Source organism: Quercus robur, chromosome 11 (assembly GCF_932294415.1).
Source record: "Quercus robur chromosome 11, dhQueRobu3.1, whole genome shotgun sequence".
NCBI classification, from domain to species: domain Eukaryota; kingdom Viridiplantae; phylum Streptophyta; class Magnoliopsida; order Fagales; family Fagaceae; genus Quercus; species Quercus robur.
The window spans coordinates 43862952-43935040 of record NC_065544.1 but is presented as its reverse complement, the minus strand read 5'-3'; the positions used below and the strand labels follow the sequence as shown (position 1 = coordinate 43935040).

Sequence of the window (72089 nt, the reverse complement as noted above, 5' to 3'; positions counted from 1 at the left end):
AACGGGATCATAAAGCTGAAGGGATCCTGAAGCTGACGGCACTAGTCAAAGAATGCTTGCTAACCACGTTTGCGTGTATAAGGAAATGACTTGCCCTCCACGTTTTGAGAAACCTAAGAGGGATTCTTATATGGAAAGGATCTTGCAAAATACGCTCAAGAAGACTCCTATAAGGAAAAGACTTCTACTCCAAGGAAAAGGGGTCAACCCCTACTACTATAAAAACCCAAGCATCCTCACGAACCAAGGTACGCATAATTTACCCTCTCTAGCACTTTAGAGTTGTGAGAATAGTTCTGACTTGACTTTCGGAGGGTATTTGGCCGGCACCACACCGGTGCTCTCTGCTAGGTCCTTTCTTTTTGCTATGCAGGTGCTGTTTGGAGCGTGCAAGGACCGTGTGGCTTACTGGTGATATTTTCGGCATCATCAGTATCTATACTTGTGAATATTTGTAGTTTGATGAGATTATGTACATGTTTGTGATAATTTGATCTATAAGAACTTTTATTTCAACGTAAATTAGTGTTATTAGGATTGGATCAATTGAATTATTACGATATGACTCTATTTGAGATGATTTGCCTTGGGTTTAATTTCAATGGAGATGACTTACTTTGAGATCATACAATTTAACTTACTTAGTTCAAAGTAGGTAGTTTAACTTAATCATATTAAAAACTTACTATATATCTTAGGATTTATCGTTCTCTTTAGTTGTTAACTTCTACATTCTTTTTTTTTTAGAATACTAAGTATTTTAACACACAAACACAGGAAGAGAGAAGAAGGTTTTAAAGAAACTGACAATAGTGTATATCTAAAAGAGGCTCTCTTATACATATTTTAAACGGTTTAAGTTAGACGTTTTCGGAGCCCATACCCTTATCTATGAAGTAAGATAAGCACATCGAACTGAAAATAGTGTCTTGAGAACCATCTCGGTGCAACAATAATTCCTTTTATTTATTTATATATTTTTTTGAAGGATTTAGGTTGGTCTGACTTATTCCTTTTATTTATGGATTTAAAATGTTGCATGAATTGGTTTTATGAAAGGAAAATGATTAATGTTACTTTTAAGGAAAATAAGATTATGTTTGGCAAAAAGTAACAACCATCCATCAGTACAAAAAGTATGTATTTTGTTTTTGTTTTTTGATGGTATGTATATTAGAGATAGGCTATTAAAGTAAATCAATGAATTTACCAACTTTATTTGTATATATATGATTCAAGTGAATTTCCATATCTCACTGTCTCGCAATAAAACATAGTTATGACTTATGTGGTCGTGTGGAGTTCTGGCAAATCAAAGAAATTTGTTGTTACATAAATCGAAGATCGTTGAGCAAGCCTACTTTATATCTTTAAAAATTGAGATATGGAAGGCCTTAGGACTAAAAGGGCGTTTTTTTTTTTTTTTTTTTTTTTTTTTTTTTTTTTATGGGAAATTTGGAAGAGATTTCATTCCAATAAAGAAAGGAGTACACAGTGGCAGGGAGCCTACTAATACAATAGATCATCACTAAGAATTTCCTGAATACAAGGGGGAGGGATTCCTTTCCATATTTTTGTTTGGCCTGAGCGTTTAGCTTCTAGAGCTAAATAGTGGGCAGCTCTGTTACCTTCACGCTTCAAGTGATGAAAGGAACAAAAACTAAAGGAGCTGGATGCTACCCGAATGTCCTCAAGGATGTGCCCAAAGTTGCTGCCAGAAGCGTCTGAGGTTAAGTCATGGATAATAGATAGAGCGTCGGACTCAAAAAGAGCTTGGTGGACTTGCATTTCAGCGGCAAAGAGGACACCATGAAGCAAAGCATATGCTTCTGTGACTTCAGCAGGAAAACAAGAAGAAAGAACCAGGCTGAGAGCACCAATGGGGAAGCCTGAGGAATCCCGAATGACAGCTCCAATGCAAGAATTACCTCCCCCAACATCAGTGGCACCATCCACGTTGATCTTGAAGAAGCCGGCAAGGGGAGCAGTCCAATGGGCACGGGCAGGAGGAGGAGCAGGGGGAGAGGAGAGCCTAGCATCATCAAAATCCAAGTGGGCTCTTTTTGCGGTCTCCCAAACCATGGCTGGCGAAAGAGCAGAGTCCCCATAAATGGCTTGATTTCTATTCCCCCATATTGACCAAAGGACAAAGAAAAAAAAAGCCAAATCCTTGAATAAGCCTGAATCAATGACCTTTGATATAGAGTCCATAAAAGATGCATTTGGGGAAGAGATGCTTACAGGGCAGTCTGGCCAATTAGCCCAAGTAAGATTGGCATGAGAGCAAAGAAATAAAGCATGTTGGAAAGACTCAATTTCCATGTCACAGATAGGGCAGAAACCAGAGACATTTAGACCCCGACAGCGTAAATTTAGCATGGTTGGAAGGCCGTTTCTGCAAACTTTCCAAGCAAAAATTTGAATCTTTGGGGGGATATTCAGATGCCAAATTGCTTTCCAGAAGGAGGTTTGGCTGTGTACAGCAGAACACTCACCAAGATCTTGATCATCTATCATGCGCATAGCAATGTAGTACGCGCTTTTCACGGTGAAAGAACCTCTTTTGTTACCTACCCAAACAAGCTGATCGTCAGGAAGTCTAAAGCTGATAGGAATCTTAAGGATAGCAGCAGCCTCGTGGGGCAGGAAGATAGATCTTACCAAATCCATTCTCCACCATTTTGTATCCTCATCAATGAGGGAAGAGACCATTGGGAAGATGCCAAAATCTAATTGAGGCGAGGTCACTCTATAGGTGGTTGGAGTTGGGAGCCACCTATCTTCCCAAATGTGAATCCGCTTACCATTGCCCACCCTCCAACGAGTGCCCTCCTTTAGGACCCGAAGACTATTATAGATGCTCCTCCAAGCGTAGCTTGGATTGCTTCCAATTCTTGAGTTAAGGACATCTTCAAAAGGGAAATACTTAGCTTTATAGACCTTTGCAACCAAAGAAGTGGGATTAGTGAGGATCCGCCACCCTTGCTTTGCGAGTAAGGCAAGGTTAAAGGCTTGGAGGTTCCGGAATCCCATGCCACCATACAATTTGGACTTAAACATCTTTTTCCAACTAACCCATGCAAGTTTTGACTCATGGTTCCTTTGGCCCCACCAAAAGTTTCTCATCATGCTTTCCAAGTCGTCGCACAAGGTTTTTGGAAGTTGAAAACAACTCATTGTGTACGTGGGCACCGCTTGTGCCACCACTTTGATAAGAATTTCTCGACCTCCAATGGAAAGAAGTTTTCCTTTCCAACCCGCTAATTTCTTGTCCACTCTCTCCTTAATTTCAGCAAAGACTTGAGATTTTGATTTCCCAATCAAGGAAGGGAGGCCAAGATACTTCTTGTGTCGGGAGTCTTGCATTGGTCCTAAAGAATTTAGGATCTTGTCCCTAGCTGCAGGAGAGGTATTTGGACTGAAAAAGACCAAGGACTTGTTGGGATTTATTTTTTGCCCAGAGGCAAATTCATAAACTCCAAGGATGCTCATGAGTACATTGCATTCCATGACCTTTGCCTTGCAGAATAAAAGGCTATTGTCTGTGAAGAAAAGGTGGGTGATGGCCGGGCAGCCCCTACAGATTGAAATTCCAGAAAGGGCCTTATTTCTTGCGGCTTAGTGGATAAGGGCAGAGAGACCCTCGGCACACAATAGAAAAAGCCCTGGAGAAAGAGGGTCGCCTTGGCGAAGGCCCCTTGTGGGAGTGATGCAGCCATAAGCTTCTCCGTTGATGATGACGGAGTAAGAGACTGAAGAGATGCATTTCATGATCAGAGAGACACAATTGTTATGAAAACCCAATTTTTCCATGACTCTTTTGATGAAACCCCACTCGACCCTATCAAACACCTTGCTCATGTCAAGCTTGATAGACATGAAACCGTCTTTGCCCTCTGTTTTGTGGTTCAAATAGTGCATAAGCTCAAATGCCACTAGGACATTATCAGTTATGAGCCTATCTGCAGTAAAGGCGCTTTGATTTTCAGCTATCACATGGGGAAGGACAGCTTTAAGACGGTTAGCAAGAACTTTTGAGATGAGCTTATACGTGACGTTGCATAAACTGATAGGCCGAAATTCTGTCATTCTTACTGGGTGGTTTGTTTTTGGGATTAAGGCAATGTTAGTCTTATTTATTTCAGTCATGGGCAAATTAAAATTTAACACATTCAGCACCATATTAGTAATATCTCTACCAACAATATTCCAATATCTTTGAAAGAATATAGCTGACATACCGTCGGGGCCGGGAGATTTGGTCGGGTGGATTTGGTGGAGGGCTCGCAGAACTTCTTCACTGGTAAAGGTTTTAGTAAGCTCAGCATTCATATCATCTATTACCCGGGTTGGAATGGTGTTGATGACCTCTTCAATTCTGTTGGGAGAACTGGATGTGTAAATCTTTGAGAAATAATCCACTGCTGTACGAGCAATGCTGTCTCTGTCATCACACCAGCAATCATCATCGTTCCATAAGCCCAGAATAGAATTTTTTCTTCTCCTCTCCGAAGCTCTAGTGTGGAAGAACTTCGTGTTCCTATCCCCTTCTCTATACCAGTGAATTTTGCTTCTTTGATGCCAAAGGATCTCCTCACTGTCCAGATGACCATTTAAATCTTTCCTTAATTCATTAATTTCTACACTATGCGAGCCATCCCGATCAAGAGTGGTTAGAGTATTCAGCAATTTCTTATGCTCTTGAATTTTCTTAGGAATGTTACCAATGACATCTCCTACTCCATAAGGTCAAGGCAGAAGCACACAAGCTAAGATTTGAGCTAATACCTTCAGGAGTGTTTTCGAGACTTCCCCTGTTCCAAGCAGCTTCCACAATGCCATAGCAATCATCACGCTTGGCCCACAAAGCTTCGAAATGGAAATGGCGGTTCCGACGAGGGGGAGAGGCAATAGAGTCAGTAATTTTCAGTATGCAATGGTCGGAAGTGGAATCAACCACATGATAAACCTTGCAATTGCTAAACTTGTTTGACCAGTCGGAATTTGCAAAGGCTCGGTCCAGGCGGAGGTAAACCCGGTCACTATTGTCTCGCATACTACACCAAGTATACTGGGGCCCTGAGAAGCCCAAGTCTTGAAACCCACATAAATTCACCGCCTCTCTAAAGCCATCCATTTGACGTTGAGTTCTAGGGGGGCCACCTGATTTTTCAGCCACAGACAAAATTTCGTTAAAATCGCCGCAGCAAAACCATGGCAGAGAAAATTGGTTATTTAGATAAGAGAGAAGTTTCCATGAATCTTTCCTTAAATTGGATTCGGGGTGACCGTAGAACCCCGTGAATCTCCAGGTGAAGTTGCTGTCCTGCTCAGTGATGATTGCATCAATGTGATACTGAGAGTATGATTTAATTTCGAGATTTACATCCGTAGACTAGAAGAGAGCAAGGCCCCCACTTCGACCCCGGCTGGGAACTATGAGACCATTGGAGAAACCCAGAGAAAATTTTATTTTTTCCATACGTTTGTGTTTTACTTTGGTCTCCACAAGGAAGACTAAATAGGGAGTCCATCGCCGCACATAATCGCGCAACGTATAAACTGTCCGAGGGTTCCCAATTCCCCGGCAGTTCCAACATAAGGCATTCATTGTGCCCGGCGGTGCTGCTTAGCAGCTACCGCCGATAATGCAAGAGTATGGTCGGAGTTTTGTGGGAGCATGTCGCACAGTCTTTTTTGAGGGTGAGTTTCATCTAATTCATCATCAAAAACTAACTTACCCGGTCTTTTAGTCCCAAAGAGGTTGCCTTTTTGCTCACCATGGGCTTGTCTACCTTTCTCACAAGCTATTCTTTTTAATTTGTTTTTCCTTTCTGCTGAGATGGCTTAGTGGGCGAGTTGGGCTTTTGTAGATGAGTGGGGCTACTAAGACGAGTTGGGCTTTTCAAGGGGAGTTTGAGTGGGCTACTGACTTCTTGGGCTTCCTGGTGAGACTTTGAGGTGCGGCCCACTTCAGAAACCACGTCCATAGCTTCAGTACCTGAGCCTACAGCCCCTTCCTTGTCACGTGAGGCGAGGTCTGACTGGGAGAGTTTGAATTTTGAACTATCACTGTTCTTTCCCTGAAAATCCGCTGCATTAGATCGTGAGCTTTCTTTTCTGTCAGGATTTTGGGGCTTCGCAAAGTCTCTATTTTCTTGGTTTACTTGAATTTTCGTAGGTGCCCCCTGGTTTGGAGGTGGAATCTGATGGATTTGTCATTGTCGGAGCCGATCTTCCACTTGACTGGCCTGATTGTTCGTCTTCAAAGCTCCAACTATTTGAAGATTTTTGCCTATCCCCACTGCTTTTCTGGCTGCCTGTAGCCCTCAGCCATTCTCGTATTGCTTGGGAGAATTCGGATTACCAGAAAAATTTGGGCAATGCTTTTCATCATGACCCAAGAAACCACAAACATAGCAAAAAGAGGGTAGCCTCTCATATTTAAAATTTACCCAGGTTTTCACCCCGTCAAGGTTGAGAATATTACCTCCTCGGCGAAGAGGCTTATTGAGAGGAATGTTAACTCTGATTCTTAGAAATCTAGCTTGCTCCGTTAGCCACATTCGTTTATCCGTTTCAAGGTAGTGCCCCAAGCTGTTGCCTAAGTCTTTTCCAACATCTTCAGATAAATTTTCAAACGGCAGGTCCCAGATTTGAACCCAGAAAGGGGTGTGAGTGAAGGTGATGTTTGTGGCTGAGAGACCCCTTGTCCATTTGCAGAGAAGAAGCAAGTTGTTCTCAAAATTCCAGGGGTCGTTCCTTTCAACCCATTCCAGTTGAAACCCTGAGTTGAATTTGAATTGAAAGAGATTTTTCCCCACATCTACTATTCGCAGATCCGATCCCATCTTCCAGGCAGCTCTGAGGGTATTTTTCAAAGCTCTCTGATTTTGTTGTCTATCAGTAAGAAGCTTGCCAAATAAACTAAGAGCGCACTCCTCCATTAGGTCCGATCTGTTCATGGAGGAGATCTGGATGTCTTCTTCTTCATCCTTTGTGAGACGTAGGTGTTGCAGGTCTTCTATTACAGACATGTCCATTTTGCTGAAGGTAGAAGGTAAGAGAGAGTTAAGGAGAGCAGGGGTTTGGGGTTGAGGGGAAGGGAAGACCCTTATCAAGAGGGAGAGAAGCTCGGGGAAACCGAGAGGGAGAGTTCCTAGGGAGAGAGAAAGCTCCTACTGAGGGAGAGTACACTAGGACTAAAAGGGCGTTAATTCCCATTAAAAAAAAAAAGGCGTTAATTAATGAAACTTCTAGTGTTACTTTTGACCTCCCATGAATCAGTTTAAGCACTAACTATTTAGACTTTTTAGCTTATTTGGGATTATGAAGGCACAAACAATAGAAAACCCAACAACCAAAAAAGAATAAATTAAATGAACTAGCTGTTATAACACGAGTCTTTTGGGTTAAAATTGCAAATTTTAAAGTTAATTTGCGTTATAGCTACTGTTCGAAGTTAATTGGGAAACTGAGGAGAGAGACTGAATTTCGGCAATGGCGTTGCCGAAATTCAGCCAAAAAAAAGCAGGAGAGAGAATACGATACCGAAATTCAATCAGAAAGCAGGAGAGAGGAGTGAGAATAACAAAAAAGTAGGAGAGAGGAGAGAGAATAACCAAAAAGCAGGAGAGAGGAGAGAGAATAACCAAAAAAAAAAATTTTCCCCCACAATTTCGGTAATGCCATTGCCGAAATTGTTGGGGAAATTTTTTTTTTCCCCACAATTTCGGTAATGCCATTGCCGAAATTGTGGAGGAAAAAAAAAAATTTTTTTCCCACAATTTCGGGTAATCCCATTGCTGTTTTCTCTTTTTTTATTTATTTATTTATTTATTTATTTATTTACATTTACGGCAACGCTATTGCCGAAATAAGGGGATTGCCGAAAATGTGAAAAAAAAAAAGAAAAAAAGGAGAAAAGGATTACGGCAACGGGATTGCCGAAATAGGGAAAAAAAATTTCCCCTGTTTCGGCAATACCATTGCCGTAAATGTAAATAAAAAATAAAAATACCATTGCCGTAAATGTAAATAAAAAATAAATAAATAAATAAATAAAAAAAGAGAAAAGGATTACAGCAATCCCATTGCCGTAATAGGAGGAAATATCTATTTCGGCAATAGCGTTGCCGTAAATGTAAATAAATGTAAATAAATAAATAAAAATTGGGAAAAAATTTGGAAAAATAATTTCCCCTATTTCGGCAATAGCGTTGCCGTAAATGTAAATAAATAAATAAAAAGAGAAAACAGCAATGGGATTGCCGAAATTGAGGAAAAATTAAATAATTTTCCCTTATTTCGGCAATAGCGTTGCCGTAAATGTAAATAAATAAATAAGTAAATAAATAAATAAATAAATAAAAAAGAGAAAACAGCAATGGGATTGCCGAAAATGTGGGGAAAAAAAAAAAAATTTTCCCTCACAATTTCGGTAATGGCACTACCGAAATTGTGGGGAAATTTTTTTTTTTTTTTTCCCTCACAATTTCGGTAATGACATTGCCGAAATTGTGGGGGAAAAATTTTTTTTAGGAAAAAAAAAAAAAAAAATTTCCCTACAATTTCGGTAATGCCATTGCCGAAATTGTTGGGGAAAAATTTTTTATTTCCCCCACAATTTCGGTAATGCCATTGCCGAAATTGTGGAGGAAAAAAATTTTTTTTTTTCCCCACAATTTCGGTAATGCCATTTTTTTTTATTTATTTTTTTTTTTTTTACATTTACGGCAACGCTATTGCCGAAATAGGGGCAAATTATTTAATTTTTCCTCAATTTCGGCAGTGCCATTGCTGAAATTGTGGGAAAGAAACGAGAAAAGGATTACGGCAATAGCGTTGCCGTAAATGTGAGAAAAAAAAAAGTACAAAAGGATTAAAAATAAAAAGGAGAGAAAACGGCAATTGGATTGCCGAAAATGTGGGAAAAAATAATTTCCCAATTTCGGCAGTGCCATTGCTGAAATTGTGGGAAAAAAAAAAAAAGAAAAATTGTGGTAATGGTATTGTCGAAATAGGGGGAAAAAAATTTGTGACAATGGTATTGTCGAAATAGGAAAAAAAATTTTGTGACAATGTAATTGCCGAAAATGTGAGAAAAAAAGAATTGTGGCAATGGTATTGCCGAAATAGAGGAGAGAGATATAAAAAAAGTACGCATATTATTCTTTCAATATATTTTTGACTAAACCAGTTTGGTTTGTCACGTTCTTTTAGAAATAGATAAGGATAGATTCAAGTACACTGGTACATTGAATCTTTTTCTAAAATGCACGCTGTAAGCAAAAACAAAAAAAAGTACATAGATTCTTATAGAACGAAAAAATGACTGATATGCACGCTGTAAACAAAAAAAAACAAAAAAAGTACGGATTCTTACCATAAAAAAGAAAAAATGATTGATGTGCACACTATAAACCAAAAAAAGTAAAGAAAGTACCTAGATTCTTACAATATAGAAGAAAAAAAATTATTGATGTGTACACAGTAAACCAAAAAAGCAAAAAAAGTACATATATTCTTACACTACGGAAAAAAAAATGATTGATGTGCACGCTTTAAAAAAAAAAACAAAGAAAGTACATAGATTCTTACATTTACATGTACATTGTAAACAAAAAAAAGCAAATAAAGTAAACCAAAAAAGACAAAGATTCAATCAACCAATCACCTCAACTCCTCATCTCATTTGATTTTTATTCTCTGCAAAAAATATATTTTGCCATACCTAAATCTTTAACGTGATTCTTTTTTGTCTACTCCTCATCTCATCTCATCTCACCTCATCTCCATTCTTTTTTGTCTGCTCCTCGTCTCATCTGACTTATATTCTCTGCAGAAAATAAACTTTACCACGCCTAAATCTTTCTTTTTTGTCTTTTTATTGTTCAATTGGAAATAAAAGAGAAGGGAAGTGCGAAGTAGAATTGCATCTCATCACAATTCCTCAGGCTGCAAAGTTATTCTTTTACTTTGTTTCAGTGTGCCACAACTAAGGATTGTAAGTTTTTTGTTAATGTAAGTTTTTTTGCTTTGCTTATTAACTTATAGCTCTAGAAATTAACAAATTTATTATTATTATTATATAAACATGTGCTTTGTAAATATTAGAAGCTAATACATTGTAAAATATTATGTATTGTTGTAATTGTAATTAATATTATTTGTATGCCTATGATTATGATAATTGTTGGTGTTGTTGTTGTTGTTGTTGCTCTTGTTATTCAAATTTTAGATTAATGAATTATTTTTTATGGTTATCTGATTGTGTGTTTTTTTTTTTTTTTGCAAGTATCACTCTATAATTCTCACTCTTTTAGTTGGCATCACAATTGTGGTAAGCATCTCAATTATAGTTAATACTAATTATTGTGTGTATGATTATTTTTGCTAAAACTATTAATATTATTATTATTATTATTATTATTATTATTATTATTATTTTGCTTCATAAATCTTTTATTTGAGTTTCTTTCAATTTTGTTGTAGATATATTTGAAATGGAGCAACAATACCACATCTCTAATGATGCAATGGAAGGCAATGTACGTTGCAAGATCCAAATTTATTAATGTCCAAATAATATATACAATTATTCAATTTACATGAAAATAATTTATACATTAGCAATATAACATTGTATATTTTTTTTTAAAAAAAAATTCAGGTTTCCACCTTACGAGTGCGACCTCAATCGTTTGCACCCCTCCCGCAGTTAGGCGAGCGTATCGCCCCATATTTGCATCAATGTAGATTATATCGTGTTACCCGCCTACCACATATAGATATTGATTGGAGTCTTATCACTTCTTTGGTAGAGCGATGGCAATATAGTACCCATACATTTCACCTACCTAATTGTGAAATGACTATAACTCTACAGGATATAGCAATCCTTACAGGATTGCCTATTGATGGCAATGCAGTGTGCGGGCCAATAAATTTGACTTGGAGTACAGAATGTAGTAATTTACTTGGGGTGACACCACCTGAAACAACATTGAAATTTGGTGGCCTTAAAATAACATGGGTAAGGGATACATTCTCAAACCTACCAGAGGGTGCCAATGCTATAACAATCCAACAGCATGCTAGGGCATACATGTTTCAGGTTTTGGCTTTACTATTTGGAAATAAGAGCCAAAGTAGATTGCATTGCTGCTTTCTCAAGCTGTTAGACGACTTTGGTGTAGCTGGGGAATATAGCTGGGGTAGTGCTACACTAGCTTACCTTTATAAAGAGCTGTGTACTGCTGCTATTAAAAAAAGCACGGAGATTGCAGGTCCTGTTTTCATATTACAATTATGGGCGTGGGAGCATCTTCCATATCTGACCCCAATTCCAATAAATCCAACAAATTTAAATGGCGACGACCCATACGGTTGCAGGTATAATATTTACTTTTTATTTCTATACAATTTTGTAATCCTTGATACTTCCAAACTCTAAATATTGTATGACAATCATTAATTGTGTATAGGTGGGATACCAAAAGAACATTCACTCATACACCAACGCATGTTTTGCGTTCATACCGTTCTAATCACGATACACATAATAATAAACAAGTAATATATCACAATGCATCAATGGTTAATTTACTAGTTATATTATTGTCTTGATTGATTATAACATAGTTATTGTAATTGGAATTGCAGGTTGTTTGGACACCATACGATAACTATATGCATCCATGGTGTCTTGCAGAAAGAAATATATGGACTACAACAGCGCCATTGTTGTGCTTCCAAATTTTAGAGTATTACCACCCAGAAAGAGTCATGCAACAGTTTGGGTTGTTGCAAAGATGTCCAAGGTGGCCTACAGACAATTTGGATAAATCTGTGCATTGTGTAAAGTTGACAGGAAAGTCCACTGTCAATTGGAGAAGGCAGCATAACCAATACTACCAGCGTTGGAATATGCGAGCTGAACTTCTAGTTGGAGATGACCATTTTGATTCAAGTGTGGACTACGCAACATGGTACCAGCAAAATGGTCACCTATTCACAACACCAGAGGCAGCTGCCCATATATACCAGGTTATTATTTTAGCTTTTTCGATAATACTGCACTAATATTGATAACAAGTTATTTACACATCCAAATATTGCACTAATATTGATAACAAATTATTATTTTCACTTTTTCAATATTACTGCACTAATAAATGTTATTTTCCTTTTTCTGCGGCAGCAAACTAAGGTTAATAAAATGTTAAATTTAGCTGTTGCAAATCAACAGAGGAATGATCTCACAGCACAGCAAGTCCTTCCACCAATAGTAGAGGGTCTTACTCGACTGAAGTTATCAATGGAAGCAAATATTTCCTCCGTCCCTACTGAAAGGGTGACAAACTTCGGGCGACGACAAAGGCGCCAAGGAAGACAACCGCAAACCTATACTGAAACCCACTCATCTACCTCTGTACAACGTGGACAATGCCGAAATGATGATGCCGGACCATCCACCTCCGCACAACACAATATGTACAGCTCTACCCAAGCTGGGCCATCAACATTTGCTGGTAATGAGCCAACCACCTTCAGTGAGTATAATCCAATTAATGTCAACGAGTATTGCATGAATTTATATCAACAAATTGGGTCATCCACTTCCATAGGACAAGGATTTGAGGGTTTGTTTAGCTATGACCATTATCCCCAACCTAATTCAACACCTCCCTCCTATCACCCATCGCCACCTCCATCTGATGCTGGGCAATACAATTATGGCCAAGATAGCCAGTACAACTATGATTTCTGCACACCACAACCTTCCCAACCACCCCCTCATGTTGGTGATTTTTGCACACCACAAAATACATGGGTATGTGCTCCAAACTCTGAAGAAGAGGCCTCTGTAACAGACTCTGAGGAAGATGCCTCAAATGAGGATAGTGGGGAAGATGCAGAAGATACCCAAGAGATGGAGGTGTCTTCAGATAATGAAAATGATGACTATGGTAATTATCAAACGGAAGTTGACATTAGAACACAGCTGAGGCGCATGGGGAGAAGTCCTGTGCAAGCACGAAGGTACCCACAACGAGAAAATAGGCATCCTCCATGTTGTGGAACGCAACAAAAATTGAATATACCTCATCGTCGCAATCACTAATCAATGTAAAATGGCTGTTTATTAAAAATATATTAAAGTATTATCATTATTTATGCATCATTGTAGCAAAAAATATTATGCCTAAATAGTATACATAGCACATTATACTATTAACCGTAAGACCTTTGTGAAAACAAGAAATGTGTACATTTTTCCTTTGGTAAATCTTTTTTCCTTTGCATGATGGCTACTGTGGTGTACATTTTTATTTTCATTCTCCACAGCCTCTCTTCCAAACTCTCGTAAAAGTATCAAAGACAAAAAAAAGTACATAGATTCTTATTCTCCACAGCCTCTCGTACATTGATTCTTATTCTAAAGTGCACGCTGTAAACGAAAAAAAAAAAAAAAAAAAAAAAAAAAAAAACAAAGAAAGTATACAGATTCTTACAATAGAAAAGAAAAAAATGATTGATATGCACACTATAAACCAAAAAAAAAAAGCAAAGAAAGTATATAGATTCTTACAATATAGAAGAAAAAAATTGATTGATGTACACGCTGTTAACAAAAAAAAAAAAAGTAAAGAAAGTACATAGATTCTTACGTGCACGTTGTGAACAAAAAAAGCAAAGAAAGTAAAAAAAAATAAAACAAAAAGTCAATCAACCAATCACTTCAACTCCTTATCTCATCTGGTTTGTGGCAATGACATTGCCGAAATAGAGGAGAGAGATATAAAAAAAAAAAGTACGCATATGAAAAAAAGTACCCTATAAGGATAGATTCAAGTACAATGACATTGCAAAGATTCTTTTCAATATTTGTGGCATTGCAGAGATTCTTTCAGTATTTTTTTGTTGCCGAAATAGTTGAGAGAGATTGATAAAAAAGTACACATATAAAAAAAAGTACCCTATAAGGATAGATTCAAGTACAATGGCATTGCAGAGATTCTTTCAGTACTTTTTTGACCGAAGGAGTTTTGTTTGTCATGTTCTTTTATGGTAAAAGTACCCTATAATGTCACTGAATTTAACTGATATGAAACTTGCATCCTATTTAAACAGTACTAATGTCACTGAAATTTCCACCGTTCTTATTTTCTACTCTTTTTCCCCTATAAATTCCATCAACCTTCTTCTCCACTCTTGTTCCCCTCATAATTTTACCAACCATTTTCAAATCATGCGTGCCATATATTCTCCAAACAACTATAAGTAACAACACTTGCAAATATCTATCCGTTCGTTATCTCTTAGAAGGTGAGTTATATTTCTTAAGTAGTTACTTTTCTTTTTATAATATTCATGTTGATATGTTTTAGGGGCATAGCTAAGCATGAAAATCTTTTTTTTGTTAAATTATTTGTTCATGCAAATCTTGTTTCTGTATTATGTGTTTTGCAACATGAACTGATTTGTATGATATGTTTTAAATTATTTATCCATGAATTCTTGCCTAAATTTCAAAATTGACGTATATTTCCTTAAAGAAATACTTAGTTTGTTAGCCTATAATATACACGTATGTTTAATACTATTATTATCAGTGAATATTTTTAATGGATTACCTTCTTGTATTGCATTGTAATGGTTGTGTTGTGTTAATTTATTAATACTATTATTATGCTTTACTGTAGATGGCAGAAAAGTTGTTCATTTTTCTCATCCATTCCGGTGGAATAATTAAACATGGAGAAAATGGGGTTTATTACAAAGGGCCACCTCCTTCTATGCTTCCATTAAGCCGAGGTGTTACATTTGAAGATCTATGTGATAGAGTAGCATCCACGCTTCATATAAACAGAAAAGATTCAAAATTGACTATTTGGTATAGATTTCCATTTTAATGTCATCCACATCCTGTGACTTACCAGCAAGTTTTGGTAGCAGATGATAATGGTGTCAATGCAATATTCGATATGTTAGACCGCCAATATGGATTTGTAGGTGCAGAGTTATACGTGGGTGTAGAGCCTATAAGAAGCCACCGAGATGTTTTCCCCATTCGATATGCCAACGAAGGACCGAGTGCATCGTTTAGTTATTCACATGGCGGGCACTTCCATGATCCATATGCCACTCATATTGGTCATTATTCTCAAGATGCGGCTCATTCTCCAATCAACATTGGCGGTGCTAACTATCATTCTCCATATACCCATGTTGCAACTGAGGACCAACATGTTCCTTCTCGGCCAATTTCCAACAATGATGCTGACTATGATAATCCAACTGAGCATGTCACACAAGAGACTACTTGTTTTGAGTTTGAAGCTCAGTATGACCAAACCGCCTCTCAGAGAGCTGCTAATAATCCTAATGATACACATCGCATAGCTGCTACTACTGAAAATGCGGTCCATACATTATTAGAAAGGATGCGGACTATGGATAGTGATGACCAACTTGATGACGATGAGGTCCTTGATGATATTGGAGATGAACAGGAGCCTCCAAATGAAGGTAATCATGAAAGCAGTCCAACTATGGGAGTCCATCAACCTTCATCACTAAGCTTTTCACAGAACACGTGGGATAATATAATTGATCCAACCCCACCATTTGAAAAGCCCACTCAGAGTATTTGGGACCCTACCCAAGAGTTTTATGTGGGCTTGCTTTTTGCCGATAAGGATGAACTACAAGCTGCTGTTAAACGCTATCACATCAAGAGGAACCAAACATTTTGTGTAAGAGAGTCAAATCCAGAATGTTGGTCTGTAAGGTGCAAAAATTGTTCTTGGCGTCTTCGAGCATGCTTCCGGGCTACATATGGGTTGTTTGAGGTTAGGAAGTACAATGGTCCACACACATGTACAGAGTCTACGCTCACACAAGATCACGAGCAATTAGACACCCATGTTATTGAGAAAGAGTTGAGGGATGTTGTCAAAAATGATCCAACCATAAAGATTGCTTCACTTCAACAGACTCTTTACAATAAGTACCAATACAGGCCTTCTTATTTCAAGGTGTGGGAGGCAAAAGAGAAAGCAATTGGTAGAGCGTTTGGTGATTGGGACAAATCTTACCAATTATTGCCAAAATGGTTGAAAGCTTTGACTGATTCAAACCCGGACAGCAGGGTTATTTGGAGAACATTACCTGCTACTATGCCAGGCTGTGCGATATTCGAGAGAGTGTTCTGGGCTTTTGGTCCATCAATTGAAGGTTTTCAACATTGTAGGCCAGTGATTAGTATAGATGGAACTTTCCTATATGGTAAGTATAAAGGTACGTTACTGATTGCATCAACTTGGGATGGTGACAACAGACTTTTTCCACTTGCCTTTGCCATTGTGGAGAAGGAAACTGATGATAGCTGGTATTGATTTTTGCGTTGTATTCAGATTAATGTCACTAATCGAGAAGGGTTATGTGTCATATCTGATCGTCATCCTGGTATAATGGCAGCGATACGAACTATATGTCAATCAACACGTTGGTATCATCGTTTTTGCTTTCGCCATGTGGCTAGCAATTTCAATCAACAAATTGGGAATAAAAACTTGAAGGCTATGGTAATGTGGGCAGGCATGGAGAATCAGTTACGAAAGTATCAAATCACCAGGGATAGAATTACTCAATTAAGTGCAGATGGTGAGAAGTATTTAAGGGAAATGCCGGTGGAAAAGTGGACGTTAGCATACGATGGTGGACATCGTTATGGGGCAATGACCACAAACTTGTCTGAAAGCTTCAATGGAATTCTAAAGAGTGCTAGAAATCTGCCCATAACTGCATTAGTTGAACTTACATACTATCGTTGTGTCGCCTACTTTGCCGATCGGTATACTAAGGCATGTGCAGAGGTTACTGCCGGTGAACGCATTACAGCCTATGCAAAGAATAAATTCAATAAATGGGAAAAAAAGGCACCAAAGCATTCAGTTACCGTGTTCAGTCATGAAGATGGTCTGTTTGAAGTCAGAACACCAATAAACCCTAACTCTGCATATAGGGGTAATCATCGTCATGAGGTAAATTTGAGGCAGAACACTTGTAGTTGTCAAAAATGGCAGGTTTATAAGATTCCGTGCTCACATGTCATTGCCGTGTGTAAATATCAAGGCATCTCTGCAATGCGATATATCGACTGTTGCTACCATTTGGAAGAACAAGTTGCTTGTTATGCACCTAGATTTCGCATAGTTCGGGACAGTGTACATTGGAATGAGCCTAATTTCCCGATCTTGTATCCTAATGTCAAGTTGCGCCGTGAAAAAGGTCGACCAAGAACAACTCGGCTTCGAAATGAAATGGACGAAGGGGCAGAGCATCAACCAAGGCCATTGTGTAGTCTTTGTAGGCAAGAAGGCCATAATAGAAGAACATGCCCCACTCGAACTGTGGCTGGCTCCACTAGTGGCTAAACTGAATGACCCAACATAAGTATTCAATCTACTTCAATGGATTAGTTGGACTGTTGTTTTTTTTTTTTTTTTTTTAATTATGTTTTTAGGAGTTGGACCATATTGTTAGTTTGTATTATTTGAAAGAACATGGTACTAATTCCATATGCTATGATGTTTTCTAGCACTGCAAGTTAGATTGGGGTGTAGGTTTATTTATTTTGTGTCTGTGTGTGTCTATATATTGAGATGAGGAGTAGACAAAAAAGAATCATGTTGGAGATGAGACGAGGAGCAGACAAAAAAGAATGGAGATGAGGTGAGATGAGATGAGGAGTAGACAAAAAAGAATCACATTAAAGATTTAGGTGTGGCAAAATATATTTTTTGCAGAGAATAAAAATCAAATGAGATGAGGAGTTGAGGTGATTGGTTGATTGAATCTTTGTCTTTTTTGGTTTACTTTCTTTGCTTTTTTTTGTTTACAACGTACATGTAAATGTAAGAATCTATGTACTTTCTTTGTTTTTTTTTTTAAAGCGTGCACATCAATCATTTTTTTTTTTCCGTAGTGTAAGAATATATGTACTTTCTTTGCTTTTTTGGTTTACTGTGTACACATCAATAATTTTTTTCTTCTATATTGTAAGAATCTAGGTACTTTCTTTACTTTTTTTGGTTTATAGTGTGCACATCAATCATTTTTTCTTTTCTATGGTAAGAATCCGTACTTTCTTTGTTTTTTTCGTTTACAGCGTGCACATCAGTCATTTTTTCATTCTATAAGAATCTATGTACTTTTTTTTGTTTTTGTTTACAGCGTGCATTTTAGAAAAAGATTCAATGTACCAGTGTACTTGAATCTATCCTTATCTATTTCTAAAAGAACGTGACAAACCAAACTGGTTCAGTCAAAAATATATTGAAAGAATAATATGCGTACTTTTTTATATCTCTCTCCTCTATTTTGGCAATACCATTGCCACAATTCTTTTTTTCTCACATTTTCAGCAATTAGATTGTCACAAAATTTTTTTTCCTATTTCGACAATACCATTGCCACAATTAATTTGTCACAAATTTTTTTCCCCCTATTTCGACAATACCATTACCACAATTTTTCTTCTTTTTTTTTTCCCACAATTTCAGCAATGGCACTGCCGAAATTGGGAAATTATTTTTTCCCACATTTTCGGCAATCCAATTGCCGTTTTCTCTCCTTTTTATTTTTAATCCTTTTGTACTTTTTTTTTTCTCACATTTACGGCAATGCTATTGCCGTAATCCTTTTCTCCTTTCTTTCCCACAATTTCAGCAATGGCACTGCCGAAATTGAGGAAAAATTAAATAATTTCCTCCTATTTCGGCAATAGCGTTGCCGTAAATGTAAAAAAAAAAAAAAAAAAAAAAAAAAAAAAAAAAAAAAAAGAGAGAAAACAGCAATGGCATTACCGAAATTGTGGGGGAAAAAAAAAAATTTTTTTTACTCCACAATTTCGGCAATGGCATTACCGAAATTGTGGAAAAAAAAAATTTTTTTCCTAAAAAAATTTTCCCCCACAATTTCGGCAATGTCATTACCGAAATTGTGGGGGAAAATTTTTTTTTTTTTCCCACATTTTCGGCAATCCCATTGCTGTTTTCTTTTTTATTTTTTTATTTATTTATTTACATTTACGGCAACGCTATTGCCGAAATAGGGGAAAATTATTTAATTTTTCCTCAATTTCGGCAATCCCATTGCTGTTTTCTCTTTTTATTTATTTATTTACATTTACGGCAACGCTATTGCCGAAATAGGGGAAATTATTTTTCCGCAATTTTTATTTATTTATTTACATTTACGGCAACGCTATTGCCGAAATAGATATTTCCTCCTATTACGGCAATGGGATTGCTGTAATCCTTTTCTCTTTTTCTTTTTCTTTTTTTTTTATTTTTTATTTACATTTACGGCAATACCGAAACAGGGGAAGTTTTTTTTTCCTATTTCGGCAATGGCATTACCGAAATTGTGGCATTACCGAAATTATGGAAAAAAAAAAAAATTTTCCTCCACAATTTCGGCAATGGCATTACCGAAATTGTGGGGAAATAAAAAAAAAAAAATTTCCTCCACAATTTCGGCAATGGCATTACCGAAATTGTGGGGAAAAAAAAAAAATTTCCCCAACAATTTCGGCAATGGCATTACTGAAATTGTGGGGAAAAAAATATTTTTTTTTTTTCCTAAAAAAATTTTTCCCCCACAATTTTGGCAATGTCATTACCGAAATTGTGAGGGAAAAAAAAAAAAAATTTCCCCACAATTTCGGTAATGCCATTACCGAAATTGTGAGGGAAAAATTTTTTTTTTCCACATTTTTGGCAATCCCATTGTTGTTTTCTCTTTTTTATTTATTTATTTATTTATTTACTTATTTATTTATTTACATTTACGGCAACGCTATTGCCGAAATAGGGGAAAATTATTTAATTTTTCCTCAATTTCGGCAATCCCATTGCTGTTTTCTCTTTTTATTTATTTATTTACATTTACGGCAACGCTATTGCCGAAATAGGGGAAATTATTTTTCCAAATTTTTTCCCAATTTTTATTTATTTATTTACATTTATTTACATTTACGGCAACGCTATTGCCGAAATAGATATTTCCTCCTATTACGGCAATGGGATTGCTGTAATCCTTTTCTCTTTTTCTTTTCTTTTTATTTTTTATTTTTATTTTTTATTTACATTTACGGCAATGGTATTGCCGAAACAGGGGAAATTTTTTTTCCCTATTTCGGCAATCCCCTTATTTCGGCAATAGCGTTGCCGTAAATGTAAATAAATAAATAAATAAATAAATAAATAAAAAGAGAAAACAGCAACGGGATTACCGAAATTGTGGGAAAAAAAATTTTTTTTTTTCCTCCACAATTTCGGCAATGGCATTACCGAAATTGTGGGGAAAAAAAAAATTTCCCCAACAATTTCGGCAATGGCATTACCGAAATTGTGGGGGGAAAAAAAAAATTTTGGTTATTCTCTCTCCTCTCTCCTGTTTTTTGGTTATTTTCTCTCCTCTCTCCTACTTTTTTGTTATTCTCTCTCCTCTCTCCTGCTTTCTGATTGAATTTCGGTATCGTATTCTCTCTCCTGCTTTTTTTTGGCTGAATTTCGGCAACGCCATTGCCGAAATTCAGTCTCTCTCCTCAGTTTCCCAATTAACTTCGAACAGTAACTATAACGCAAATTAACTTTAAAATTTGCAATTTTAACCCAAAAGACTCGTTATAACACACCGTTGAAAACTATTGTACAAAGAGATGGGATATATTCCTCAAAAAAAAGAGATGGGATATATATATATATATATATAGAGAGAGAGAGAGAGAGAGAGAGAGAGAGAGAGAGAGAGAGAGAGAGAGAGATTTAATTTGGTTCTAAATTAGATTCTAATTGTTATCTAAATTTATGCTACGTGTCTTATTTAAGTTTAAAAGAAATAAAATTAGTGTAAGTAAATTAATGAAATGCAAAAGATAAAATATCTAATATAAATAAATCATTAAAAAAAAAAAAAAAAAACTCACTATCAACCTATTTTGTTGGAACGGTTTAAAAAATTGCACACACAGTTATAAATTCACAAACTGATCTTGTGTAAGCAAATTTTAATTAATTTCCTCACATCCCATCCATTTTAAATTTGGGTGGTCAGATATACATTAATTAAAGTCTGTCCCTGTTTCTCAAAAAAAAAAAAAAAATTAAAGTCTGTCCCAATTAATTAATTATTTATTGTTGAACTCGATCAAAGTGGATCTAAACTAGGAGCTAGTCTAGGAGTGATTAGTGAACAAAGGTTTCCCCATCCAACATATCAAGGTTAATATCCTTTGCCAATTATTACTTCAACAAAGCCCTAGGACTGGGACTGAAACTGTTAGACTCAGACTGACTGACAGACTGGGCAGAAGACCTTCTTACGTGTGGAGGAGTTTGCTGGCAGCAAGGGAAGTTCTTGAGAGGGGGTCCCGATGGATCATTGGTGATGGAAAAAAGGTTAAGACCTGGGAGGATAGATGGCTCCCAACTCCAAACACCTTCAAAGTAATGAGTCCGCGGTGTCAAGTTCAAGTGTTGGATAGGGTGGAGAATCTAATAGATAGGGAGAAAGGCTCTTGGGATGCAGACTTGGTGAAAAGCAATTTTGTTGCTCATGAGGCAGAAACCATTTTAAGTATCCCTATTAGTAGCACTCTCCCTGAGGACTCTCGGGTTTGGGCAGGAACAAGGAATGGTTTGTTTACTGTTAGAAGTGCCTATGAAGTGGCTTTCAATCTCATTAAGGAAGGAAAACAGCAAGTGGCCCTAGGGGAAAGCTCAGACAGATCAAAAATGAAGGTTTTTTGGAGGTTTATTTGGAAGTTGGAGTGCCCGAATAAGGTAAAACAGTTTTTCTGGAAAGCCTGCAAAGACATACTACCCACCAACTCTATGCTTGTTTCTCGGAAAATCACCGGGATTGATAGTTGTGGGTTGTGTGGGATTCGTGAAACCTCGGGTCATGCTCTTTGGGGATGCAAATTTGCTTCAGAGGTATGGAAAAATGGGGGTCTGCCAACAAGAGTAAGAGACCAGCTTCGGTACTCAAATGAATTCATAGATGTGGTGTGGAAGCTGAAGGAGGATAAGTGTATCCAAGACTGGGAGTGGTATGCAATCATGGCATGGAAGATATGGAATAACAGGAACTCTTTCAAGCATGAAGGCCTGTGTAAACAGCCAAAACAAATTGCAGTAGAAGCCCGAAACTACACTGAGGAATGCAGACAGAGTGATCCTACACCTAATGGAATTCAGGTTCGAACCAATACTTGCTGGCAACCGCCAAGGGCTGGTTGGTATAAAGTCAACGTGGATGGAGCCATTTTCAAGGATGCCAGGTGCTGCGGTGTTGGAGTCGTGATTAGGAATGAAAAAGGCCAAGTCATGGGAGCTTTAAGTAAAAGAATTCATCTGCCCCTGGGGCCTTTAGAGATTGAAGCAAAGGCTATGGAGGAAGGCATTCAGTTGGCAAAAGATCTTAGTCTTAAGGAGATCATCATTGAAGGTGATGCAAAGCAGGTGGTGATGGCCATTTCCGATTCTTCCTCGGCCCCAAGCTCGAGCAAGAAGGTGATTGAGGGAATGCGTCTCTGCTTGCTGCATTTTAATTACTGGACGGCTTCCCATGTTGGCAGAAATGGTAACATGGTTGCGCACCGGTTAGCCAAGCATGCTTTGTTTGAGGAAGAATGTTCTGTTTGGGTGGAAGATACCCCCCATTTTGTATCAAATCTGGTTCTTATGGATGTAATCTCTATGGATAATTGTCCAAATCAATGAAAGGTGAATGATGTTTGTTATCAAAAAAAAAGACTGACTGACAGACAGTCTACTTCTACTAGTAGTAGAAGTAGATTGTAGAACAGATACGCGTATGTTGTGTTGAGTATTCTTGTGGTTTCTCTCTCCTACTTTAGTAACAGATTTTAATGAGAGAGAGATATCTTCTTCTTCTTTTTTGAGGGGAAGAGAGAGAGATATCCTAATTTGTTATATCTTCTAAAAAAAATAATCTGTTAATTCTGTTTATTATTAACAAATTAATTTAAGAGAAAAAGTTTATTAAAGAAAACTTTGTTTCCTTTTTATTTTATTTTTATAAGCTATCTTATCTATCATCATTTTTAACTAATTTCCTCACAACTCATTCATTTTAAATTTGATTTAAGTTCCGAAGTAGGCTTCCCAATAGTGTTAAGTTTACTTTTGGATATTTCTCAAAAAAATAAAAGAGATTAGTTTAAGAGAAAAAGTTGATTAGAAAAATCTCTGTTTCCTTTTTAGTTTTATTAAATATTAATAAGCTATTATCTTTGTTTCCTTAATTGACCAATTGCAAATGGGTAGCATTGCAGAACTCAATTAATTAACGGATTAGATAATTTCATTACAATTGCCTTTTACTCTAACGTTTGTCTCATACGTACGTTTTAATTGAATCAAAATTAGTTATATACAAATAATATAATTTTGAAAAATTTTCATTTGAACTTTTTTTTTATATATAAATTCTAGAGAATCATTGAACCTAACTGTTACAAAGAATTTTTTTTAGTCCCAATTGTCTTTTGGTTTTCTTAGCCGTAAGGATGGACAAATTAATATTATTAATAATTAGTTAGTAATCTGTACAATTTGTGGAGTACTTTCTTTTCTTTTCTTTTTTTCCTAGAAACATGGATCAAATATTTAAGAGAGAATTATTTAGTAGCTGCAAAAAATACATTAATAGTTCATCCTTTTCCAGACCTGTGCCAACTACTTCTACTCTCCCCCCATTCTCCATTTTCACATCTTGAGGAATTAAAACGACAACTTTCAGCCAATTTTTTTATTTGAAAATTTTAAGCTAAAAAGTCCTTAAAAGAACAAAGAGGGAAAAAAAAGGTTAACAAAATATCGGATGAGTCTTGAATGGATAAGATGGTAGATATCTATTGCTTTAGTGTTCTCCTTTAGACTTGTTAGAAATACTGAATGATTGTATTGTATTTCTTCAATAAAAGAATATACATCACTGCCTTTATATAGGAGACATATGTGTGCAGTACAAGTAGAGTGTAGTACAAGTACAAGTGTGCTATACAAGTAACCTAATTGGGCCTAAAGCCCATAACACAATACACGTTAACAGCCCCCCTCAAACTCAAGGTGGATGTGAGACCAACTTGAGGTTGTCAACCAAATCACGAGTGCGTCCCTTAGGAAGTGACTTGGTGAAGATATCTGCAAGTTGATCTTTGGAGGAGACGGAGAAAAGCTTAAGAGCACCATGGACAAGATGATAACGGATAAAATGACAATCAATCTCGATGTGTTTAGTCCGTTCATGAAAGACATCATTATGAGCAATATGAATGGCACTCTGGTTGTCACAATAAAGGGGAGTAGCAGAGGAGGTGGACACACCTAAATCCTTAAGGAGCCATCGTAGCCAAAGGAGCTCAGATGTGGTATCAGCAAGAGCACGATATTCTGCTTCAGTACTGGAGCGGGCCACAAAGGTTTGTTTCTTGTTTCGCCAAGAAATCAAAGAAGAACCAAGGAGAAAACAGTAACCTGTAGTAGACCTACGATCAGTAGGATCTCCTACCCAATCAGCATCAGAGAATGCACGGAATACAAGAGGAGACTGAGCTGAGTAGAAAAGGCCATGAAAGAGGGTGCCCTTCAAGTATCGAAGAATGCGCAGAACAGCAGCATAGTGAGTTGATCGTGGAGCAGACAGATACTGGCTCACCTGATGAACAGCATAGGAGATGTCTGGACGAGTAACTGTGAGATAAACTAGGCTGCCAACCAATCGTCTATAAAGAGAGGGATTAGACAATGGTTTCCCCCCTGAGGGAGTCAGATGCGCATTAAGCTCAACTGGAGTGTCAACAGTCTTGCTATTAGTGAGTCCAGCTCGAGACAAGAGCTCAGAAGCATACTTAGCTTGAGTAAGATAAAGTCTATCAGTAGAATGAGTGATTTCAAGACCCAAGAAGTAGCTGAGATGTCCAAGATCTTTCATCTCAAATTGCTGACTAAGAAAATCTTTGAGTTCTTGAATGCCACTGAGGTCATCACCAGTTATGATCATATCATCCACATACAGGAGAAGTAAAATAGTGCCTTTGTCAGTGCGACGAAGAAATAAGGCAGAATCATAATGACTGGCCATGTAACCCAAATGAGAGATGGTAGAGCTGAATTTGGCAAACCAAGCTCGTGGAGCTTGTTTAAGGCCATAAAGTGCACGTCGAAGGTAACAAACCTTGTTTGAGTCAACAGAGAGACCAGGAGGAGGTTGCATATAAACTTCTTCATGTAAATCCCCATTAAGGAATGCATTTTTGACATCCATCTGAAAAAGATCCCATTTACGGGCAGCAGCAACAGCTAAGAGGGCACGGACAGATGAGATACGAGCAACCGGAGCAAAGGTCTCTTCATAATCAATCCCATACTCCTGTGTAAAGCCTTTTGCAACAAGACGAGCTTTGTAGCGCTCAATGGACCCATCAGAGCGAGTCTTAATCTTGTAGATCCACTTACAACCAACCACAGATTTCCCGGGAGGGAGTGTCACCAAATCCCAAGTATGGTTTTTAGATAATGCATCAAGTTCCTCTTTCATTGCAATCTGTCATAAAGGGTCAGTGGAAGCCTCACGATAGGTGTGAGGCTCATGTAATGTAGCAAGAGCAGTGTAACAATGATAGTCAAGTAAATGTGTAGGAATAGATCTTACTCGAGTTGAGTGACGAGGTGGAATGTCTTGTGCAAGATCTTCAGGCGGAGCAGGAGCAGGGGACCCAAGCTCAGGGTTGGGGTTGGGTAGCTCGTCTTCAACCTGTTCATCTTCCACCTGTTCATTAAAGGGTGAACTAGGAAAGGGATCAGTGATATCTGGTGGTTGGACAGAGAAGTCTACAAGAGAATCAGGAGCAATTACAGGAGGATCAGGAGCAGCTACAGAAGGAATATGTGCCTCATCTGGAAAAAGATCTAAAACAGAAGAGGAAGATAGGGAGGCACGAAAGTGAGAGAGCTCGACAAAGAGGCGATGTTCCCAAAAGACAACATTGTGAGAAATACGAAGACGATGAGAGACAGGGTCATAACACCGATACCCCTTTTGAGTTTCGCCATAGCCAAGAAAACAACAAAGCCTTGACCGAGGCTCAAGTTTGTTATGCTCATGTGGCTGAAGAAGAACGAAACAAGCAGAACCAAAGGAGCGAAGGTGGTGATAGTCTGGACATGACCCAAAAAGGCGCTCATATGGAGTTTGATTTTGGATAACCGGACTCGGAATGCGATTAATAGTATGAACAACATGAAGAGCAGCTTCACCCCAAAAAGGAACAGGAACTTTGGCAGAGAGAAGAAGAGCACGAACAGTGTCAAGAATATGACGAAGTTTCCGTTCGGCTCTACCATTTTGCTGAGAGGTACCTGGACAAGTTTGTTGATGAACAGTGCGATAGGAATGCAAAACAGCTTGGAAAGCATATTGAGTATATTCAAGAGCATTATCAGATCGAAAAATTTTGATGCGTTTGGAAAACTGAGTTTCAACCATTTTTGCAAAATTAGAATATACTTGCAATAATTCAGAACGATGTTTCATATTAAAAATCCAGCTATAGCGAGAGTAATCATCAACAAAGACAACAAAATATCGAGATCCACCAATACTAGAGACAGAAGAAGGGCCCCAAACATCAGAATGAATAAAGTCAAAGATATCAGTAGATATTGATTCACTAGTATTGAAAGGCAAAGCTGGTTGTTTTCCTAATTGGCACGAAACACAATCAAAATTTTTTGTAGACACTGAACCTAACAAACCTCTAGAAGCTAATTGTTGTACCCGAGAGAAAGATGCATGACCAAGTCGAGCATGCCAAAGTGCAAGGGAAGGAATTGAAGAAGCAGTAGCAGCTGCAGCAACAGAAACTGGAGCAACAAGTGGAAGACGAAGGTTGTCCACGGGAAACATACGCCTAACTCTGGGACCAGTCCCAAGCTCCTGTCCCGTCCTCGGATCCTGCACAATACACCCAGAATAATCAAAGATAATGCGATAACCCAACTCAGCTAATTGTCCAACAGAAAATAAATTATAAGAAAGGTCAGGAACATTAAAGACTCCAGGAACTGAGAGATTGGAGGTCGCAACGGAACCTATACTATGACCAGACATTGTGGAACCATTTGCTGTGCGAATATTAAGAGGGTGCGGTGCAGGTTTAAGGTCAGAAAATAAGGACGAGTGAGGTGTCATGTGATTGCAACAAGCAGAATCCATAAGCCAAGAGGTAGGAGACATACCAGATAAAGCTGAGAGAGAAGAGGAATAAGATGCATTACCAACCATACGAATGACATTGGCGATGATATTTATAAGGTCATCTCTGGAAATGGTGAAAGTGGATCCAGAAGACTGAGACTTTGCAGAGACGGGAGCCATAGGATGGACACTCTCAGTGTTAGCAACAGTAGCAGCAGAGATGGAAACAGCTGATTTGTTGCGTTGATAGCAAGTCTCAATATTATGGCCAAAACGTTTGCAAAAATTGCAAAAACGTTTGTTAGATTGTCGGCGACGATTGTTGCAAGAGGAAGAAGACTTGTCCTTATTCTTCATTTTGAAGCAAAATATGCAAAAATAGACTGCAAAAATGAAATCTACGCGAAAAACTGGGTAAGGAGAACCTGGACTAAAAAAGTCAACCCTGGAAAAGTCAATGGTCAACGGTCAACGGCCAGTCAAAGTCAACAGTCAACCTGAAAGTCAACGGTCAAATCCAGATCAGAAGGTGACGTCAGCGGATGACGCAAGCAGTGACGTCAGCAAGCTGTTAGGGCTGACGTCAGCGATGACGTCAGCGAGGCCGTTGATGCACGTGACGGCGCGTGGAAGCGCGTGGAGGCGCGTGACGGCGAGTGGTCGGAGCGTGAAAAGAAGATGTGGCGCGTGGAGGCGCGTGACGGCACGTGACGGCGCGTTGTCGGTGCGTGAAAAGAAGCTGTGGCACGTGATGGCGCGTGTGGCGCGTGATCGGCGGAACAGCAACTTTGAACGGCGCGTGCAGTCTCCGATGGCGACGAGGCTTCCACGAGTGTGTAGATCGGCGCTGGACGATCTCAGTGGTACCTTCAAAAACGTAATCGGAACAATAATTGCAGCGGCGATGCAAAGAGCAGTTGTCTGTGCAGTGTGAAACTCCTTAACGACGGCGGCTGCAGGTCCGGAACCCAAGGACGACGACTGGATGACGTCGGAAGTTCAACGGCAAGAGGCTGCGGCGGCAGTGTGATAGCGGAAGTGTTGTTAAAAAGAAATTCACACTAATGAAGACAAGACTGCTAAGAAAAGGTCAGAGCAGTGGCTCTGATACCATGTTAGAAATACTGAATGATTGTATTGTATTTCTTCAATAAAAGAATATACATCACTGCCTTTATATAGGAGGCATATGTGTGCAATACAAGTAGAGTGTAGTACAAGTACAAGTGTGCTATACAAGTAACCTAATTGGGCCTAAAGCCCATAACACAATACACGTTAACAAGACTAGGGTCGGAGTCACACACACGGATTTACTCATTGTCCTCAACAAGGTGAGGAAATGTGAAAATGATTTACCTTCTTGAGAATATTCAATGACACTGTTTGGTCAATCTGTAATAAGTACATTAATTTCAGTGTAGCCTTTTTTTTTTTTCTTTTTTTTTTTTTTTGGAGGGGTATATTAAATTTAAAAAAAATATATATTAATCCTCTAGTATATTATAAAAGTTTTTTTTTTTGGAAAAATAAATACAACATGCTGCTAATCCCGCAGTTCGAACCCTTTCTTCCCTAGACCTCCAAATACTTTGTACTTGGGGAGATACCAATTTAACTACAAGACCTTTGGCCTAGTATATTATAAAAGTTAGATCTTGCAACTAGTGGATACATACAGTAGTCACACATGTTTCTGTTTTAATCTATACTACAATGACATGTGGTGATTTCCTATATTTATTTGTATTATATGGACAAACAATGTCATGTTCAAACAATTATTTATATATGTCAATATGTTTGTCATGTGTCAATAATAACTTATAAATTTGAATGAAACAAATATATTTCTTTAATATGATATTTATGTTCAGGTTTTAAATTTTTTTATGAGCACTAATTCTTAATTTGTTATTTGCCTCTTAATTTTCCTAACCATTACCTTCCAATGGCTATTCAAGTGACAGATTTAAAAACAAAGGATTAGCTTTTATTTTTTTGCTCCTCCTATGGTGTCACGTTGGATTTGATGAATCATGGTTAGCAAAGCATTTAGCTTCTGCCACATTAATTGTCCTTAGCTGTTATGTTTATACTCATAATAATTACGAAACACCAAAGACAGCTATTTCTATTCTTTTTTTTTTTTTTGAAGAGGGAAACGTCCTCATATTTCATTAAATATAAGTGGAGTCAAAATACACAGCTTGCTCAACAGGTGGAGGGGATTCCTCCATCCAGATTACATTATGTGACTCAAACTTTGCATGCCTAGCTAGTAAGTGTGCTACCGTGTTGGCACTCCTTTTAGCAAACTGAACTTGTGACCATCCAAACCCGTTAATCAAGCAGAGCACATCCTGCAGAATATGGCCAAACCGGGATGATAAACTTCTCTTCCTCTCTAATGCGTTCATGACCGTTTGATTGTCTCCTTCAACCACCATATCCCTAAACCCACATTCCAGCGCAAACTCCACTGCACGCCTACAAGCGAGGATTTCAGCTTCCTCACTGCATGACACCGGTGGTCCCCTGCTTGAAAGAGCAGCCATAACCTCTCCTCGATCATTCCGAATAATAGCTCCAAGGCCTGAAGCGTCTTCATCCTTGAATATCGCCGCATCAAAATTTAGTTTGAACCGGTTCAGAGGTGGTGGTCTCCAGCTAATCGAGAACAAGCTTGGCGATCTTGTGACTAAACAGAGTTGAGCATGCCGAAATTCATCTAGGTAATCTTCTGCTCTTTTATTTAGAACTCCAGGTGCCTGCATTCGTTTCCCATGGATCAATGTATTTCTTTGATTCCAAATTATCCAAGCCTGCACTAGAAAAAGTTCTAGCTCTTCAATGGTGAGTCTAGCCATCAACTCCTCCCAAAGTTGAATCATATCCTCCAGCCCCACATGGCACTTCTGTATTCTAACTGGACAACCAGCCCATATATCCTGCGCTCCACCACAATTCCATAATGCATGGACTTCAGTTTCTGGTTCCGTCTTGCATGTTTCACACCGATTATCTGTAATTATTCGCCTCTTGACCAGGTTGACTTGAGTTGGCAGGATACCACGGCAAGCTCGCCAGCCAAAGACCTTAATTTTGTTAGGGACCTTTAGCTTCCATAACATTTTCCACACCTCTCCTCCCACAACTCCCTTAGAACATTCATCCCAGTTCAACTCCTTCCCTGCTTTTTGTGCCTCACGATACCTTGACTTTACCGTATACACACCTGATTTCTCTCCATTCCAAACAACTGTATCAGCTATATCTCTGTAGCTCAAAGGCATGCGCATAATGGCTTCAACATCTTCACAGTGGAACTTCTGCCTAATAACTTCACGGTCCCACCCACGAGTCTCCGGATCCATTAAATCCTCAACCATCATCCCGTCTTCGATATTAGATGTTGGATGGAGCACTCTATTTGTATAATGGTTTGGAATCCATGCCTCATTCAGAATCCGAATATGGCGCCCATTACCAACCCTCCAATATGTTCCTCTTTGCAAGATTTGTTTAGCTACCATGATGCTCTTCCATGTGTAAGAGCTGTTTGGTGAGTCAGTAGCCTCCAACAAGTGACTTCTTGGAAAATATCGGGCTTTCAAACATTGGAACAACAGAGAATTTTGGTCTTGCATCAACCTCCAACCTTGTTTGGCTAGCATTGCTAAATTGAATTGGTGAAGATCCTTGAAACCCATCCCTCCTTCTATTTTTGGTCTAGTTAGTTTGTCCCAACTTAGCCAATGTATTTTCCTCTCATTCCCAACCTGTCCCCACCAAAATCGGGCACACATGGATTGAAGCTCTTCACATAATTTAACTGGCAACTGGAATACACTCATCGTGTATGTTGGAATTGATTGAGCCACTGCCTTGATTAGAATCTCCTTTCCTGCTCTTGAAAGAATTTTCCCTTTCCACCCTTGTAGTTTTTTCCACACTCTATCTTTGAGAAAAGAGAAAGTGTGGTATTTACTCCTCCCTACCAAAGTTGGTAGCCCCAAATAGGCCTCAAATCTCTGTACTTCACTCACACCCAGCATGGTTTTGATTAGCTCCCTTTTCTGAGAAGCTGTATTGCTACTGAAATAAACTGAGGACTTCTCCATATTTATACACTAACCCGAGGCTTCTGCATATAATTTCAAGATCTCCAGTACCTCCTTTGTTTCTTTCTCAGAAGCTTGACAAAATAAAAGGGAATCGTCAGCAAACAAGAGATGTGAGATTTTAGGGGCTCTCCTACAAATAGAAACGCCATGGATATGTCCCTCCATTTCTGCTTTTTGCAACAACGATGTGAATCCTTCTGTACATAAGAGAAATAGATAAGGTGACAAGGGATCTCCTTGCCGGAGACCTCTTGTAGGAGTAATCATACCCTTTGGTTTGCCGTTAATTAGAATAGAAAAGGAGGTTGAGGAAATGCAGCTATTTCTATTCAATTTCCCCACTTGACAAGATATGCTAGTTTAATTCATCTCCTTCGTACATCAAAAAAAAAAAAAAAAAAATCATCTCCATTGGGTCCTCCCAAATCTGCTAATGACATTTTCTTCCTAGAAATGCTTCATATTTTTTGATAAGTTAAAAATCGTCTTCATATTATGCATATATTTGTCTTCTCTTTGGTTATTGGAAAGGATCATGGCAAAGTAAAAGAAAGATTCTTGTCTTCTCTTTGGGTGGCTGTTACTTTAGAAGTGTACGTTGTTGTACTCCTCTTTAAGGCTACGTATAATTGATTCCATGTAATGACTTATTTGCAGGTATGGCCAAGATTACAAATTTTTTTCTTGAACTGTAGCCCATATGGATTTTTACTTGCTTCAAAATTATTTCAAATTGTTGAGATCTAAAAAAGATCACAGTACCCAAGTCCAAAGAAGTGAGTCAAGCCCAAAAGAAAATAAGCCAAGCTCGAGGAAGCAGGTGCAAGGGGACCACGAAAGAGAAGAAATGGCAGTCCCAAGAGGCTTGAAGCCCAAAGAAAAAAGAAGAAGCATTAAGAAGGAAAAGAAACCCACGGCAAGAGATTAAAGAAAATAGCCAGGATCCTCAGCAACCACCAAGAGGCGCGGATCCTTCCAGGCGCATAAGCACAATCAAAGGAAGATTAAGACAGTTCAAAAGAAAAGGACAAGAAAAGAAAACAAGAAACAGAGCAGAAGCCACAAGTGCCACAAGACCCAGCAAAAAAAGAGAGGAAATAACCAGCGACCTTTCATGGCACAAGTGGGAAGCGCCTCAGGGAACCAGAATGGAGAAGTACGAAAAGGGGAATGGCAACAGACGACTTTCAAAATCGGCATAATGGGATTCCGCCCGGATGGGAAAAAAGGCAAAAAAGGGAGAATTGCCAAACGATGAGATCGAGAAAGGGATGACCTCAGCACATCCCGAAATAGGTAACCAGCCATGGACTTTTAAAGGAATCAAAGCTGAAAAGAAGGGAAGAGTGAAAAAACAGAGAATAGAACCTGCTGAATAATGGGCACGGTACATACTCTGTTAACCATAAGACAAAACAAGGGAACCAATGGTTCCCTTGGGATTCCAGAATATCACTATAAAAGGGGGGAGAGGTTACGAAGAAAGTGGAAGAGATTTTTGAGAGGTGAAAAACTATCGATAAAATTATGTAAAAGAAGAGAAAACTGAGGGAAAGTTAATAACATTGCTTCCCAGTATCCTGTAAAAGCCACTATTGCACATACTCGGATTCAAAAAAAATCAAACATTGTAAGTTTTGAAAGTTGAAATAGCCATTCAAGACTGTAATTTTTGAGCTTGATTGAACCTTGTATCACATCTTAGTGAGTATACTGTAACCATAACCATAACAAAGAAAATATTAATGAAATATGTCTCACTGATTTAAAGATCCTTATAACATTATTTTGTGCTCTTTTGTTGATCCTGTTCTCTGCATTTACCTTGCTGTTTTGATATGTCTTTTAATACGAATATCCTTGCTTGTCATTTTACGTGTATTGTAGGAAGCATGCTCTGTGCATTACTTGATTCTTAAACAGCCTGTTAGCTACGGTGAATCAAGGCCCGGTCTACCAAACCACAACTTATTAGGCCCGGGATCCTTGGGCCTGAGTGTCACAAAAAAGGGCACTCTCACACAAATCAATGCCAAAATGTATGTATTATAGAGGAACCTAGACTTCATGTTTGCTTGAGAGGATTTAAGTGATGCATCAAATATGTTATTGATGTTAGGGGATAATAAACAAGAAGTGATATAAATACATACATACATATATATATATATATACTAATTTGATGGAGTATGAGAGTGTTCAGCATAAGTCGATTTGTATTTTGTTGCATGCACTATTAACTTCATTTGGTAAACATTAGAAATTGTGAAGATAAGAGTTTTGTATATTTTTTAAATATTAATGGATTTTATTATATTTTAAGAGTAAAGGAAAATTTTACATAAGAGTTAAAAGGTTATAATTTAGATGCAAAAAAGAAAGAAGGTCTAGACTCTAGACTAACATAAAACTTTAAAATTAGTGTTGAACTCGTCATAAGATAAAAAATATAAAAATTAAAATAAAAAATAGAAAACTAGGAGGTTTCATTTCTTTTAAAAGTGGAATAGACAAAAAAATCTTAAGTTTTTTGTTGTGTACTTTATATATATATTTTTGATGAGAGTTCTAATTGTCTATTTCTCTGGTTGAAGATCTTCAACAAGAGACTACTTTTAAGAAGAAGAAAAAATTATTGAAGGATAGTCTAGAGCTAATTCATGATAAATGTCTTCCTAATTATGACTAGGGTTACACAAGAAGTTTCCACTTGATTGACTATTGTCATCACTCATATGTTGTGAAGCGCCCAACATGGATATTGCTTCTTTGGGGATAAATGGTAGGTGAAAGTTCAAAAACGTGTACAAAAACACTTTTGAACGTTTAGACCCCCAAAAACCAATTTAATCAACACACGCAATATGTTAAACAATAGTGTGCGGAAACTTAACATATGCTATAACATGGTATTGATTAAACAACTATCTAAGCCACAACAAAATAAACCACAGCAGATAATGTAAAGGCAGAGATAGAGAGGAAGGAAGATGCAAACACAGCGATAACACCAGATATGTTATCGAAGAGGAAACCGAAGACCTCGGCGAAAAACCTCTCCGCCGCCCTCCAAGCGGTAATCAATCCACTAGAAAATACAGTTGGGATACAAGGACAGCAATAGACCCTCCAAGCCTAATCTACCCAATGCACCTAAGCCCTCCAAGCTTCTTGCTCCAACGAGGTTGCGCCGAACCTTTTTCTTTTCTAGCTTTCCGGATTCCGCTACTTCACCGTAGCATCAACCAATAAAGATTGGCTCCTTCCTAACTGCTTCCCAGAACTCCAAACGACTGTCTCACAGAGATGATAATGGTGAGAACCAGGTTTGGTATAAAGGCCTCTCAAGGATTTGACAATGGAGAGGAAGAGAGTGAGGGATTTTGATGAGACTCTAAGGTAGAGATTGTGGGTAAAACAATCTGGTTTTTCTTTAGGGTTTCTCTCTCAAAATTCTCTCTGGAAGCTCTCTTTCAATCGTGGGTTAAAAGGGTATTTATACTGAAGAGGAGTGGAATGCGAAACGTCAGGTTTTTCCAAAACAGGGGTGGCTCGCGGCTTGACCTCGCGGCTTGACTAAGTCGCGAGTTCCAGTCGCGAGTTAACCGTATGGCCAGTTGTCCTGTTTTGTCCTGTAGTGCTCCAGCTAGCATGACTGTTCATCTTCCAGCATGCTTGGCACGTGTGCAGATTCTGGCGGGTTGAAGCCGCGAGTCCAGTCGCGAGTCCCAGCCGCGACTCTCTGTTTTCTTGCACACTCTTGAGCAATCTTCACACTATCTCACTCACTACCCTTACAACAATCCCACCTAAATACAAGGTTACTAAATGCTGAATTACAAGCAAATTTGGCACGGAATAAAGCCAATTAGATGGTTGAATAAATTCAACCTTACAGTAGGTGCAAAAGTTTATTTGTCATATAGAAGAGGATTACGCATTATTACATTTTTCTAAGCTATATATAGGATCTTAACATTAAAAAAGAATAATTATAGTATTGTTTGAAGATTATATTTTCATTGTTATGATAGTTAGAATTTATACCTTTGAACAAAGTGAAAATATATAACTTTTGTTAAACTATTTTGTGCATTGCCCAGGTTAATCACTAATTTTACTTAAAAATTGAAAGAGAAATACCAATGTTAGAAACCCTAATCCCTCTTGGTTTTAAGGTTTAGCCCGTTATATTAATGCTATTCCTATTTGTTACCTAAATGTTTTTAAGTTTTTCATCTTTAACCTATGTAATTAATGGAATAACATATCCTTCTTGCCCACGGTTTTAGTAGTCAGGTGGTGTCCAGATCAATATTGAAAATTACCAAACTTAATTATACAAAAATACAAATTTGAACAAATATGGAATTGAATAACTTTAAATTTATAATGGACATTTGTAACGTGTAAGTGGAGATAGTGAAAGATATTGTTGGGAAAAATAGTCAATCAATACAATAATACACTGCAAACTCTTCACATTTGTCTAATTTTGAGGGCAATTCCAACAATTTAAGTAGTGATTGCGATTAGAGTTTGAAGTTAATTTATTTTACTATTCATCTTATTTTTATAACTATTTATAAGTATCACTGCACTGTTTAGTATTATTCATAAGTTCCACTATACTATTTCAGTTAATTTTTACTTTTATCTATAATACTTTAAACAAAATGTTTTCAGTTTCAGTTAAATAAATAGTCCCCAAATGGACCCCTAAAATCATGCATGCTACATTTTATGAGGATCAATTATAAAAAAAAAAAAAATTAATGTTAAACAAATTATAACTTCCCAAAAGGTTTAAAGCCTTCACACAACATTCAAGAGTTACTGGCTTTTGTATGTTGTGAGTTGTGTAATATTAAACCTAGGTTCCCTCTCCCATGTGTGTATTACTGTCCTGTGTCTATCTCAAAAGAAAAACAAGTGGTTTAGTTCCACATCGCCTAAGTGAGTGTATCCCGAAAGGTTTAAAGCCTTCACACTGCATTCAAGAGTTATCGGCTTTTGTATGTTATGAGTTGTGTGATATTAAACCTGGGTTCTCTCTTCCCTGTGTGTGTTACTATCCTGTGTCCATCTCCCAAAAAAAAAAAAATTACAACTTAACCACAAATGATTTGATTGAAATTTTAACCATCTCATACACTTTTACAAGATCAAATTTTAACCATCTCATACACTTTTACAAGATCAAATAGATTAGTCTTTTCAAAGCTTAGCTTGATTCTTTTCACAGAGTTCTCTAAAGTCTAATCTCTCATCTCTCTCAGTCCAAACTCCAAAAAACTTGAGAAGACTAAACCATCCGCATTAACAGAGATGAGCACCTTGAGGGAGAGAAGAATAGATGTTGCTAGTCATCCCAGAGAGCTGGAGATTGTTCCGAAATTGCTAGAGCTGGATGCATTCAAGAACCAGAGGCCACCTGCAATGAACGGATTAAATCCGTTAATTTCAGGACTTTACCGAGAGGATGCATGTGTAAGATTTTTAATTTTTTGTTTCTCTGTCACCATTTTATTTTGACATGGCTTTTTTTTATGTTTATACTGATTTTCTAATATGTTTTCAGACGATCATTGATTTCGTGGACAAAGCACTGTTAGGTTACATTACATGGGAGTTCGATCCGACGACCGGGAAGCTGCTGCACTTTGGTTTTTTTTACCGGAAGATATTCCGACACATTGGGAAGATCCTGTACTCCTATCACAAGAACCGCCAGTTCTGCGGCGATGTTATCGGCCGAATGTTGGTGTCTCAGAATTTAGATGTCTTCCATCCGTATGATGGGGTGAGGAGGCCTACTGATTTCGCCGAGGGGAAGAAAACGGACATCAGACATTTTCGCTGGCTACTTGCATGGGTGGTCAAGAAGGTCTTCCCGAATAATTATGAAGAAAGTTGTTCTCCTTTTTTCAAACTAATTTTTTCGGAAGTTTTTCTCCATCGAGAGGTTATCAGACACAACTATATGTTCCAGTACTTCCATCCGGTTCTGTATGGCAACAAGCACAAGTTCAACTTCATTCACGCATTGAAGAATTTCGCCGACCACAACAAAGGTTTATTTTACAAGCAAAATAGTGGACTCCAAAACAAGGCTTACGGATTCGACAAGTGGTGGACCAGAATTGAAGAGAACGAAGAGGAAACTAAGGACACAATGCTGGGTGCTGTGTACTATTATGAGGATACTCATACCCAAGCATACGCAGGTCGCCCAAATACTCTGCTGACTTATCTACGCAATTTACAGGAGCATTTCATGAAAGGTATGGAAACGAAAAATGAAATGATTCATACTCAGAATGTACTAAATAGAGAGGAGAACATAAGGAGGAAAGCAATCAATGATGAACTGGAATATAAAAAGAGGGGCCATGGTTCTTTTTCAAAACTATAGAATGAGCCGAATGTATGTAATTTCTCACTATTTTGAGTTTTTTTTTTTTTTTTTTTTTTTTTTTTTTTGTATATTAACAATTTTTATCCTTCTTTGTTTTAGATGTTGCCTTATCTGAAAGATGATACAAAGCTATTTAATCTTCCTTCTTATATTGAGATGGAGCAGAGGATAACCGACAAGTTTCCCGGTATCTACTCATCATTGATGGATATTTTTCTTAGGTCCTTTACCGGGACAGAGTCGGTTCTGTTTCATTGCAAGTTGGATGCAATCCTCGTGGAGGAAGGATCATTTGCTGGGAAGATGTACACGAATTGCGCAACTTCTTCTTCAAGTCATTAGAAAGAGTGATTAGAGAAGGTAGTTTACGAACCTTCTGTGTAATTAATGCATTAATATCATCTTATATGTGTAATTATGTATTGGGAAGATCCTGTACTCCTATCACAATGCATTAATATCATCTTGTCTGTGTAATTAATGCATCAATATCACTAAGCCCCAAAACGACACAGTTTCAATTATTTTTGTTTGGGATTTTATTGATGCACAGAATACTGGGTTTTTGTTCAATTATTTTTTTGGTTTTTGTAGCACTTTGACACTTTCAACAGTTGATTGGGATGAATTTTTTAAAGGATTTTCGTAGCAGTTTGTTGTCAACTATAGTATTTTCCATACTATATTACATATATTATGCTTATTATTTACAAATTGCCAATATTTCGTGATTTAGTTTGTTGTGCATGCATATTTACCATGATTCTATTATTAAAGGTCTCAATCCAAACAAGTGTTGTTGGAAGCAATGAAGTGGGTAGATCTAGAAAAGATGCTGGAGTTAGTATTGGAAAAGGAAGAGTTGGAAGTGGAGCTAGAAAAGGTTGAAGATCAACAACAATAGTAATTTGTAGGATGGTTAATTGTTAGAATTTTTTTATGGTTACTGTTTTGTAAAGCTTTTCTTAAGCTTATATGATGTTAATACTGTACATAAGTATCCTATTTTGCATTGGTTAATGATTTACAAAAACTTTATGAGAACAGCTGTTAGCTGTTAGTTGTAAGGTAAGAATTATTACTATTTGAAAATAAATTACGTCCGGAGCTGGCGTAAAAGGCTCTTTTTACGCCCGCCAATCCTGGAGCGACACGTCAGCAAAAACATTTAGACTCAATACACTTTATTACATGCAATTATAACCCAATTAAAACCCCAAATATTCCTCAAAGTTCAAAGCTTCTTCTCCGAATGGAAAACCAAAGGTAAACTCTCCTCCTCGTCCTTACATCGGAGCTCCATTCCGCCAAAGTCATCACCGGAGTTGTTTTTAGAGCCTGAAAAAGATGTCGAATCCGCCGTTAGTCTAGTGTCACGATCTCAAGGTTTGTTTTCGCATGATTTGGTGGTTCTCCCCTATTTTCAATTTTCAAATATCAATGGGTTTGGGTTTTTTGGGACGTCAATCACTTGTTTTTGTATGGGTTTTGTTGATTTGGTATGGGTTTTGCTGTTTTTCTTATTGGATTCTGAAATCTTAAGTGGTAGGTTCAATGGGAGGGAGGAGAATTGAATATGAATGAGGTCAAATTTTTCTTCCTTCTTTCAGAAAAATTGCAAATCTTAAATGGGTTTTGATTGGATTCTTAAATCTTAAGTAGTAGGTTCAAACCAATCTGATTGTGGTTCTTCAGTTTTTTTTCCAAGCTAGTCTGGGTTCTTATGAATTGTGTTTCGGTTCCAAATCATGATTTTTGTGGGCTTCCTTTTTAAGTTATGAAATTTTTTTTTTTTTTGAGGTTTCCTATGTATTTGGATCCCCAGTATTGCTCTGCCGTTGCTCTTTTGAAAGGATTCATTTAATTAGTTGAATTGTTCTTTATGTTAATATTTACATACATACCATTCATTTTCCTATAATATGTAACATGGGAAATGGGATTTTTTTATTCTCTTTTATGTCTTAAAAATGTGAGATGAGATTTACTTAAACCAGATTACGCCTTTGTATGGAAACCAAGAACAACAAGATTCAGTTATATCTTCTTTTGTGTGGCTGCGCTTGTTCTAATCGGCTTTCTATATTAGATATGATTGAGCTACCCTGTTCTCTCCCTAACGAAGCTTTTGTTTTAATTTCAATTGGCGATGTGGAGTCAGTGTCATAGGTCCCAAATTGTTTTGATCAAGATATGGCCAATCCAATAATTTGGCAAGTTTGTTCTTTTGTTCTTCCCTAATAGGCTTTTTATTCATGACAAAATGAAAAACTGATTTGAAATGGCCAAGTTGTGAATTTCTGAGGTCCATTAGTTAGCCATATAGGTTGATTAAGTGTATTAAGTACTGTATGAATTCTTATCATGCATCCAAATGGGAAGTTTTAGTTTTGAAGGTACTTATAAACAAAAAAGTTTCAGTTTTGAAGGCAGGTGACCTACCCTGCAGTTGTCATCCTGGATAATATATAATTATGTTATCTCATGTTCAAACTAATAATATCTTTATGTGTCATAATGTTTTTAGCTCTAAACTCTATTTTTTTGGGTGAACTGTTTAGTCATAAACCTGCATTCGTTATACTAAGTAGCATTGAAATTTACATGAGAATGAATGACTAAAAGGAAGCACAGATTAAAACAGAGTTTCTAATGCTCTTTTTTGGGTGTTTTTTTTTTTTTTTTTGGGAGGGGGTGGGGAAGGGTGGGAAGTTTGGTAGTTGTGCCCTTTGCATTACATAGCCAACAGAGTTTTTGTTAATGGTTAGAACGAGTGTTCTCAAGATGTATATGACTTTTCATTCTTTTTTTTTTCTTTTTTTTTTAATTTTTAAATGACTTCTCAAGATTCAAGTGGGTTTCTAAGTGCTTTTATTGTCTGAATTTTTTTTGCTAATGTTACTGCAACTTATTCTGTTTTTCTTTTTTTCCCAGCTATGATACAGATAGATGGTTTTGAATATTTAAAGGAAAAATGCCCTACTCTCTTGATTGAAATCTTGGAGTATGTGGCTAGAGTTAGTGAACACTTTGTCATCCAACACCAGCATGGAAATGAAGCCTAAAATCCTGTATTTTGGAGAACCGAATCAGCAAAAGTCACTTCCTAGATTTGGTTTTCTATTTATATAGATATGGAGGGGATAAAACCCTCAAATGAGGAAATTATATACTTTTAACTTTCTGTAGTTCTTGCTCTTTTCACAGCAAAACAATGTATTTTGGAGAACAACTGAATTTATAAGTCATGCAAATGGCATGTTGCAAGTGGCAATTGGCTTATTACAGAAGTTGTGTAAATAATACCTATACCTTTGGCATCACAATCTAATCTTCTAGAGATCTTTCTAGTGGCAATTATTTCTCTATTGAATCTTAAGATGTCACTAAGATAGATTGAATCTTAAGATGTCACTAAGATAGACTTCCACTAATTAGAATGTTAATTTGTTGAAGGAATCACCTAGTTTACAAGAAGGTGAATAAAACTTGAAAATTTTATCAACACATCTCAAAAAAAATTTAATAATTTCTTCCATCTAATATAAAACCTGACACAATTCAATATTTAAAGGAACTTGAGATTGTTAAATACTTAATACAACAATTGAAAGTTTTTAATTCCATTATTTAATCTGAAATAAAACCTATCACACAGGTTTGGAAATATATTAGAAAAAAAAAAAAAAACAATTCACAATTCTATTTAAAGGTCTCTAATTCAGAATACATTTACTTGAAATAAAACCTGTCATGATATATTGTTCAAAAAGAGGATGATAGGATTGGAAATACATTTAAAATAAAGCCTGTCATGGTTCGGTATACAAAAAGATGATCATAGGATTGGAAATACATTTAAGTCAAACCTATCACAATTCTTTCTAAAAGTTACTAATTAACAATACATTCATATCAAAGTTTCTGGAAGTTTTAATGATTCAGTTGTTCCTTCAAAATACAAGATGTTTAGGCTTCATATCCACATCGGCATAGGATGACAGATTGTTCACCAACTCTAGCCATATACTCCAAGAATTCAGTCAAGCCAGTAGGGAAGTTTTCTTTTAAGTATTCAAAACCATCTATCTGCAATTCTGCATCACAGCTGGGAAAAAAGAAAAATAATCAGAGCTGGGGAAAAAATTGAGAATAAGCTGCAGCCAACATTAGCTGAAAAATCCAGACAATAAAAACACTAAGTCTTGAGAAGTCAATACAAAACGAAGGGTACAACTACACAACAAAGCAATAGAAATATCAAACCTCATGGTGAACATTAAGTCACAATGCTTGCTGTCATCTATCTAGTCTGATTTTTTTTTTTTTTTCATCAATCCTAGTTTGAAATTCTCACCAACAGATCTGGAACATCTATAAAGATTACCATTTTTTTTTTTTAAAGTAAACTCTGTCCAAGTGGTATCAAGTATGTCATTAGCATCTGCCAATGTACTTCAAATTCTGTTATGACTTCAGCTTGTAAAAATCGTAATTTTTTTATTAGCATATCTTTTGACTGAACTGAAATTGAGCACAATGGGATTGACCATAAGTTTATTGCTTTGAAATTAAACAAGAATCAGCAATTGGTTAATTTCTTTAATTTTTTTCCACCTCATAGGGAAAATTAGTAACATCATTTTAATCCTTATGCACTTCTATTATATACAACCCTCACTCTAATTGCTTCTTAAAAATACTACTCCAAACAAAAGTCTATAAGTTCTCTTTGAATTTTCTAAATTAGTAGTATTAATATGGACGTAATTATATAAATTTTTTATAAAAAATAGAGAGAAGTCCTGAATCTTATTCTCATCATTCTAGTTCTTGTTCTTTTACTGTGAAAAATCCTATTCTCCTTCATATCACTAAAGAACCACAATCAGATGGGTTTGAACCTACCACTTAAGATTTAAGAATCCAATCAAAACCTACTTAAGATTCATAATTTTTTCTGAAAACATGAAGAAAAATTGACCACATTCATATTCAATCCATCTCCCTCCCATTGAACCTACCACTTAAGATTTAAGAATCTAATAAGAAAAACAGCAAAACCCATACCAAATCAACAAAACCCATACAAAATCAAGTGATTGACGTCCAAAAAAAACCAATCCCATTGATATTTCAAAATTAAAAATAGGGGAAAACCACCAAATCATGAGAAAACAAACCTTGAGGTTGTGACACTAGACTAACGGCGGATTCGGCATCCTTTTCAGGCTCTAAAAATAACTCCGGTGATCACTGTGGCGCAATGAAGCTCTGTTGTGGGGAGGAGGAGGAGAGTCTACCCTTGGTTTGCCGTTTGAAGAAGAAGCTTTGAACGTGTTTGAGGAACATTTGGGGTTTTAATTGGGTTATAATGGCATGTAATAAAATTCTATCTTTGCTATTAAAACAAATATAAAAAAGTTATTCCTTTTTTGCTTTAACTTTTAATTTCATGAATGCATTCTATTTGAAATCGTCTATTTAATTTTTAATTTAGTTTTTTCATTTTAATAAAATTTTATAATATATTTAAAGGTATTTTTATCCTTTTTAGGGAATTTCTATGCAATTGATTTAATTTCTCTTTATTGTATGTGATTTTGCCTTGTATTTGTTTTACTAATATTCTATTAATTTTTCTCCCAAAAAAAGAAGACAAAGAAGAAGATGTTCTATGTTTTAATGATATTCTATGTTATATTTATGCCAACAATTTAAGAAAACTAACAAGTAATAGCACCATAGTGACACCAAGGAATTGTAAAAAGTAATAAAAACTTAAAAACAACTTATAATAAATAAAATTAATCCCATTTTATTGTGAAGATAAATTTTTGTGAAGATTTGTTATATAGAGTCTACTAATAACTACCCTCCTATTTTATTGTGTAACATATCTAATGTGCGCCTAAAATTATTTATTTAATTTAATTTTTTTTGAAGAAAAATGTGTGCCTCAAATTAAAATGCAATAAAAAGAAGAAAAAAGAAAAGTTTAATGTCAAAGTATGATACTTAAAAATCTATAATTGACTTAAATGGATTACTATGATTGACCTTAATGGAAATATCAGCTACTCCATAAGAGTGTGAATTGAAACTATAAATGAGACCGTAATTAATTTCCTTTATAGTAGCAAATAAAATTATATTCTACAATAGCATTACCTAAATCACCAGTGTGATTCAATTTATCAGTAGAGCTCTATGATCCTTCTTAAAATCTATAACTGACGTAAATGAATTACTGTGATTAACCATTTAACCTTAATGGAAATATCGGCTACTCCATGAGAGTTTGAATTAAAACTATAAATGAGATCGCAATTAATTTATCCTCCTTTAGTAGATTGAAAAGGGACCTAACATAAAATGTCTTTAAGTCATCAATAATATTCTCCAAAGTTACTACACATTACTAAGTGATATCTGTTTTCAAAGCACCCAATTAAAGGTATTTCATGTCTTAATTCCTTTTTTTTTTTCTACTCTATATATGATGTAGGGGCACAATTTTATGATCCAATCCCTGTTGATCAAGCCTTGGCCCAAGAAGCCCCACACAATGAATTTCTTGTAGAGGATGAGTTGAAGAACTTAGTCTCAGTGAACTTAGACGGTTTGTTGCATGGACAATAGAATTACAGAGACAAGAACACAGAAATGGACATGAAGAGAAACTTTATTCATGGGCATAGATGCGTACAGCAGGATTTTGCTCCTGTATTCCTTCTTTTCTATTTTCCCGTCCCCCTCTCTTGGGGGACTCCTTTATGTTATATAGGCCCTCTCCTATCATCAGGACTCTCCAATTGTTGATCATCCAGACCCCTACTTGAGCACCTGTCCTATCAGACACCCTTATCATTTTTTTGTGAGTTGCAGTGGCCAAGGTAGCACTGTTCAGGGGTCTTTTCCTCATTAATGCGGTCAGGAGAGTAGTTGTGATACATTTAATGTGGTGGTGGCAGCCTTTCATGAGATATTTCAGGTTCCCTTCTTTTTTACGTGTTTGGAGGATGAACTGCAATGACTGGGGCGCGCCTTTGATCCAGATTTCACAATGTCCGAAGAGGAATTACTCCTCGGACACGTTTTCTTTGTCCCATTGGGCCTAAATATTGTTTGGGCCACGATTTCTCCTCGGACAAGCACTTCCTCGGACGGGCCCAGGGCCCAGCCAGCCTATTATTCTGGGCCGATCCCTACAATAGTCCCTCAAAACTCCGGTTTTTGATCTCCTTCCGAGGAGAAAAGCGGGGTTTCGACATCAGCGAAGGGTGGAATTAAGGAGACTTTGGTTCGCGCATGCGGACAGTTACTTTTGACGCGCTACAATTTACAAGGCGCGGCCATTTACTCCTGGTAGCTTTATGTCTCCTTTATCCAACAGCGAGCGCAGATCTGAAGGCCAGCATTTTTCCTTGAATTTTTGAGCGGGAGTGATTTTTTCTCTCCCCTCCTGGCTATATAAGGCACCAGAGAGGCTCAACTTTTCTTTTTATCTGCATATCAGAACTCCAAATAACTCCAAAGGACTCCAGAGAACTCCAGCGCCCAGAGATCTATGAACACTTCCGTTCTTCGAACCTCCATAACTGTTTTTGTGAAGCGTCTTCCCCAAAAGAGATTTCCAGGCATCTTACTGAGCATTTTGTGAAGGTACTCGTTAGTTTCGTTCGTTTCGTTGTTTTGAACTGCTTCTCGAATTTTCCTTTTCTCCTCGGCTTTCATTTCCGTTCCTCCGGTTCAACTTAGATGGGTAGATTCAAGGACCTAGTAGACACCCCGGCTGCCATGGGAGCCTTTAGGGCAAAATACCACATCCCGCAGGGGGTGGGTCTGCAGTACTGTCCCCTAGAAGGAGTATTGACAAATAGAGGCGAGGGTGAAGTTGTCATCCTTATGATCGCTTTCATAGAGGGAGGAATGACACTCCCCATGCGTAGGATTACACGGGACTACCTACTAACCATAGGTTGACGCCGCATCAGTACGCTCCAAACATGTTCAGGATACTAGGCTGCGTAGATGTCCTGGATGAATGAATGGGTCTAGGCCTTACCTCGCATGATGTGGTTCATCTGTACGAGTGCCACTACATAGAGAAAGGGGGGTATTATCTTAAGTCCCGGTTGGAGCTTTCAGACCCTGAAGGAGAGCAGGATCGAAACTCCGCAATTGGCACTCCCATTATTATAGCCTGCTCGGACGACTCTTCAGACGAGGAGATAGACAACATGGCCGGTAAAGGAAAAACCTTACGAGAATTGATGGCCTCCCGAGGAAAAGGTCAGTCATCAAAGGGACCAACCCAGTCACAGACCCAGGCACTTCCTCCTGTGGCTCCTCACGTTCCCTCGGACCTCGGCCTCAAGGTTAACCCGGACCTAAAGAAGAAAAGGTCGGTTGACACCCCGGAGGAAGGTGAGGTGGTCCCCCACCCGGCCAAACAGCAAAAAACCACTCGGGGGCAGAGGAGTAAAAGAGGTTCCTCCGTGGAGAGCCGAAAGGAGGAAAACCGAGCTGAAGTGCGCGTTCCCCCGCGCATTTGGAGCCCAAAGTTGGAGCTAGATGGGGTTGCTATCCCTTACACTGCATCGATCCGAGAATATAACAGGGGCCGAGCAGGGTACATAGCTGATGCTTTGGAGCAGCCAGTACTCCTTCCTCGGGATATGGAGGCCTACAGGCGGTTCTCTCAACCTGAGCTTTTTCTATCCCTCAAAAGGGATCTCGCCATGGTAAGTGACTTTTTTACCCTTTCATTAAATTATTAAACCTTGTTGCATTCTAAGACAGTTATGTTTCATTGGCAGATTACTCAGCAGGTGTTTGTGGCTGAGGAGTTTTGTCACGGCAATCGCAGCTTGGCTGAAGCGGAGGTCCAGTCTAGGACAGAGGTGGAGAAGGCCTTGGGGTCCCTCAAGCAAGAGAACTTTGAACTTATGGAGAAGTTCAAAGAGTCAGAGAAAAAGCACCGGAGTGCAGAGGCCGGCTTAAAAAATGCTGAAACCTAAGCGGAGGACCAGCGCCAACAACTGTATGTGACTGAGACCAGCCTGGCTACCAAAAAACAAACAGTGCTGGATCTCAAGGCCGCACTACAAAAAGCCGAGGAGGAGGTACGGTGGGCTAAAGAGGAGGCTTAGCTGATTCGGGAGGCTGCCGAGGCTGAAAAGAAAGCTGCCTATCAGCTTGGGGCTGAGGAAACTGAAGCTAGGCTCTCCGAGGAGATTCTGGAGGTGTGCAGAGATTACTGCAGCATCTCATGAGCTCACGCCCTTGATGCTGCAGGAATTCCTGTAGACTCGGCGCTGAGATTTCCTGAGAAGGTTTTCTATCCACAGGAGATCCAAGAGAATCCTGATGGCACTCCAGCAGTTTCTAAGCAGGTGTTGGCTATTCCTGATGCCATCCCTTTATCTAATAGAGCCAAGGATCCTGCCAAGGACTCCATCTCCGAGGTTCCTCCTCCTCAGCCAAAGCAGAAAGAGGATCCTCCTGCTGAGGCTTAGTTCTTAGTATTTTAATTGTTGTATTTTCTTTTCTTTTTTTTTTAGAACGAGAGTTGTCTTATTTTTCATTCTTTTGTAAAGACCTCTCTTTGTATTAATCTCGGCGTATTAATATAGAATGTTCTTTTTTCCACCACCTGATGTTTACTAATGCAGTTCCTTTACTTAATGTTTGCAATAATATGAACGAATGTAAATGAATAAGAAAAAAGGAAAGCTGTGCGGAAAATTTAGAATGACAATTGCACTTATACTAGACTACGCACGTACCTTAAAATTGTCCAAGAGTTTTAAGTCATTAATTTCCCCTAAGTCTGTGGTCCGAGGAGCCATGCAGGACTTAAGTTCTGTTTAAAACTTGAGTAGGTGCCATAAGTCATTAATTTCCCCTAAGTCTGTGATCCGAGGAGTCATGCAGGACTTAGGTTCTGTTTAAAACTTGAGTAGGTGCCATAAGTTATTAATTTCCCCTAAGTCTGTGGTCCGAGGAGCCATACAGGACTTAGGTTCTGTTTAAAACTTGAGTAGGTGCCATAAATTTTTAATTTCCCCTAAGTTTGTGGTCCGAGGAGCCATGCAGGACTTAGGTTCTGTTTAAAACTTGGATAGATGCCATAAGTTATTAATTTCCCCTAAGTCTATGCAGGACTTAGGTTCTGTTTAAAACTTGGGTAGATGCCATAAGTTATTAATTTCCCCAAGTCTGTGGTCCGAGGAGCCATACAGGACTTAGGTTCTGTTTAAAACTTGGGTAGATGCCATAAGTTATTAATTTCCCCTAAGTCTGTGGTCCGAGGAGCCATGCAGGACTTAGGTTCTGTTTAAAACTTGGATAGATGCCTTAAATTATTAATTTCCCCTAAGTCTGTGGTCTGAGGAGCCATGCAGGACTTAGGTTCTGTTTAAAACTTGGATAGATGCCTTAAGTTATTAATTTCCCCTAAGTCTGTGGTCCGAGGAGCCATGCAGGACTTAGGTTCTGTTTAAAACTTGGATAGATGGAAATGGATCAGTGGGTACACGATGATCATGGAACCAAACACAGGCAGAGCCGTTTTCATTAATAATAATATCTTCTTAGGTTATTTACATTCCACGGGCGAGGTACAGTTTTTTCGTCCAAGTCTTCTAGGTAATAAGCACCTATTCCGGTCACAGATGTGATGCGATACGGTCCTTCCCAATTGAGCCCTAGCATGCCCCAAGAGGGGTTTTTGGCGCTGTCGAGAATCTTTCTCATCACGAGATCCCCTAGACCTAAATGTCGCAGTTTTACATTAGCATCGTATCCTTGTCTTAGCTTCTGATGATAATAGGCCATATGGATCATTGTTTTTTCCCTTCTTTCCTCGACTAAGTCTAGACTTCTCCCAAATGACTCGTCATTGCTGTTTGGGGTGAAGGCATTAGACTTCAGTGTGGGGAAGCTGTTCTCGATTGGAGCATGGCTTCAGCCCCGTAAGTCATTGAAAAGGGGGTTTCACCCGTTGACCGCCGCGGCGTCGTCTGATAGGTCCATAAAACATGTGGGAGTTCTTCCACCCATCTCCCCTTTGCCTCATCCAATCTCTTTTTCAGTCCACTCCCTATGACCTTGTTCACGGCCTCGGCTTGTCCATTTCCTTAGGGGTAGGCAGGAGTGGAATACCGGTTGGTGATCCCAAACTCGCAGCAATACTCCCTGAAGTTCTTGCTATCAAATTGCAGACTGTTGTTCGAGATGAGTGTGTGTGGAGTTCCGAAGCGTGTAATAATATTTTTCCAAATGAATTTTTGGGCGTCCACGTCCCTAATGTTGGCCAAAGGTTCAGCCTTTACCCATTTGGTGAAGTAATCAGTTCCAACTATTATGTATCGCTTATTCCCTGCAGCTTTGGGGAAAGGACCGACAATATCAAGACCCCACTGAGCAAACCGCCAGGGGCTAGAGAGGGGGTTAAGGACTCCTCCAGGTTGGTGGATATTCGAGGCGAATCTCTGGCACTGATCACACTTCTTTGCATATTCTTGGGTCTCTCTTTGCATGTTCGGCCACCAGTATCCTTGGGTGAGCGCCCTGTGCGCCAGCGATCTCCCTCCGGTGTGACTTCCACAAATCCCCTCATGCAATTCTTCAAGCAAGGACTCAGATTCTTCTGGGTGTATACATAGTAGGTACGGCCCAGAATAGGAGCGCCGATATAGTTTGTGGTCTTCCGATAACCAAAACCGAGGAGCATTCCTCCGTATCTTCTCGGCATCCAGTTTTCCTTCTGGTAATATGTCGTCCTTGAGGAAGCTCACTATAGGATCCATCCAACTAGGATTCTTTCTAACCTGATGGACCTGGACTCTCTCTCTTTTAATTGGACTTGTCTGGTACAAATCCTCAACAAGGATTATTCTTGAGAGGTCGTGTGCAGAGGATGTGGCTAGAGTGGCCAGGGAATCCGCATGTGTGTTCTCGCTTCTAGGAACATGTGTCAGATTAAAGGATTCGAAGTTTGACTGAAGGCGTTTGACCCAGTCGAGATATTCCTGCATTCTGGCATCTCTAGCTTCTAACTCACCCATCACCTGGCCAATGACCAATTTTGAGTCCGAGAACGCTTCCATTGTCTTTCCGCCCAGTTTTTGAACCACCATCATTCCTCGAAGTAAAGCCTCATACTTAGCCTCGTTGTTCGTAGCCGAGGACCCGAGTCTTAGCGATTTCTCAAAGGTAATACCTTCAAGCGATATTAGGACCAGCCCAATCCCAGATCCTCTTTGGTTGGCCGCGCCGTCCACGTAAACTTCCCAAGGCAAGATCTCTCGCGCTGAGATTGTGCCAACCGATTTTCCATCCATATTTTCCTTTTCGGTTATTGTTTCTATAGAGGGCTCAGCGAACTCTGCAACTAGGTCCACGAGGACTTGACCCTTGACAGAGGACCTAGGCATGTATCTGATGTCAAAGGCACCCAACAGCGCACTCCACATGGCGATCCTTCCTGTGTAATCTGCACTCTTAAGTATCGATCGAAGGGGAAGCTGGGTTAAAACAATAACCATATGCACCTGAAAGTAATGAGGGAGCTTCCGTGTAGCATGCACTACAGCCAAAATTGCTTTTTCCAATGGCAAGTATCGTACTTCGGCCTCATGTAGTGATTTACTTACGTAGTACACTGGTCGCTGTATTCCATTATCATCCCGTATCAGTACCAGGCTTACAGCATGGGGGGCGACAGCTATATATACGAACAACACCTCGTCTGCCTCTGGGCTAGACATGATAGGTGGTCGTGACAAGTACTCCTTAAGTTGCTGGAATGCCCGGACACAGTCCTCCGACCACTCAAACCCTTTCCATCTGTTTATCAAGAGGTAGAAAGGTCGACATCGGTCCGTAGATCGTGATATAAACTGGTTTAACGCTGCGATCATGCCCGAGAGCTTCTGCACTTCTTTGGGATTCTGAGGAGCTTGTAGGCTGTTAATCGCTTTAATTTGGTTTGGACTTACTTCTATTCCTCTGTGGATTACCATATAGCCTAGGAATTTTCTCGATCCGACCCTAAACGAACACTTGGAAGCATTGAGCCTCAACTTGTGCTCCCTTAAGATGGCAAAGATGATCTCCAGGTCTTTCACGTGCTCGGACACCACTTTACTCTTTACGACCATATCGTCTATGTAGCCTTCAATAACTTTACCTAGCTGTGGTTCGAACATTCTGGTCATCATCCTTTGGTAAGTTGACCCTGCGTTCTTTAGTCCGAAGGGCATTACGTTATAGTGATAGTTCCCGACGGGTGTCATGAACGCCATCTTTTCCTGATCTTCTAGCGCAAGGGGGATCTGATGATAGCCCTGGAAGGCGTCCAGGAAGCTCATTCGGGGGTGGCCTACAGTTGCATCCACCAATCGGTCAATAAGCAGTAAGGGGAATGGATCCTTCGGGCATGCCTTATTCAGGTCTGCGAAGTTCACGCAGACTCGCCATTTCCCCGTTTTCTTTTTCACCACCACTGTATTGGCTAGCCATTCAGGGTAGAAAACTTCTTTAATAGCTCCGGCCTTTTTTAGCTTCATTACTTCATCTCTAACAACATTGGCATGCTCCTTGGATGGACGCCGAGGTGGCTGCTTCTTCGGAATAGAAGATGGATTAACATTTAGGTAGTGACAAATGAGACTAGGGTCAAGCCCCGGGGCATCGTAAGCGTCCCATGCAAAGATGTCAACATTCCTCCTTAGAAACCCAACCAGTTCTTCTTTTTCTTGATGTGGTAACTCTGACCCGACTTGGAAAAATCTCTCGGGATCATTTCCAACGGTGAACTTTTCCAAACTTTCACATTTTATCTCCTCGGCTAGCTCACCGTTTTGCCCGGCCGAGGTGGTTGATTGCTATAAGTTCTCGGAAGCCGAGGACTCGTCATTGGACTGACGTGAGACGGCAGCCACCATGCATTTCCTGGCTATGGCTTGATCTCCTCGGATTTCTTCCACTTGGCCTCCAGAGGGATTCTTTACCTTTTGATGAAGTGTAGAACACACGGCATCCAGGGCATGGATCCATGGCCTGACTACTATCGTAGTGTAGGGTGAGTAAGCATCGACCACAATAAAGTCCACCTCTATCACCTCTGACCCAATTTGTACAGGTAATCTTATTTGCCCCTTCCGTACAACGGTCTTTCCTTCGAAGCTGATGAGGGGAGAGTCATAAGGCGTCAAGTCTTCCGGCCTTAGGTTTAGCCCCTTGAATAAATCAGGGTACATTACTTCTACGGCGCTACCCGGGTCTACCAGCACCCTTCTTACGTCAAAATCGCCAATTCTCAATGTAACCACTAGGGCATCATCATGAGGTTGGATAGTTCCCCTTTTATCCTTGTCCGAGAATCCCAATATTAAAGGGCTCCCCTTTTTAAGCTTTTTAGATTCTCTTTCCCTGTCCTCGGAGGAGAGCCGACCAACGGCCAGTACCCTGGAAGGAGATGGCCCAGTTCTTCCTGGTGCGGCGAGGATGACGTGTATCGTTCCGGTGGGGGGTCTCAGTGATACATCCTTTCGAGGCTCTTACATTGCCTGACCTGGATGACCGCTCGAGGGGTGTAAAAGGTGGTGCAACTTTCCTTCTCGGACCAATTGATCTAGGTGATTCCATAGATTTCTACAATCTTCAGTGGCGTGTCCATGGTCCTGATGATAATGGCAATAAAGGTTCTGGTTTCTTTTCGATAGGTCCCCATCCATTTTCCCTGGCCATCTGAAGAAGGGTTCATTCCTCACTTTCTCCAAAACTTCTTGTACTGGCTCTTTGAACACGACACTAACCGTTTGCATGTTGCTTTGTCCAGTCTGTCTCGAAAAATCTCTCCTCGACTGGTTATGGCTATATCTTTCTGACCTGAAATCATTCGCCTTGGGGGGAATGATCTTCTCCTTTCCCTTTCCTTGCAACTGATCTTCTTCCACCCTTTTGTACTTGTCAATTCTATCCATCAGCTGATGAACGTTGGACACTGGTTTACCGGTGAGAGATTTCCTTAAGCCATGCTCGGTGGGGAGGCCGCTTTTAAATGTGCTGATAGCAACATCATCATGGTTCTCATCTAACTCATTATACATCTCCCAATACCTATCCGAGTATGCCTTCAGGGTTTCTCCCTCGTGCATGGATAAAGACAATAACGAACTTAGAGGTCGAGGGACTCTGCTATTTGTAATAAAACGAAAGCAGAAAGCCTGAGTGAGCTGCTTATATGATCCTATGGAATTTGTCTTCAAACTGTTGAACCATCTCATCGCCATTAGTCCCAAGCTGGATGGGAAGACTTTTCACATTAGGGCTTCATTTTGCGAGTAGATAGCCATTTTTTTATTGAATTGACTCACGTACTCCACCGTGTCTGCTCGGCCGTTGTAGATAGCGAATGTTGGTTGATTAAAACGTCAAGGCAGCTTAGCCCCTTCAATTTTGTACATGAAAGGTGATCTTGAAATCTGGTCTAAGGCCCTATTCATAGCATCGTTTCCCAAACCCTTGCTGGATGGATTCTCATGCTTTCGTACAGGACGAGACTCTTTCTCGTAAGAAAAGGTTTCGCTTGGGGGTGTTCTCGACCTCCGTCGATAACTCATGTCCTCCTCGTTAGAGGACACACCTGAGCTGGAGGGAGATCGCTTACGCTGCGCTCGTTGCAACTTTCTCTTCAGGTCGTCTATCTCTTGTTGCATAGCCTGACGACTGTTTTGCCTTTGGGATATGTGACTACCTATTTGGGTATGACTTTGGCTCGTTTGGGTAGTATGTACGCTTCCCTCGCGATTTCTCCTACTACCTGGGTTGGCAGGATTATTTTGCCGTTGGGACTCGACAGGTTCCGTCTGTTGAGGGTTCTCCTGGTGTGGGCCTAGTTCTGTCATGCTCAATCGTTGTGCTTACTGATACTCTAGTTCTTCCCACAGACGGCGCTAATTGTAGGGGCACAATTTTATGATCCAATCCCTGTTGATCAAGCCTTGGCCCAAGAAGCCCCACACAATGAATTTCTTGTAGAGGATGGGTTGAAGAACTTAGTCTCAGTGAACTTAGACGGTTTGTTGCATGGACAATAGAATTACAGAGACAAGAACACAGAAATGGACATGAAGAGAAACTTTATTCATGGGCATTGATGCGTACAGCAGGATTTTGCTCCTGTATTCCTTCTTTTCTATTTTCTCGTCCCCCTCTCTTGGGGGACTCCTTTATGTTATATTGGCCCTCTCCTATCATCAGGACTCTCCACTTGTTGATCATCCAGACCCCTACTTGAGCACCTGTCCTATCAGACACCTTTATCATTTTTTTGTGAGTTGCAGTGGCTAAGGTAGTACTGTTCAGAGGTCTTTTCCTCATTAATGCGGCCAGGAGAGTAGTTGTGATACATTTAATGTGGTGGTGGCAGCCTTTCATGAGATATTTCAAGTTCCCTTCTTTTTTACGTGTTTGGAGGATGAACTGCAGTGACTGGGGCGCGCCTTTAATCCAGATTTCGCAATGTCCGAGGAGGAATTACTCCTCGGACACGTTTTCTTTGCCCCATTGGGCCTAAATATTGTTTGGGCCACGATTTCTCCTCGGACAAGCGCTTCCTCGGACGGGCCCAAGGCCCAGCCAGCCTATTATTCTGGGCCAGTCCCCACATATGAAATATGAAATAATTTGTAAGCAAGAAAGACAACCTCAATAAATAAGATACTTTTTTAAATGAATTTGTAATCACTAAACCCTTTTTTTTTTGGTTATTTTTTCCCCTTTAAACTTCTGAAATGAAAACAAAAACATAACACACCCCTTAAAATTTTTATTTATTTATTTATAATCTTTATTTAATATAATGAAATTATTTAAAAAAAATTTCATGATTTTTCTATTCAAGGAAAATGGACCTTTCACGTAAATTTTTGTATTTTTATATAATTATGCTTACTGAAATTTATTTTTATTTATATATAATTTTTCCCAACAAAAAAATAGCTAGTAAATTTTTTTTTTTTAAATTCATACATGACAATGACATTAAAGATGGAAGTTTTCTCTTATAAATCATTAATCATGTGTGAATTTAACTGTTTCGTCTATCCTATAGTACGTTGGAAGTAGATTTTTTTTTTTTCTAGAACATTGGAAACAAATATATATATATATATATATATATATATATAGAATGATCAGCTAATGGGTTTGTGTCGGGGGTGTAAGAATAGTGGCAAAGGATATATATATATTATTTGAGAAGAAGGCAATGGGCAATGGATAAGCACGGACACAGACACAGCTTTGTTGTTTATTGCTAGTGCATGTGATCGGCAGAAGGAATTAATGGATGGTAGTACAATAATACACTATTCACTGCTACATTCATTTGAGAGCACAGCTACAGCCTGTGTCTGTGTCTGTCTAGGGCAGAGAGCAGCAGTTCTGATTGACAAAGAAATCTTAATCATTTCTCTCTCTATCTCTCTCTCAAACCCCCCGCGCCTTCTCCATCTCTTCTGTTGCCCAGTCCCATTCCAAAACCCCCTTTTTTTTTTTTTTTTCCCTGAAAAGATAGATACGGATACAAGTAAATAATTCAAAATACTTCAGTATCCAATTTTTCCACAACTTTTGAAAGCAACAAATTTGCCCTATAGATTATAGAAACAAGCATTAAAATCCTGAAGAAGAAAAAAAAAAAGTATGTTCAGATTTCAGACCTATTAATAAAACGCAAAAAGATATGAAACAATTTGATATATATTCTCATCTTTAACATGTCTCAAATGCTAGTAATCATCAAATGAAAACTCTAGGTTCATTGACTAGTAGATGAATAAAAGTTCATTGAATACCTGGGTTGATAAAAATTTCAGATGCAATTATGAATATTTTTATTTTAGAACCATATTTATTTAGATCTTTTTTAAATGTCTTTATCGTATCTATCTTTTGTGGTTTTACTAAACTTAAATTATTTCTTAAAGGATTTTTTTTTTTTTTAACTAAATGTGCAGAACTGATAAATGATTTTTTGTATTTATATTAAAATAAATCCATTAGTCTTTCACCCCTTCTTAGAAATATGCATCATTGATATTATAATCAATAACATTTAAAGATTAATGTTGCCTACATAATATATTCGTAACAAATCTTAGATGATAAATTATTATTAATTCTAATCTTGGTTTAAACTTAAATTATTTTTTTTGCCTTTCATTATCAACTTATTATCTAAAAATTTGTTATGAAAATATTATATATATGACAACAAATTTTACATTGTCTAACTAGTCAGGGTTCAATAGATTGCAATTTACCTAATTTTGAAATCAATAGTCCCACAACAACTAATGATAAAATCAAATATTTGAAGCAAATTTTAAAAGATGACCCACTATCTCCGCACAAATAACAACAATATCAATCAAAGAAGGCGAGATGGAGACCAACAACTGTTTAGCAAAGCCCATACAATTGAATCCCCCAATCACAAACCCTAATCCGAATCACAAAGTCTCGCAGCCAACAAAGTTCTTTAAATACCAATCCCAGGTCTACATGGTGCTTGGATCGTTGGTGGCGTGGTGGTGGCCCTAGGTGCACCTAGGTGCCAAATCGAAGATTTAGGTATAAAAAAATCTAGTAGTGAGTTTGGATCATGGTTGGTGTTGATGGGGAAATTGATGTTCTCAAATAAAATATGGGGGAGGCCAAGCTGAAACTCAATGTTGGGCTCTGAGATGATACCCAAAGGCTTTTGGTGTAATGATAAGCCTATCCAAACAAGAAATAAAGGCCGCACCTTAACAAAAACAACACTGAGGCCCAATAAAACACTTCATTATTGAACAACAATGCACGAAAATAAAATTCTCCAATGATAGGGTAAAATTAAATTAATGGTCCAGCAATCAATTATTGAACAATTTTAAGAAGGTGTTCACTTCAAAAAGTCTTTGTGTGTCTCAGTCAAAATAGTTTAGGGCACTTTCTGCTACTACATCAATATGTGGGAAGAATTCCATTGTTACAAACACATTATACCCTTCAATGGGAAAAAAGAAAAGAAAAGAAGAAGAAGTAAAGACCAATGATTCCATGGTGAGAAGAAATGAGTTATTTGGCATGATATGAAGGGAGAGAGAGATTCCAATTTAGTGCAACAGATGTTGAACCAAAATTCTTATGGAATATATATGTGGAGTATGTGCTATTTTGAGTAAGTGGGTGTGTAAGCTTATAGTAAAATGGGGAAAATAATGGTAAGGCTAAGTCTTTAGTGGAGAAGGAGAGGGTTGTTTATGATTGATTAGAGAGAATTTGTGGACTTAGGATATGCAGAAAGAGGGAAAGAAATGTTAAGTTATGGGTCACAATGGAGATCGGGTTTGAGATTAGGTTTGGGTTTTAATTGTCTCTCCCTCTTTAGTCATTTGGGTTTTCAATTCTAGTGGTGGTCGGTGTGGAGAGAAGTGGAGCCGTGGCTTAAATTGGTTGGGGCTTGGGTTGAATCGGTTGCAGGCAATGGGTATCTTAGCTTGGGTTGAATCAGTGTGGAGATAGGGTATTTTGGCTTAGGTTTTAATGGTGTGGTTGGGTTTTTGGTTGGTTTTGCATTTCAATAGTGTGGATCAACAATTGATTTTGTTGGTTGATTTTGGTATTTCGATGGTGGCGAAGTTTTAGTTGTAGGTGGCTGTTGGCAGCGCTGGGTGTTGTGGTGGTGGGTTTAGTGGTTTTGGGTTATCTGATTTGGGTTTGTTGTAATTTTTTTTAAGTTGGTTTTGGGTGATTTTGGAATGGGTTTGTTGGGATTTTGCCGTGTTTATTTTGGGTATGGATTCTTATTGATTATGGTAAAGATAGATTTAGTTGATTTTGGTAGGGATTGATTTGGTTGTTGGGCTTGTGATATGGATGGGTTTGGTTGTTGGGAGCATGAAGAGGAGAGGAATTCTCTGGTAGGCAGTAGCAAAGTGTAAAAAAAATAGATAGAAAGGGAGAGAGAGAAAGAATAAAAAATAGATAAAGGAGATGAGAGAGTTGATTTGTTTATATTATTTGTTGTTATAGTTTATATTATTTTAATGAGTTGTATGTAAAAATAGAAACTGGGACATTGGGTGAGTTATAATAGATAAAATAGGTTTTAAGGGTGTAAAATAAGAATTTTTTTGAATCCCTGGACACTAATGCTCTTATTAGGACTTTGAGAGTGTTGGAGTTGGTGGCATTGGTAAGCATAGTACTGCAACTTTTAGCCTTGTGGTGTTTAGTAGCTGGTGATGAATTTTTCAAAGGGTTATGGCACACTTAGGTTAGTAAATATACCAACTAGTAAAGCATGCTTGTATAATTTTTTTTTTATTCACTTCTCTCGTACATTTGTTTCTCTCTCATTTTTATTTATTTTATTCGGTTGTATGTAAAAATAAGAATTAAGATGTTGAGTGTATTGTTAAATGAGTTTTTTTTTTTTTTTTTTTTTTAAAGAATTGTCAAGTGAATTGATAAAATAGATAAAGTTGTGTTTTATGCTCCATTTGTTTCGTTGTAAAATATTTTCATTTTATAATGTTTGGTTGTACACAAGAAAATGAAAATGCACAAATCAAACCACCCATCCAAGCCAAGCACCAATCCACTGATCACCACACCCACCACTTTACTGGCCACCCAAGAATATCCATATCCACATCAACACATACATCAGTTCCACAAACAACAAATCCTAAAAACACAAAACTAGAAAATGCTCATTCAATAAACCATCTTTTGCTTGAAAACCCAAAAACCAAATGAAAACAAAAACTTTCAACAATGCACACACCCAAACCCACAGATCTACAAACTACCATGCCCAAACTCCTGATTTTCAAACCCAAGCTGAAAACTTAAGATCTTAACAACCCAAAAGGAAACCCAATCACTAAACCCACATAAAATCCGAAATAAGAAGAGAGAGAGAGAATGACGGCCATCGTTTGTGGTGGCATCGTTGTGCTCTGCTGCCATCAATGGTGGTATGGGTCTCTTGGGTTTCAACTTCAGCAAGCACGAGTAAGGAGAAAGGGAGAAACTGAGGTAGAGAGAGAAACATGAAAGTGAGAGCCACCCCAGGTGGTGGTTCGCGGTGGCTTGGTGGCGGTGTTGGCAACCTTGGGCTTCATTGAAGGAAGTTTGAAAGAGGAACTGATGAGCCACTATGATCGTGAGAGAGAGAAAGGCTTCCTTGAGCAAGATGGGTTGTGCGAGAAGAAAGTGAGAGATGGGCAGAAATTGAGAAAAAGTGTTGGGGAGTGAGGGTGAGAAGAAAGTGTAAAATGCTTTACCAATTTTTTAAGTGTAAAATATTTTCCAGTTTTTGCCTTCAGTTTTTCTTTTGACTGAAAATATTTTACATTTGACAATGATTTTACTACAAAACAAAAATCATAAATTATGAAAATATTTTCTTGAAAATACTTTACATCAAAACAAATAGAGCACTAAGGTGTAAAATAGATACATTTTTACAAAATCAGATGTGAATGCTCTAAAGAAAAGAAAAGACTAGGTTGTTAACTCACTTACTCATTGTTTTAAAAATCAAACCGGATCGGCCAACCCGAATGTTTCAACAGGAATTGGTTATCAATCAAGTTCGATAAAACCCTTAAAATTGGTCAAAAATCGGATTGGACTAAAGACATCGAGACTTTTTTGATACCATGTGTAAAGTGTAAAGTAGGGGTGTCTACGGGTTGGTCTGGGTGGGATATGTGCCCAATCCTAGACCAACTCGATAGAATTGGGTGGAGGAAGTTTCGACCCACCTCTGATTGGCAAGGGAGCCAGATCGGAGTAGTCAAATTTGCGTCGGAAAACGGTTGGTTCGGTTGAAACCATCCACAATGAAAAATCAGGTCAAAATAGTTGATTCTAGGCGAAAATTTGCCAAATCCGGTGGAGATTGTGCTAGATCCGGTGAGATTTCCACCAGATCTGGCTGAGATCTCACTAGATTTGGTGATATCTCCCCAAATCCGACATAAATCTCATAAAAATCTAAAGTATTTTGACCAAAAACTTGTCGGAAAATTCGTGTTTCGTCGGATTTTGGTAAGGCTCTGGTTGGGTCAGTTGAGGCGGGTTTTAGAGGAGAGAACCCGCCAACCAACCCGTCGGAGTCAATTTTTGGGTTCTGTAACCCGCTGCCGACCCACCAGAGCTCTCAGGTCGGTCATGGGTGGGTCAGTTCTGGTTGGGCTGGTTGGTTGGGTCGGGTCCGGGTATGGGTGGACGCCCCTAGTGCAAAGTAAAGTGGGCTTAAAAGACCCAGTCCACGCAAACGGCAAACGGGACTTAGAGCATTCACATCAGTTCGTGTAAATTTTCCGTCTATTTTACACGAAAAAACCTACTTTTTCTATTTTACACTACCACCTATATAAAACACCCACATCAGTTCTTCTATTTTACAAGATATTTTAATAAAATAATCACCTTTCTCATTTTTTTATTATTTCGCTCAACTGCCTATCCCTCTATACGCGCTCTCACTCTCTCTCTTTATTCATTTTTCCAGACCTCTCTCTCTATTCAGCCAAAAAAACAGAAAGACCTCTCTCTCTCTCTCTATACGCGCTCTCTCTTCTATCTCCCTCTCCCTCATATTTTCTGATTTCTCTCTCTCTTCTATCTCCCTCTCGGTCTCTCTCTGTCTCATCTCTCTCCCTCTCGGTCACAAACCTATGCACATCATCAAAGCCGATCCACAGCTCCGATCATCATCACAGCTCCGATCCACAGCTCCGATCATCATCACAGCTCCGACCAAGCGAGACCCACGAGCTCCGATCGTTCCGATAAGCACCGATCTGTCTCTTTTTTGTTTTTCCGTTTGGGTTTGTTTGTTTTTCCGTTTGGATTTTTTTTTAGCAAGTATATCTCTGTGTTGGTTTAAGCAACGATCTGTCTCTTTTTTGTTTTTCCGTTTGGATTTGTTTGTTTTTCCGTTTGGGTTTTTTTTTTTAGCACCGATCTGTCTCTTTTTTTTTTTTTTTTTTTCCGTTTGAGTTTGTTTGTTTTTCCGTTTGGGGTTGTTTGTTTTTCCATTGAGGTCGTTGTGCACGGATAAGAGAGAAAAATTGGTGCGAATAGAAATTAATAAAAAACTAAATACACGAGCTACAGTGCCCGTGTAAATTTACACGGGTACTGTAGCTTGTGGAAAATTTTAGACGATTATGCATGATTTTAGCTGGATTGATGTAGTGTGTTTTTTGCTTTAAAATGTGTAAAAACGGTCAAAATGTGTATTTTACACATTTATACACAGTTTTGCAAGAGCTGATGTGAATGCTCTTAGCCCTTAGGACCTTAAAAAAAAAAAAAAAAAAAAAAAAAAAAAAAAAAAAAAAAAAAAAAAAAAAAAAAAAACTTGTTTAGACGGAGCTGGACTACGGTTCGGATTGTATTTTTGGATCCCTATAAGTACTCGCAATCCGTGTGAATCTGTCATCCCCAATTCTCAACCCTAATCCAAATTCCCAAATCCATTCCCTTTCACTCTATATATATCTTAAAGAAAAAAAAAAAAAGGAAGAAAAAAAACAGTTATGGATTCTATGGAGGGGGGGGTGGAGGAAGAGAAAGGTTGGGGGAGGTTAGATGATCTTGATGGTGAATATGAGATCTGTATCTGTTCGCAAAAAGATGTCGATGAAGTGAAGTGTTATACCATTAAGGTCCCAGACCATGAAGCCCGTACTCCTCTTTCATATCTTATCTCACGTCCTTCTGCTCCACTCAGATCGCTAATTCATCGAGTACAGATAAGGGATATCAGCAACTTCACCCCAAAGAATCTCAGTCCGCTTTCTGAAACCACTAACAAGGGACCTCAAGCCACTAAATACTTAGCACTGCTAAACAACCATCTGTATTCTGTTGGTGGCGATGAAGAACTCCTTAGGTCTGAATCTGCAGAAGCTAGAGGCGCCGATTATTTCGACATCGACATCCATCTGAATGAAATCCTTATGCCCAGTAGGTTTGTCTGGACCCTTGATCTTACGTGTCCTGATATGGGTTGGAAGCGGCTTGCTAAGCCCATGAGAAACCGCAGAAAAGACCCTCAGACCATTGTTGTAGACGGTAAGCTCTATGTTTTTGGCGGTTTAAAAGGTTACGAACCCATACCCGAAGATCGTTCCTCTGGCCGTGGATGGATGGAGGTTTATGACCCCATTTTGGAAACCTGGAAAAGCCTACCAAACCCACCCTCTTATACCAGCAAGCTCGAATGCACTATTTACGGTCATTTGGAGTTGGAGGCAGACAAACACGCGATTGTGGTGGTTGATATTAGTGAAGGTAAAAACAAGCCTGCTTTTTTAAAATACGATGTTATGTCTTCTACCTGGGAAACCTGGTTTCAGTATCCAGTAGTGGTTAACTCAACTATTCAATGTGGAAGAGCTGTAGTTGTGGATGGTACTAAGGCCTTTTGGGCATCCATCGTATTTCGGGAGGCAAGGAATTTATCCACTGTGACTATCTTTGGGTTTGATTTAAAATCGAAATCCTGGGCTTACAAAGATCTCAACGTTGGATCATTTTTGGGGTATTCTGAAAGTTTCATCTGGACTGATCCTGGTTTTCTTCACTTATCCGATCACAAATTCTGCCTTTTGTTGCACTCCGTCAGGTCACGCGATCGAGTATTTTTTCTTTATTGTATCGTGCTTAATCTTCCTGCATTTACTGGCCACAATTGTTTCCCGAAAAAGTCTCTTCTTCGTTCTGCTGTTTCCGTTCAGAAATACTCGCTGGATAAGAGAATAGATCTGTTGGACTGCATGATTATGTAGGTTTCCCGAACAAGCCTCTTCTCTCACGTACACATTTAATTCTGGCTAGCTATCATCTTTTGCCCTTTAATGTAGGAATTGCTTACCATTTATGTGTCCTTGTAAAACTTGCAGCAATCGTGGAACTCAACCACCAAAGAAGGAGACAACAGAGGAAGTGTAACGACCAAAGATCATTGAAGATAGGGGTTTGCTCAGAGTACTAAAAAAAGGTTATCTTTATTCAATCCTGCAGTATTGGAACATAGATGAAGGACTCAGCTCTATGTTATATGTTATATGATCTTTTTGATTAAGGCTTTCTTAGTATTGTGTAATTATGTAATTTTCCTGCTCTTGTACTTGCCCCTTTTCTAGTTGTTTTGGTGTTAATTTTTTTAATCCCTTGCGACTACCCAAGTTTTCTTTATAAAATATGAATATTGAGTGTTAGAACCCAAATTATCAATTGTTAACCCCAAAAAAAAAGGTTTAAACATATATTTGGTCGTAAGTTTCACTTGTAGGAGGCAGTTTACAAAGCAAAGAAACAAAGAAATCAGTGCAGCAAATGTCAACATTTTCTTGATGTAGTGATAGGAGTTTAGATGCTCTACTTCTAATGGATTATGATTCTTATTTATATCTAAAAAAAGATTATCTTTCTATATTTTTCTTGTGGTTATGCGTTTTTAGGGGTTATGAAGGTGATGATTTAGGATTGATTAAGATTTCTGAATTGAGCAGCTTGTGTAAGCAAATGGTTAGGGTTATGGTGTTATAGGACTACATAATTTGCATGGGTATAGGGGTACCGCACTTAGTCTAGATGAGTACAAGAACATGAACATCAGTTGATACGGAACAAAACTAGGAGCAAAGAAGATTTTTTATTTTTTATTTATTCAAGTACTGAAGATAACTTTAGATCTAGTGCAGATCAAAACAAATATCAAAGAAGTTTTTGTTTTTGTTTTTTGGTAAGGATTATTGAGATCTAGTGTAGATCTTATGTGAACTAGCTAAAACATTTCATCTTTCAAACAAATCAATCCTTACAAAAGGTCTAGGAAGAATTTTCATTGATAAAATGAGATCATGGCTAAAGGTGGAAAATAATATGGATTCATTGATGTTGGCTGGATCATAAGGGAAGTAAGAAACTCCAAAATAGAAGAACAATTTGAAGAACCCCAGCACCTAGCCCAATCAAAAAGAGTACTCTGGCATAGAGCTTGTAACTGAACAAGCGATTTCTCTTTAGCCTCAAAAGAGTGCCGATTTCTTTCCATCCAAACAACCCACATCAAACAGCCAGGAACCATATTCCATATGTTCAAAGAAAATTTCCCCAGCCAATTACTCCAACAAAACACCAAACTCTCCACTGAACCTGGCATGACCCATTGGATCCCAAAGACTTTTCTTTAGAGGTGAGGCCAAAAGACTTTTCTTTAGAAAGTTTTCCTATCCTATTTTTTTTAAAAGAAAAAAGAAAGGTTATAGGCTGAACAAAATGGACACTGGACTAGTACGCATTTTTTGCTTTGGCTTAGATGCTCCTCCATGATTTTTGCCCCATGTTTTACGTGGTTATTTAGTTAAATATGATATATTGATTCATGTTGCTTTCTTATTTGAAATTATAAATTTAGTAAGAACATTTTGGTGTAAGTATTACCCATCATATTTATTTCTTGTTAGACCAAAACTAATCGTACGATAGTATTGATGCTGTCAAAAATATTGACACCTTGTAGTGATTGTAGTTTAAGATTCTTATAATAATTACAAACTAATTACCACCATTGATGCATTGGATTAACTAAAACGTTATTTTTGATGGCATGAGCTGCTTGATTATCCTGGTATGTGTTTAAATATTCATTATAATTGATTTTCTTGCATTTGATTTATGTAGTATTTTTTAAAAATGTTTTTTGTTTAAAGGGACGAGTGTTCTTGTTCACGAAAGGGTTGCAATTTCAAGGATGGTTATTATATGTTATATGTATGTGGGACAGACGCTTTGCTTTTGCTGTTTGTATTCTGTATTTTGTGCAATTTAGAAAGTCCTTGATTAAGTACTTAAACTTGTGGTTGTGTAATTATATAGCCCCTAATGAAGGAATTGAACTTCTTGGCTTAGTTAAAATCATTAAGGCTACATTGAAATGAATTCGAAGTTATCTTTATGTAGTAGTTTAATTATGTTTGCCGGAGTTCTTATTTTTTGGCAAGTACTATTTTGGCATTTACATTTTGACGTCATATTGTATTGTTTATGGACAACTATCTGTTCAGCTTGTTTTCCCCCAGTTAGAGTTTTCTTCCATGTTTTGGGGCACCCTTGAATCAATAATTGTATTACTTAAGCAAGTGTTTGAATTTTACATATGATGACTCGAACCATTGTGTGGGACTTTTGTGTCCCATGATAATTGCATCATGTTTTGAATTTTTAGTTAAAATACATTCTTGATTCCTGAAGTTTGCCTCGAGCGAAATTGGCCCTCAAATTTCAAAAGTAATGGCGCTAGTAGTTGTTGAAAAAACGGCATACTTTAAGGTTCATCTTTATATATGATCATTAGTAAGAGCAAAAGACAAATTTGCCAATTCTAAGGTCTTCTCTATAATGGGATAAAGCAAGTCATTCTCGTAATTGATTGAAACCTGCACAAAAAACATGATTTAACATCAGTAGAAGTTATGAAGCATACAGCATGATATTTGTCTTGCTATAGGCATGCGCAATATTGGTAACAAGAATATAATGCATTATTTCTGTGATGAGGCAAGCCGATGAATACCTTTTGAAGGGTATGAGCCACACCCACACGCTCTAGGCCAAGCCCAGTGTCTATATTCTTCTGTTTTAAGGGTTCAAGTGAACCATCCTCTTTTTTGTTGTATACTTGTATTGAATAAAAATCAGATTGTAGAATTCTATTGAATAAAAATCATCTCCAAGATTCTGCAAATTAAAAACGACCAATAATTTTTTCCTAAAGAGAGGAAAATGCACCAACATTAAACTAAATCATCAATTTTCATCAGTCAGGAAAAAAACAAAAAAACAATAATTGGTCTGTAAACTAAAAGGTAATGAAAGGTCACAATGAACTAAAAGTTAACTTTCATAATGAACCAAGGAATTTTGAAATTTCTTTTGTAGGAGAATCAATGTACTCCTTGCAGAAGACAAACTAGTTGAGTCACCCGCTTTGCTTTGCTGTTTCAAATGAATTGAATAAATTCCTGCAACATACAAAATCAGATGATCGTAGTAACATGATAATATTTGAAGACTTATTATATGTGGTTTAATTAACACGCTCTAGTGATATTTATCAAGCTGACTGCAAAAATATACAAAATGTGTTAGAATTATAGTTAAGTGATTATATTTACCATTCCCTTACAATTTAAGATTTAGGGACAATCAAAAATTATAAAAAAGATAAAAAAAATCCAGCCAAAATCTCCCATTCTTCTTTTGATCAAATCTCTAAGCAACCAAGGAAAATCATATAAGCATTTTAACTTGATGAAACCAACGCCAAATGAATACTTCAATATTTAGATAATACCTAAAGCATATTAAGATTGCATAATAACAGAACATCCATAATGCAGAAAAACAAAAAGTGGAGCATTGTCACTTAAAATCAGTAATAATTAAACATACTCAAAAGGTGGTCACATGTAAATTCTACAGGAATGGGGATCAAGATCCTCTTCATGCTGTTGGATTTCAGGTGGTCTCTTGGATGTATAACACCTCAATAACTTGTTAGTGACATTACCACATATGAATTTCATAGATAAATCAAAGGGGAACATGATCCTCTTAATTTCATAGAGAAAATAACAATCCTCAGAAAAAAAACATTGGTTATTAGTGGAATGATCGGCCCCTGATAGTATTTAGGCTTCTAGTTCATGTCAAAGGATCGGAGTAAAGGACTCAGGATTGGTTTAGGTTCTGAAATGTTTAGCAGGCTTTAAGTTTTTCAAAGACTTCTTAATAACATTTAGAGGTCATAGTAGTGTCTTTTTTTTTTTTTTTTTTTTAAATTTTTATTTTGTTGTTGTGGTGAGATGGTTAATTAGAATTGTGGTTGGCAAGCAATGCTGGATATCTCATGGGTTATAGAACTTGCACTTCTAGGCCAGGCCTTATGGGCCCAGTATCTTCTTCATTCTTGATTTTTCATTGTTGTTCACTCTCAACTTGGGTACCGAGACTATCAAAGCCTTGTAATTTGGAATATGGTTAGCAAACATCTGCTTATGATATATATAGGCAGCAAATTCTTGATTACAGTCTGCATTAGTTCTTCATTGTGCCTTCCCAATCGTTAGCTCCATTTGGTCTAATCATTCTATCAATTTCTTCTTGGTCTCAAATATCGAATACTTTGTTTTAGGTAGGTCTCATTGAAGCCTGGCCTGTTGGCTCTTTACCTTTTATATTACGGAAAAAAAAGAAAAAGAAGCTTATATGTCGCGTAGTTGCATTTGCATTTGAATTTGAACCATATCATATCATATTATATTATATATAATAAAAGTTGGGCTTAGACGTCGTAGTTGCGTTAAGTGGTAGCACCAAATTGCAGAAATTTTCTTAAATTTTTAGATTTTAAGAAAAAATATATATAAGTTTTCTTCAAGTATAATTTCTAAGTGGATATAATTTTTCTTCAACTATAATTCATAAGTAGATAAAAATCTTAATTTGATTAAAGTTTAATTACACTTGCTGTATTTCTAAGTGGAAAAAAACAAAAATCAGTTGGGTCACGTGGGGCTAAACATTAAACCAAATCAAAACAAAATTAAATATTTGCTAAATATTAAAAGACCCAGCAATTGGCATATCACTTGGTAGTTTAATTAGCTTTAGACTTTTTGTTTATATAAAATTCTTCAATATGGAGTGTGTGTATATATATATATATCAAATAATTCATAATTAATACACACCATACTGTTCTTTTGTGCTATTCTTCTCTTCTTCTACCTACAATCTCTATTATTCTCTTCTTCTACCTACAACCTTACAAGTACGTATTTGTTTACTCTACTTTTTTTTCCATCAAATTGAATATATTTTGTGTATTTGTTTAGGTTGATTTCCTTAAGTTTAATCAAATTTAGAGAATTGTTATGGATTGTTAAGTTGAATTGTTTTGTGGGTATAGATGTTGAATGTTTTTTAATTGCTTATATTTATATTTATGTTTTTTTAATATACTTTTTTTTAATTGCTACTCGATTTTTTGTTCTTAGCTGCTTTGGATTCGATTCTACATGTTACTTACATATGACGTTTTCTTTCACGAGGTAGCGCATCTATAAAGCATATAACTGAAAGCGGACAAAAAAAAAGTTGTTCCCATAGCATTACATAGGCTTAGCCTCTCTATCTCATCAGTATTCATAATTATTTGTTTCAATTGTTACATAGGCTTAGCCTCTATATCTAGAAATTTTATTAAATTTTTAGATTTTTAAAGAACTAAAAATGAATGGTATACTACCAGGATTTTAATTTATGTCTAAAAAAAATTACAGATTAATATTAGAGGAATAGTATACTACCAAGACTCTAATTCATGTCTAAAAAAAATGCTAATTAATATTAGATTAATCACGACTTTAATTCATTTTTATCTCTAAAAAAAATACTGCAAAAAAAAAAAAAAAAAAAAATACTGCTTCGCGTAAGAATTTTTTTTTTTTTTTAGTATTAATTTTAAAGAAAACCAAAAAAAAAAAAAAAAAAAAATCTAATATCAATCTAGCTAATAAATATAAATTCTTTTTGTTGTTATCTTCTCCTATAATTTATAACTTGAATAAAAATTTTAATTTGATTACATTCCAAACTCTTCATCCAATCTCTTCCTTCACTTTTTTATTCTTTGGGTAAACACTAAAATTTAATATAAAATTATGATTAACGTTAATGTAGAGTTCTAACTAATTGATATACATGAGGCCCAGGCCTACGTTAATTGATATAGATGACAGCTTTTTATCTAAGAAATTTCAGATTAGGTGCTTGAAATATTTTCAAAAAAAATTGTAAATAAATCATCTTTAGATAACTTTAAAAAATAAGTTACATTGAGCTTTACTTCTTCTTCTTCTTTAGATAACTTTAAAATTCTAAACTGATTATAACTTAAAAAAAAAAAAAAAAAAAAATCTATCCTATTTCCTTATTAGCATCATTCACGTTTACTTACTTCTTCTTCTTCTTCTTCCTCTTCTTTTTCTTTTCTTTTTTTTTTTTTTAAAATATTTTTTATTGTTACTTATGTTCATGTCATTGTTGTCAATATATATATATATTTTTTCATTCAATCTATATGACATTTTTATTTTGTGGATAAAACATATATCATAAATTAACTCTTCTTCTCTTATAATTCCTAGAGTGATTAGAAATCTAACTTCCTTACAACTAAAAATTTTCTATATATATTCTGTTTTTCCGTGTATTCTTATATATTCTTAGGCATAACAACTTCTTCTTCTTTTAGATTCTCAAAAAAAAAAAAAAAAACTTCTTCTTTTCTCTCCCCCATTATTATTAATAATTCTCATTCTTTTATAATTTCTATGTTGTTTAGAAATCTAACTCTCCTTTTTTTTTTTCTTATTACTTAGGCAATTTGATGTCTGTGAAATCCATAGTAGAAGTTTTTATCAAACCTACCATCCAAAGTATTACAAGTATGTATTTCTCTTCTTTGTTTTTGTGTTTTTTTCCAGCAATGGTGGACAAGTATGTATCTCATGCAAGCATACATGAATTTAAATTGCCTTTCAATATTTTGAATGCTTTATTATTTGCTAGATGTGATTAGGCACAAAAGTATATGCTTTATTATTTTTTGGATCATTCAAAAACACCGCTATTAAGTTAATAGGATTTTTTATATAATTTTTTTAAACAAAATGAAATTTATTTTTTCAAATTGGATTTATTCATGTTGTTTCCTTTTCCTTTTCTTTTTTTATATTTATATTTTGAATATTATCACTTAATACTTATTTATGTAAAGTATGCATAGTATTATGTATTGGTTTGCAACATTAATTAATATTTTTTGCTAATTATTAGTGTAATTTTTTATTCCCAACAAATTTTCATTAATCATTTTTTTTTTTGGTTTTTAATTGCAAAATTTTGGAACTTTAATTCCTGAATTTTCATAATCTTTAAAAAGTCATCATTCTTCCAATATCAATTTTTTTGTGCATTGATTATTTTTACTCTTGAGCCATCACTATAAAATAGGATTTTTTTCCTTTGCAATTATCGAACTTATTTGACTAAACTTGTTTGACTAAAATAGTAAAATCAAAGTTGAAATGATAGCTATTTTTAAAATTTTATTTTAAAGTGGTCATAGACTCATATGTTCTATTTCAAGCATATCCTAAGAACGGTTTGTAATCATATGTAGATTCATTAAATGCAAAATTCATATGCAAATAGTTTGATACATGCAACTAAAAATAATATTATAACACAACTAATAAGAGTTATTTATTTATTCATAAGAATTATTTATTTTGTTATAATAATTATTAAAATATAATAATTATTTTTACATATATTCTATAAATTTTATCATAAAACCGTGCAATGCACGGGCCTTTAACTAGTATAACTTTGTATTTTCGACGGTTTTTAGTAATTTTTTCAATGGTTGAAAATATCCAAATTTCTTGTAGTATATAGTAGTTAGAAGATCCTTGAGCTCTCCTATTGCGTCACCTAGACTTAGATCTTGAGCCATTGATTTATATCTTCTGCGGATGGGCTTAAGGAAGAGGAGCATGTTTGGTTGGAATTTAGTGTAGGTGCTGGATTGGGGATATATCTCTTGAAATGGGCTTTAATTTGTCATATGGATTTGGGGGCAAAAATGGCCCATTACCATCAATTTTGGAAATAATTTGCCCAGAAACACTGTTTCTGAACTATATAGCAATGTACCACTTTTTCTGGTACTCGAGCTTGGTGAGCTCGAGTACCATCTTTTCATTGGTCAAACATCTTCTCAAAAAAAAAACACGCCGCTATAGGGCCCGAAAACGTCACTATAGGGCTTAAAAACGCCACTATAGGGCCCCTTGAACCTGTTATGGGGACTCATAAAAAAAATTTTGCAGGAAAACGCCGCTATAGAGCCCAAAAACGTCACTATAGGGCTTAAAAACGCCACTATAGGGCCCCTTGAACTTGTTATGGGAACTTATAAAAAAAATTTTGCAGGAAAATGCCGCTATAGGGCCCAAAAACGTCACTATAGGGCCCCTTAACTGGTATGGGGGCTTAAAAACGCCGCTATAGGGCCCGAAAACGTCACTATAGGGCTTAAAAACGCCACTATAGGGCTCCTTGAATATGGGGCGACAGTGGATTAAAAAAACATGGTACTCGAGCTCACCAAGCTCGAGTACCAGAAAAAGTGGTACATTGCTATATAGTTCAGAAACAGTGTTTCTGGGCAAATTATTTCCAAAATTAATGGTAATGGGCCATTTTTGCCTGGATTTGGGTATAAACTATGAGTTGGGCTCATGAGAGGAGTTGGAGCGGTTTGAGTTTTGACTCTTTTGAGTTTCACCTAGGAATCTCCAAGCTTATCCTAGCCATCCATGTATCCAAGGTATCACCAAACCCAAGCCACACAAAGACTTGGAACCAAACTTTCTATTTTATTAAAAATCAGAATAAAAATAATCATAAGCAATAATGTGGTATTAAACTTATGCATGAATTTTAATATACATCTAATTACGTTTATATTTTCTAATAATGCAATCAATTGTGTATATTTTTATAATTAAAAAATTTATTTATAATTAAATGCATCCATGCATATGCATAGGATACATGCTAATGTAACTAAGGTTATCAAAATCGGGATCTTATGTAAGATTGTGGACACTGACAGCTCCACGTTAGAGCCAGGATGGTCACAGGACCACCCTAACTTGGGAAAAAATTATTATATATAAATTTTAAAAATTTTATGATTTTTTTACCTTTAAAAAAATGTGTGACCATCCTAAATTTTTTTAAGTCCAATATAATTAAAATTTGGATAAAGTTTAGCAACAATTAACTTGGTTATAGACTAAGGCTACAACTCCACTCAAAATTTTTTTTTTTTATTAGATATGAATTTTGACAAATCTGCAATTAGATTACATTTTTTTTCTTATATCCTCTAAGCTTGCAAAACTTCAAGAAGATCAAAGATTAATAGTTTATGTCATCAATCAAATGTTTAAATTTCAAGTTTTTGTAGTCTAAAATTATACGCAAAAAATAAGTTTATGGATCAAATAGTA

At 37.4% G+C, this 72089-nt stretch overlaps 2 protein-coding genes and 1 long non-coding RNA gene across 3 annotated transcripts; all 3 read left to right on the top strand.

Annotated features, from left to right (window-relative positions):
* Positions 1-16478: 16478 nt before the first annotated feature.
* Positions 16479-17444, top strand: LOC126705082 (uncharacterized). The gene has a single exon (XM_050404035.1). It carries the CDS (start codon positions 16479-16481, stop codon positions 17442-17444), a length of 966 nt encoding a protein of 321 aa, XP_050259992.1.
* A 21640-nt stretch (positions 17445-39084) lies between these two features.
* Positions 39085-41171, top strand: LOC126705728 (uncharacterized). Its single transcript, XR_007648413.1, has 2 exons — positions 39085-39231; positions 40780-41171. It is a non-coding gene; the product is annotated as an uncharacterized LOC126705728 (long non-coding RNA).
* Positions 41172-61358: 20187 nt separating this feature from the next.
* On the top strand, positions 61359-63104 carry LOC126705727 (uncharacterized). The gene is made up of 2 exons (XM_050404900.1): positions 61359-62719; positions 62838-63104. The coding sequence occupies exons 1-2, from the start codon at positions 61470-61472 to the stop codon at positions 62884-62886; spliced, it is 1299 nt and encodes a 432-aa protein (XP_050260857.1). The 5' UTR covers positions 61359-61469; the 3' UTR covers positions 62887-63104.
* The last annotated feature ends 8985 nt before the right edge of the window (positions 63105-72089 follow it).

Excerpts from the sequence above, each read along its gene's own strand:
- LOC126705082 (XM_050404035.1), top strand. The coding sequence starts at position 16,479 with ATGGCAGCGATACGAACTATATGTCAATCAACACGTTGGTATCATCGT.
- LOC126705727 (XM_050404900.1), top strand. The coding sequence starts at position 61,470 with ATGGATTCTATGGAGGGGGGGGTGGAGGAAGAGAAAGGTTGGGGGAGG. Across the intron at positions 62,720-62,837 it reads CTGTTGGACTGCATGATTAT|CAATCGTGGAACTCAACCAC; the intron begins GTAGGTTTCCCG and ends TAAAACTTGCAG.